This window comes from Gymnoscopelus microlampas (assembly GCF_963454915.1).
Source record: "Gymnoscopelus microlampas genome assembly, chromosome: 3".
In the NCBI taxonomy this organism is placed as follows: Eukaryota; Metazoa; Chordata; class Actinopteri; order Myctophiformes; family Myctophidae; genus Gymnoscopelus; species Gymnoscopelus microlampas.
Window position 1 is genome coordinate 21,470,314 of NC_139940.1, and position 71,113 is coordinate 21,541,426.

At 40.4% G+C, this 71,113-nt stretch overlaps 6 protein-coding genes across 11 annotated transcripts in view; all 6 read right to left on the reverse strand.

Annotated features, from left to right (window-relative positions):
- Nucleotides 1–2,656: 2,656 nt before the first annotated feature.
- LOC311041769 (sialic acid-binding Ig-like lectin 5) lies at nt 2,657–7,609 on the reverse strand (the record flags this gene model as incomplete). Its single annotated transcript, XM_084052256.1, has 8 exons — nt 2,657–2,733; nt 2,926–3,198; nt 3,631–4,257; nt 4,397–4,669; nt 5,244–5,513; nt 6,023–6,316; nt 7,105–7,479; nt 7,573–7,609. The coding sequence occupies 8 exons, from the start codon at nt 7,607–7,609 to the stop codon at nt 2,657–2,659; spliced, it is 2,226 nt and encodes a 741-aa protein (XP_083908382.1).
- A 1,115-nt stretch (nt 7,610–8,724) lies between these two features.
- On the reverse strand, nt 8,725–16,122 carry vsig10l (V-set and immunoglobulin domain containing 10 like). 2 transcript variants are annotated; one of them, XM_084051737.1, is made up of 12 exons: nt 15,970–16,122; nt 15,291–15,623; nt 14,231–14,503; nt 13,222–13,416; nt 12,660–12,905; nt 11,922–12,200; nt 11,495–11,587; nt 10,744–10,968; nt 9,677–9,796; nt 9,516–9,553; nt 9,204–9,296; nt 8,725–9,113 (listed from the first exon to the last, which is right to left on the reverse strand). In XM_084051737.1, exons 1-12 carry the CDS (start codon nt 16,043–16,045, stop codon nt 9,036–9,038), a joined length of 2,049 nt encoding a protein of 682 aa, XP_083907863.1. In that variant the 5' UTR covers nt 16,046–16,122; the 3' UTR covers nt 8,725–9,035. The 2 variants fall into 2 exon arrangements, with proteins under 2 accessions (XP_083907863.1, XP_083907862.1); XM_084051736.1 differs by having other exon boundaries at nt 13,147–13,416.
- Nucleotides 16,123–18,379: 2,257 nt separating this feature from the next.
- On the reverse strand, nt 18,380–19,510 carry irgq2 (immunity-related GTPase family, q2; the record flags this gene model as incomplete). Its single annotated transcript, XM_084052257.1, has 1 exon — nt 18,380–19,510. One exon carries the CDS (start codon nt 19,508–19,510, stop codon nt 18,380–18,382), a length of 1,131 nt encoding a protein of 376 aa, XP_083908383.1.
- Nucleotides 19,511–20,712: 1,202 nt separating this feature from the next.
- On the reverse strand, nt 20,713–43,784 carry LOC311041295 (myelin-associated glycoprotein-like). 3 transcript variants are annotated; one of them, XM_084051741.1, is made up of 12 exons: nt 43,668–43,784; nt 33,688–33,799; nt 31,856–31,973; nt 31,498–31,570; nt 29,709–30,077; nt 29,172–29,468; nt 28,122–28,379; nt 26,961–27,221; nt 25,224–25,529; nt 24,857–24,956; nt 24,157–24,259; nt 20,713–23,392 (listed from the first exon to the last, which is right to left on the reverse strand). In XM_084051741.1, the coding sequence occupies exons 4-12, from the start codon at nt 31,541–31,543 to the stop codon at nt 23,234–23,236; spliced, it is 1,899 nt and encodes a 632-aa protein (XP_083907867.1). In that variant the 5' UTR covers nt 31,544–31,570; nt 31,856–31,973; nt 33,688–33,799; nt 43,668–43,784; the 3' UTR covers nt 20,713–23,233. The 3 variants fall into 3 exon arrangements, with proteins under 3 accessions (XP_083907867.1, XP_083907866.1, XP_083907868.1); XM_084051740.1 differs by lacking the exon at nt 43,668–43,784 and adding an exon at nt 37,978–38,109; XM_084051742.1 differs by lacking the exons at nt 24,157–24,259; nt 43,668–43,784 and adding an exon at nt 37,978–38,109.
- Nucleotides 43,785–44,591: 807 nt separating this feature from the next.
- On the reverse strand, nt 44,592–59,761 carry lsr (lipolysis stimulated lipoprotein receptor). Of its 2 annotated transcripts, XM_084051738.1 has the most exons (11): nt 59,540–59,761; nt 57,804–58,136; nt 56,488–56,607; nt 55,927–55,983; nt 53,541–53,687; nt 52,388–52,594; nt 52,127–52,183; nt 49,261–49,389; nt 48,440–48,758; nt 45,699–46,161; nt 44,592–45,348 (listed from the first exon to the last, which is right to left on the reverse strand). In XM_084051738.1, the coding sequence occupies exons 1-11, from the start codon at nt 59,577–59,579 to the stop codon at nt 45,313–45,315; spliced, it is 1,908 nt and encodes a 635-aa protein (XP_083907864.1). In that variant the 5' UTR covers nt 59,580–59,761; the 3' UTR covers nt 44,592–45,312. The 2 variants fall into 2 exon arrangements, with proteins under 2 accessions (XP_083907864.1, XP_083907865.1); XM_084051739.1 differs by lacking the exon at nt 55,927–55,983.
- A 977-nt stretch (nt 59,762–60,738) lies between these two features.
- LOC311041383 (uncharacterized protein) overlaps nt 60,739–71,113 on the reverse strand; it is an 11,681-nt gene continuing 1,306 nt past the window's right edge. Inside the window, exons 2-14 of one of the 2 annotated variants that reach the window (XM_084051755.1) lie at nt 69,945–69,969; nt 69,165–69,633; nt 69,003–69,068; nt 67,951–67,989; nt 66,776–67,015; nt 66,144–66,179; nt 65,008–65,082; nt 63,174–63,413; nt 62,849–62,884; nt 61,888–61,968; nt 61,739–61,784; nt 61,520–61,537; nt 60,739–61,270 (exon numbers count right to left, since the gene is read on the reverse strand). In XM_084051755.1, coding sequence (XP_083907881.1) covers nt 61,252–61,270; nt 61,520–61,537; nt 61,739–61,784; nt 61,888–61,968; nt 62,849–62,884; nt 63,174–63,413; nt 65,008–65,082; nt 66,144–66,179; nt 66,776–67,015; nt 67,951–67,989; nt 69,003–69,068; nt 69,165–69,498 — 1,230 coding nt within the window. In that variant the 5' untranslated portion in view covers nt 69,499–69,633; nt 69,945–69,969 and the 3' untranslated portion in view covers nt 60,739–61,251. The remainder of the gene's footprint in view (nt 61,271–61,519; nt 61,538–61,738; nt 61,785–61,887; nt 61,969–62,848; nt 62,885–63,173; nt 63,414–65,007; nt 65,083–66,143; nt 66,180–66,775; nt 67,016–67,950; nt 67,990–69,002; nt 69,069–69,164; nt 69,634–69,944; nt 69,970–71,113) is intronic. The other variant, XM_084051756.1, reaches the window with a different exon arrangement.

A 71,113-nucleotide genomic window follows, 5' to 3' on the forward strand; every position in this document is an offset into this window, starting at 1 on the left:
TGATGTGAAAAAATATATATATATATATTGAATTTTCTTCTTATGACCAAAATAAACTACTATTACATGTATAGAATAAATCAATACAATCCATATTGATTGGAGAAAACTCTCTGTGTTCCTACAGTCAAGTCAATATAGCCATTTCACCATAAACACAGCAAACAAGGTCATGAACACAAAGGATAGTGGCTGAAAACCAGGAAATAAGAAAAAAAAAAGTTCACAGATTTGACTCCAGTGACATCACTATAGTAAACTTCTCAGCACAACATCAGCAGCATTTCAGAGACACAAAAATGTATCAGTGCTATGGCTATTAATATAACATTAGCCTTCCAACATATGGAGTAGAGGTAATGTTTAAAAGTGTGAATAGTGTCCCTTTTTAATATTTAAATATACGATATTTAATTACTAGGACAGTAATGGACATAATACACAAACCGTTGGTCTGTGGGCCATAGACATGTCACAATAACCACATTCAACACTGCTAATTGGAAACACCACATAGACACACATCCATGTCTATTTCAGCATATTATTTCACACCACATACTGTGCACAAAACTAATGTAATCGCACATAACGGCAAAAGCAGGAGACAGACCCGAATCCTAATAATACACTATTGTTACATTTGTGTGTTTCTTGTACGAAGTAGCCAATTTGTGTCCTACCTAAACATATCAACAGTAAGCCCTAAGCTAAACTGTACACATTGATATGATGCATGTCAGGCAAATTCCAAGCACACGAACAGGTTCAGTATTTGAGGTTGAATACGGACCTCTCCAAGTAATGGTTGCAGATGTTTATAAATACCTCATAAAAACTCTGAATGAGACAGGAACAATCTTTTCAGCGCTCTGATAGACAATCTTGATTATGTTAAAAATTAAGTCCAGATTAAGTCCAGTGACGTTTTCCAACTATATTTGAAATACTGTCGCTAACCATATTAAACCATTAGACATTTTAAAACAATTGGAGGATGTTGAACTGTCAAAACAATCAATATTTGACTTTTGACAGATAGCAAAGGCCTTGTTGGTGGTCTTGGATAATAAAAATAAAAGGCATACTACTTTGCTAAGCATCAAACCAACTTGGCTGCGACTGTAAATATCACAGGTCTATCAGTGCATGTGACATGAAATAGAAGAGCAAAAGCTGAGATGTTGAGCATGCACAGGGTACTGCCACAATCATTGTACACAATGTATATTTTGAAAGACTTTTTTATGAACTGGAATCACAAGAGAATGACTTTAATTTTGTTTTGACTAACCCTATATTTATAAGCCTGCAGTTCATTTAGGTTAGTGGATAATTCTTAACCCTTGAAGGCTGGATGTAGGGTCACACAGTGAGGGCTGTTCTCTCGGCCCATAGCACCGCATAACATGTATCAAATAATGTCCATTTCATCAGCTCTTATCAAAAGACTAGGGTACATCTTACCTGAATTCTTCAGGATAAATAAACCCTCTTTAAGTGTCAACCTTTCCTCAGGGAAAGAGTGCAAGCCCGGACTGAGCAAAATGTCAAAGAGGACCCCCTAGGCTGAATTCCAAAAAGTTATCCCCTCCGATTTTCTGTTGATGGAGGCAAAATCCTTTACAGCAATCTACACAGAACAAATGCACTTGAGCTGGTGGGTGAAGCAGCACGTGACCCTTTCACATTCAACTAGGTGGGAGCATTTGGGAGTGTAGAGCATGTAGGGGTGGGGGAGCAGTGTAGGGGGACAACGGGGGTGGGGTTGTGTCAGGGATACGAGGCCGCTGTACCACAGTCCCCTCGTCTGTTGTTGTACCAAGCATTCTGGAACTGTGGATGTGCAGAGGCTTGCAGTACTGCTGCAGTCAATGCAACATGCTGAAGCGCACACTTTCTTTCACACGGTGGCTGGGTGTGACGGTGGGGCCAGATACATGTTTAGAACAGACACATGACCAAATGGCTGCTTAAATAAAGTCTCTAGCACGCACCGCACACAGCACAGCGTTGAGCCTGCATGTTCACCTTAAGGACAGTTGTGGTGCACAAAACTTGCATAGTGAAGAATTTATTCAAAGCCATGTATACAGTATTCATAGTATTAACACAGGAAGTTCATAGACATTTAGAACATTTACTTCACATAGCTTTCAAATGTTATCAAGACAACTGCTACAACACTTGCCATTTGCCATGTTAATGATTCTAACCACATGAACCGCAGAGTCCTTATTTTGGGCATGTCATAATAGGCGAACATTTGGTGAAAGTAGCCAATCTACAAGCTCACAACGCATTGCAAGGCGACACGTTGTGAGCTTGTAGATCGGCTATTTTCAGCAAAGATATTTTGTGTGGAGGTGAAAAGGGAGGGGTGTGAGTACAGACCCCTGTCGACAAAGTAGGGTTTAAGTGGTTAACAAATTAATTTGAATATCTGGTCGCACAGCCATGGTTGATATCAGGTGTTTGCTGGTCATACTGGCCTTGAAAGTCATATCCAGTTAACACTGGAATCCAGTTAACCCTGGGAAAACACAGGGGCGTATTCCGTTAAAGTATAAACATTTGCATTCATATTTACATTAATATTTTGTGAGTTAACACTATCACAACAAATGTGCTATACCTTCATGATCAGTAGAGGCATCTACTGCAGCAGGGCAATTCCAAGCACCAGGGCAATTCCTACTCCTCCATAGATGGTTGACTGAGATGAGGTTTCACCTATACCAGACAACATTGTCTTCATCAGGAACAACCGTGCAATGAGGGCCAGATTTATTAGTGTGTGTGTGTGTGTGTGTGTGTGTGTGTGTGTGTGTGTGTGTGTGTGTGTGTGTGTGTGTGTGTGTGTGTGTGTGTGTGTGTGTGTGTGTGTGTGTGTGTGTGTGTGCGTGTGTGTGTTTTGTCACTTGCCTCTAGCGTAAAGTTTGACAAAAGCACTTCCGTGCTCATTGGTTGAGTTACAGAGGATATTGTTCACATTATCGTTATCTGGTGAAATGAGAATGAGAACCGATGTCAGGATCCTCCTGTTCATCTGAGCAGTAATGTTGAGTGTCCCATTAGCATGTGTGTTCAAAGGTGTCCAGTTGATGCTACCCAGTGGATGTGAATCAACTACACACTCACACCTGATGATGTCATTGACCAAAGAACATGAAGAGGATGGCAGGATGATTGGAGCATCTGATGGAAGAGGATGGAGAAAAGTTAACATTTGGGTACATGAACAAGCCTCGCCAGCAGTCAAGATTAAGATAGCTGGGACTATCATCTCCAGCTAGGACAGTAATCTCCAGCTGGGATAGTAATCTCTAATGTAACACTGGAAATAGCTGACATTCTGGAAACTGTCTCTGGGTGATATAGAAATATATGTTGCCGTAGACCTGTTAGCTCTACCATGAAATTAACTACCATAAATAAATTACATGGCTGTGTCTAAGCTAAAAGAAAGAATACGAGCAGCCCAGGAAAATATTTAATAATGACAAAACATCTATTATCTATATTTTAGCTTTGAGTAAGAATAGCCCAGCTACAAACTGTCCCATGGTCAGTGCAATTTAAAATATGAATTATAATTTAAAGGTGCATACTCCTTGCATTGTCACTTACATTCCACATTGACTGCTGTGACTGGTGAGCTGGCCTCTCCCATGTCATTCCCAGCTAAACAACGAAATGATCCAATGTCTCTGGTCAGCTCCATGAGGCAGAGGTCCTCAGTGTTCTCGCTGCGCTGGACGACATGTTGCCCCTGCATCTGGTACCATCTAAAGGAGCTCAGGGGTGGGTAGCCCTGGCCCAGGCAAGAGAGGGTAACAGTTTCTCCCACCATCGGACGCACCGGTGACTGGCTGATGGTCACATTTGTCGGAAGGGCTGGTGACTGGCTGATGGTTCCATTTGTCGGAGGGGCTGGTGACTGGTTGATGGTCACATTTGTGGGAAGGGCTGGTGACTGCCTGATGGTCACATTTGTCGGAAGGGCTGGTGGCTGGCTGATGGTCACATTTGTCGGAAGGGCTGGTGACTGGCTGATGGTCACATTTGTCGGAAGGACTGGTGACTGGCTGATGGTCACATTTGTCGGAGGGGCTGGTGGCTGGACGATGGTCACATTTGTCGGAGGGGCTGGTGGCTGGATGATGGTCTCATTTGTCGGAGGGGCTGGTGGCTGGACGATGGTCACATTTGTCGGAGGGGCTGGTGGCTGGATGATGGTCTCATTTGTCGGAGGGACTGGAAAAGACATAACCATGTAAGTGTGCCCCTATTAATGAGGCCATCCCATACTATGATACATTTTAAGATTGAGAATATCACTGAATTTGAGACATTTCTTTTGAATGATATCTTTGCAAAGAAGACATATCACTACCTTTAACAAAGACTTTGAGAAGTCTTTTTTGTTGGCCGTGGTCGTTGTTGACCATACATGTCACAGACAGGTCCTGAGTAGCATCTGCAGTGGACCAAGTGTCCTCTACTACGTGATTCGGGAGAGGGTCGACTGCAGTAGAAGTGGAGGCTTGTTGTTGACCATTTACCTCCCAAAACACTGCAGCCGAAGGATGAGCCTTGACTAAACACCTGCACACCATGTGACCAGTGTGATAGGAACATCTGGACTCTGGCAAAATTGTTGGCTCATCTGAAAAACAAAACAATGCATGATGAATTGCCATGTGCAACGATTTGAGTGGGAAATCAGGCAACGTGTAATCAACCACTTAAACCCCATTATACTTTGTTGACCAGGGTACCCAAGGGTCCTGTACTTCGCCCCTCCTTTTCCCCTCAACATCAAATCTCTTCACTAAATATAGGTCTGCTATTTTCGCTGAATGTATAAAGTTAACATTTGGGTACAAGAACAAGCCTCGCCCTCAGTCAGGATTAAGATAGCTGGGACAGTAATCTCTAATGTAACATTGTAAATAGCTGACATTCGGGAACACTGGAAACCGTCTCTAGGTGATTGGCAATATAGAAATATATGTTGCCATAGACCTGCTACTGTAGCTCTACCATGAAATAAACCTTACTTGACTGTGTTTGGGTATGTACTTCGCCCCTCCTTTTTCCCACAACATCTCTTCACCAAATATAGGTCTGCTATTTTCGCTGAATGTTTGTCTATTTTCACCGAATGCTCACCTATTATGACATGTCCAGAATAGGAATGCTAGGGTTCATGTGGTTAAAGTCATCTTTTGAGAACTCACATTCAGCTATGATCTCATAAGCAGCTGTAGAGTTGGCCCTGCCCAGAGCATTGACTGCCGTGCAGTGGAAAATGTTCTTGTCAGGGTTCAGCCTGGAGACTGTGATAGTCTTTGTGGTGTGGTTCAGAGCTGTGGACAGGCCATCCTTCACACTGTACCACAAGAAGGAACTGGCAGGGGGGTTAGCATCACTGGTACATGCAAGGGACACATCTGTACCAACTCTAACCACTGTCAAGTCTCCACGGATGTCCACAGACCTGGGGGAATCTGTAATAATAGGGCCAGAGGACACGGAGGAAATTGACGATGTCACAAAATAAAAGCACAACTGTGGAACATACAGTATTGCATGCAACATTGTTTCAGAGTGACGTCTGTTGCAACAGCTCACTTTCCATTCTTTGTATTAATTATTAGTTCTTCCTCATTTTGGTCTTGACACAGGAGCTTAGAATGAGTTTCCTTTTTACACATTACCTTTGTACGTAACCTTATTCACAGAGGAGACATGGCCAAGCTGCACACTTACTGAGAGAGACTGTTTTTCACTGCTCTGTACACCAATCCATAGCTCTAATGACTAAATGGACAAAAGTTTCAGTTCAAGATCTCAAGGTAGTGGTTTTCTCAATCATTGCAAAATAGCACCCTCTGCTGCACAGAGTAAAACCTACACACATTCTCAGCCTCATCTATTCAAAGCTGGTTATTTGCACAAGCAAAGCTCACATTAACAGTACCATGGTAATTGTTACAACAATGGTGATAGTACTCACAGCTCACGTTGAGAACCAACTTTTCAGCAGCGCTCTGTCCTCCTGGGTGCATGACCTCACACATAATGACCCTGCCATGATCCTCTGCTTTGGCGGTGAATGTAAAAACAGAGCGGAGACGCCAGCGACCGTCTCCCTCATCCGTGTTGTTCACCTCTGCCTCACCTCCTGGCTTCCCAAAGGAAAGGGAGGGAGGATGTGCGGGGCAGGAGTGGATAACCTCACAGGAAACCCTCACATGGCGTCCCTCCACCTGCTCTCCGCTGACAGTCATTTCTGGCCTAGCTGCAGTTTCTGTAAAAGAAGACATATTTATAATATGTATTCACATTGTATGTGAAATACAAGAAGGTACCATAAATGGAGAGTGGCATTTTTCTGACTTAGTAATTTGATTAGTAATTCACACCTTTCAAAAATAAATACAGGGATACTGATATGTGAGGTCTGGTGGATCATTGATATGATGGGTTTGCTGTGGCGGGGGTGTTGTGCTGTATAGCGGATTTTAAACGTGACATGGATATGTATTGTTTGACTGGTTTTGTTATAGTCTTGTTCGGTCTGTGTTTGTTTTATATATTTTTATATGTATATATTTTTAAATTTTATTTGTACCTGTCCTTCAATGTGTTTATTGAGCTTTTATATTTTATTGGTTGCATTAGGAAGCTTTTGTGTATCTGATCATATGCCTTTAATGCTGAATCCTGCTGTGAAAAACCCAATAAACAAAGTAAAAAACAAAAAATAAAATACTCACAGGGATGGTACGTTTCAATGCCATTCCAGGTTTTCAATTCAATCACCTACACATATTTCTCATCAAAGATCACCGTGTTTGTGATTGGAGGCATGTTTTTGTATTTGTGTTTCTCTTTTTTGTGGTATTTTTGTGTATCTTGTCATTTCCTTTATTCTTTGTCTTTTTCATTGTCTTGTTTACAAAAAAAGAAAAATGAAGAAAGATATGATAATGATATGTGTACATTGTGCATTGTCAATAAACAAATCATAATATTAAAAAAAAGAGATCACTGTGTTTCCTGCACTTGAGCTGAATGTTGTCAGCTGATAGTTACCTGTGACTACCAGGGTTACCACCATCTCATAGAAGTTAAACTTAGCTGAATCGATCCAGGCATAGATTTTCTGTCCATTGTCCAGGGCAATCATGTCATTAATCTTCAAAGTACAATTTCCATCAGCGGCATTGCCCATAAGTTCAGTTCTGCCTCTGAAGTGCAGTATTACGTCTTGTGGCCGAGTCCTTCTGTATACCAATGGGTAGCGTGAAGGTATCTTGGAATACTGGTACCAAACAACATCATGGGGCTTGTGAGAACTTGGGTGAGTGAAGGAACAGGGGATGACCACACAAGACCCAGTGAAGGCAGAAACCTGTCTTGGAATGGCAACACTCCACTTCTCACCCACCGCTAATGCACTCCAAACCACTGAACACAGAAGTCGAGATAGGTGATTAAAGCCTAATTTAGCCATATACAAATGTGCATAAGACAACCAAAAAATGATAGAATCAAAAGTACCTTGAAGGACAAAACAGTGATGTCCTCTAAAGGCCATGATCCTGGGTCATGAGTGAAACATAACAGTTAATATAATTTATGCAGGTTTCTGCTATACAGAATAAAAGATGAAAATAAGTCAAAACCCCAGAATAATGTGGTAAGTGATTAATATCAGGAAACCAGCTATGTTTTTCATCATTATTTGCTAATTATATTCCACTTGCATAGCCATGCCCACATCTTATCATTAGTGCATTTAAAAAGAACTTTTAAAAAGCATACCTTAATAACTTGTCGTCTCTGTTGATGATGGACCGACCAGTCCTTGACAGTCTTCACGTCACTCGCAACACTCTTCTCTTCTGTTTTTGATCTGTGGTCAAATCGGTTTATCCACTCCCTCACATACAAACCACCATCAAACTGGTATCATTTGACACGATGTTCCAAACAACTGTTTGTAGATGCTATAGAATCAGACACTCAACATCTTAACACAATAATAGCGCACAGAACGGAAGGGAGAAACAGAAGCAGTCACAATCAAGGCCAAATGATATGAACATCATATCATTTTTCATCACTATCTGCATTTCCCAGGTCAGTTCAAACATGCACAGTAGGATATGTATAATTATAAACATGTGTCAGCTACAGTTGCACAAAGAAACCAAAACAGGAAAAATCTAGCTGCAAGTGAGCTGCTAGCTGCTTTAACAGCTAAAAGACGACAGTCTTGTAAAAACAATGGCATATACTGTAAGGAAAGTAGAGTACAACCAATAAAAGAAAATGTAGATTATTTCATAAGATATGGGTTGAATATGTATACAAATGGCAAATAAATAAGCCAAATACTGTGAAAATGAGGCAATGTTCTGAATCGAAGAGAATAGTAGAGCGACATTGGACATGAAAGCAGAACTGTTATGAACTATAGCAAATGGGAAGAGCCAGGAATGTCTTGAAATAATTCTGTCACAAACTCTATCTCTATATTATGCACAAACTTAGTTGTGTCACTGAGCAATTCAGCCTGCCTTAAAGATAGGCTAAATGAATTAATTGATGCAAACATTAACTGAATTTACATGTGTTTTATTGTAAATAAATAACATTGTTACAGAACATAAGAAAATAAGAATTCATAGTTTAACTTATTAACCCAGTCGTCCCCATTTTGGGCACTTCATAGATATAAAATGTAAAATAGGGCTTAAGTTAAGTGGTTAAAAGGAGTATTCCATGTTTGATGCCACAAGCAATATCTCTACCCTAGTAGAATAAATAGTATATGCCACCAACTACTGTCAATATAAATTATGATGTATATTTACATTATAATTGTATAAATAAATAACACATTAAAACAATCAAAGTATGAATAAAATAACACCCAGCAACTATTCATAATCCAAATCATGATAACTGAATATATAAAATGTGCATTAAAAAAAATCTAAGTATTGTATAGCAAAGTGTTACACAGTTGTGGCAAATCTCACAGGTGGAGAGGGGACAAATGTGGGGAGGGGCAGCGATCTCTCAGACGAATCTCTCTGAAAGAAATTAACATGGATTTACTCATTGCATATATAATTATAATCATTTTTATTTGCTTTTCTTTTTAAATCAGACAGGGAGGGTACCTGATGTAATTTGTTGTAGTCAGGGGGAGGTTTCAGGCCTCCAGTCAGCAGGGTATGGGGGACTAACATTATATCTGGTTGTGTTGTCACTGCCTGTGTGAAAGCAGAGACGGAAATTAAGCTCAAACGAACCACAATAAAACACAAAGAATGAATTAAATCATTCCCATCTGACATCCAAATTCTAACTTTTTTTACTCCCTTTATTTATTCAGGGGAGCCTATTGAGAGCAAGCTCTCTTTTTCAAGGACGCCCTGATAACAGCATATAAAACATAAGAAATACATACATAATGAAAAACAATAGCAAACCTTGACAACATTGGACTTCGGGTAACTTCTCTGTTGACCTACAGTATGAAACAGATTATAGTGCAAGTGTTAATGGGGAAAGTGTCAGAATTTAAAACCCAACATGTTCAAACGTCTTCACAGGAGATTAGGGTTTGGTGCTGAAGGAAGATGAGCGTTACCTTTTTTCTTGTAGCACGTGACACAGAGGCCAATCAGGAGGACGAGGAGGATGAGGAAGAGGAGGCTGCAGGGAATTCCTGCTGCAAGACCAGCGATAGCTGGGCCACTTAGACCCTCACCTACAGTTCAAATACCACAAATTATGGTAAAGTACTTTAGGCTGGGCCTGCTATAACCCATTCAATCCAGGAACGCATGTGTTATTTTAAGATTTCTTTGGCTATTCAAAAATAGCCGATCAACAAGATAATTTTCACGAGTTTTGAAAAATCGTGAATATTTGTGCAAATCTTTGAATATATATATTTTTAAAGTGAACATTAGCAACTCAAATCTTTGCTTCTGGGGGTCCCTGGAACAAAACATTTGGAGATGAGGGTCCGTGGCCAAATGCATATCTAAAAATGTTTTCTAAATCCTAACAGTTTACAGAGCGATTTACAGTAAGCATGGACACAAGATAATACATCATAATACCCATATACATCAAATGCATAAAAAATAGTAATCTACTAAAATATTACATGAATAAACCAATAATCTAATAATAACTAATACATACGTAAACCAAGAACCTATCATCAGCCTACATTGAAACTATACACACTATAGGATGCCAGGTCAACAATGACATGGCATCTGTCTACATAAGTTAACTAAGTTCCATTTTAACAGTATGTTGCTATATCAGTGGTGCTCCAACTTTTCCATGTCAAGGACCCCCAAAATGATCTGTATTCGGCCATGGACCCCCCATCTCAAAATATGTTGTTCCAGGGACCCCCAGAAGCACAGATCGGAGTAAAAATGTTCGCTTTAAAACATATATTCAAAGATTTGCACAAATTCTTGTTTTTTCAAAAAATAGCAGCTCTACAAGCTCATAGCACTATGAGCTTGTATATCTGCTATTTTCTTAACTTAAAATGACACAGATGCGTTCCCGGTCTTAATGGATTAATTGACAGATATTGATGAATAATGAACATCAGGCAACAATTGCTTCGTTGAAATGGATGTCTAATAAAGTTTTAAAATAAAACCGAGGGAGCCTTTCATGTCATACCTGGTCCAATTCTATGGACCTCAGATGGTTCTCCGGTGGTTCGACCAACTTTCGGGATGACGCGGAACCTGTATGTTGATTTGGGATCCAGGGTAGAGATATCTGTACTTCGAGTGGAGCCAGGTTTCTGCTGAATGGTTTCGAATTGCCTTGAGGCCCCTCTATTTTTGTCGTGATTTTTTTTGGTGTCGCTGAGATCAGGTCCTTTCATTTGGATGGCAAAACCTGCAAGGGAGCATATGTGACCATGTTTGAATCAAAATGATAAGATAAGAGCAAAGAATGTAATAATCTGTAGCCCCCATTGACACATGGCCCAATGATATTTAAGATGACACACATTCAGACTTCTTCCGATTTTTCTTTAAATCTGCTGTCTATAAGGTTGTCCAAACCCTGCCCTCCCGTGTGGGTTACCTTAACAATTACTTAAATTAAACCAGTGTACAGTACAAGTTTAACCAAATTGACCATTTTTTATATTTAACTACCACAATCGTTTTGTACTTTTCCACCACAAAACCTAGAAACCTAGTGCTCAACCAATGCCTTGGCATATTGAGCAATATTTACACCCCTATGTTTAGAGTTTCTGTTTTCAACATACCATGTCATCATTCCTCCTGCACAGTTTTGCTGACATGCCCATAGTTTTTTTTAAAGGAAGGCTAGGTTCCCATGCAATGTAAGGATTATTGGTGGGTGGGGGGCTACCGGTAACCCTGTTGCAGCAAAATCATGGTTGCTTTACCTGTAACGACAGAGGTAGGCGGGACCTCCCAGGTCAATGTGATGATGGTTCCATCTTGATTAGGGAACAGACTGGAATCTGAGATGGTGGGGCCTGAAGAGAGAGAGAGAGAGAGTGGGGTGGATTGTGAGAGACAGCTAGGGAGAGCGAGAGAGAGAAAGCAAAGGGGGGAGTGCAAGGAGACTATGGAGCCTTGTTTGAGCAAGAAAGCAATCTCAGGTATTACTTAGCATTCTGTCTAAGGGTTCATTGTGCAGCTGAGGTCTTGCTAACACTCTTGTCGTGCCCATGCTCTACGTAAGAATGTGTAGGCAAATGACTCCTTACTACTTTAATACAATTATCTAAACTGGGAAGTGTAGTATGGCAACAAAAAAAGAGCCTAAAAACAAAATACAAGAAAACGCTGACAAAGGAAACACTATACCTTGTAATTGAGTGTCCCTTGTCTGGCTGCCCAGTGGGTTGCTACAAGTACAAGTGTAGTTTTCCAGGAGAAAGCTGCTGATATTGAAATCTCTAATACGAAGTTGTGTGGTGTCAGTGCTGATCTGGTACTGCATTCCGTCGGTTAAAGATTCATTCCCTTTGGACCATGAGATGACAGCCGTAGGTGAGGCATGACTGACGCACTGAATGGTGACCAGTACTTTGCCAGTCATCTCAATTGTGGTGCTGACAATTGGTAAGAACGCCATTGGGCTTCCTGGAAAATATTACGATTTTTACAAAAGTGAGTAATGGCATCATTGGGACATTGTGCAATTGACCATATCCAGACAGGGGCCATTTGCGCTCTTACGTCATATTACGTTACGACCCTCGGAATGACATAAGAGCAAAATGGCCACCGTGAGAATATGGCCAATGCTACATCTATCTTCCAATCATATATCATTATGAGGTTTAACAACTTAAAGCCTATATAGACTTAGTTCACCAGAGTCCAGCAGGGGCTCTATACTGTACTAGGCCCGCTTTCTGTTTTTCCTCTACACTAATATCTTCGGCGAAGATAGCTGATCTACAAGCTCACAACGTGTCGCAATGTGACGCATTGTGAGCTTGTAAATCAGTTATTTTTGCCTAATGTTCGCCCCCAGAATAGGGATGCTAGGGTTTATGTGGTTAAGCAGAATACTGTCTGGAAAAGTCTGAAACTTACGTGCAGTAATGTTGCAGTTATTCTGTTGGAGTTTGTGATCAGCAACACATATAACAGTTTTCCCGCTGAGTTCCTGTGAGGCAGGCATTATCAGGCTAAACTCCCCAGCACCACTACTGCCGTTGGCCAGAGCAGGGAATGAGAGCAGGGCCTTTGGTGTGCCCCCACGCCACCGACAGTTGTACTGCAGGCGACTGTTGTCAGAGACTGAATGTACAGAGCACAGCGGGCTGCCCAAGGGCCTCTCTGTCCAACAAGAGATTAGATTACCGGTATGTATTGCAGTTGAATTACAAAATAACTAACAGAAACATTCATTCAGATACTACTAAATCACTATGGTTGTGTATTGTTGCATAAAACATCATTCATCAATGTTTCCTCTAGGACAGATTACAGTTTGAATTGAATATGTCTAAAGATATTGGGAGCAGTGCAACCCTTCAGTTCATACACTTATGAGAAGTATGCCCAGTATTCTGCATACCATAAACATTGACGGTCACATTCCTCTGTCGACGTTTTCCAGTCTCCTCATTGAGGAGCATGCAGGTGTACACACCTCCCTGATGATTGGCTTGTAAATTAGTCAGATTGAGGAATCCTTTGTGGGAACTGGGAAGGCTGTGTCCTCCAAAGAGCCAGTCAGCAGATGGCACTGGGAAGCCCTCAGACTGACAGGAGAGGTTGAGGGAATCCCCAGACACATAGAAGGGCTTTTCTGGTCTGACCACAACTCTGGGTTCATCTGGTCCATCTGTAGGAAACCATAAAGCATGGATGAGAAATCCAATCATAGGAAAATATGATGATTAGACTTAACTGTAGGCATGAGAATTCACAATGGATTATTGTCGAGCAGGAATGTTACTACTCATTTAACATCAGGAAAAAAGCTAGGTTTAATAACGGTGTGGATCTCGGACTTCATGTGCCCAGTCTATGAAGTCAGCCATCTATGATGTATGACTCCAGATTTGGGTAAGGTTTCGGTCCGGTCCGACCCCCATTAACTTCCACTATAAAATTAAAGTTACATTTTTCATAGCAAGATTAGCCCCACAGAGTTAAAGAGTGTAGACCCTCTTTCTCCCCCAAAAACAAGACAGGAGTACAATAATCATGTAGCCTCCCTAAGCAATCTCTACTCTAGTTGTCAACACCAAGTTAACTAGACTCTAGTACTAGAGAGGGACGCTCATTGGAGCACATGTGTGAGAGAGAATCATGTCAAATATGGAGTGGTGGCTCGGTGGATGGGTGATTATGAGATTATGAATTCACAAAATCTGAAAGATATTCACATTTTAAGACACCAGAGAACTATTATTTCAGAAAGTTGCTATAAATCCTACAGATTATTAAATGAGATGTGTAAAGTCAGATCAAGAAAATCTTCCTTTTGGTCTGCAGATAGGGAATACAAGAAGTACAGGCTTTTCAAAATGTATACTTGTGGGTGGGTATGTATGAGGTCAGATCAAAATAGCCGCCATGTATATTATGGTCAATTTGTGTGTAACAGTCTTATCACAATTAAATTCCTGCCACAACGTTCTCTTCCTTCTTACACAGCACAGTGATGTTCTTGTAAGTCATAACATTGCTATAGGGGTTCCTCAGGCGCAAACTGTATTGTCCCGTGTCGTTGCGGTTTGGCTGACTGATCACAAGACTCTTTTGCCTGACTGAGTAGTGGGAGTTGTCCTTTATCTCCTTTTTGTTGAAGTACCACGTCCACTGCTCAGGCACTCCTTGCACCGTGCTATAATGCAGAGTGAACCCGTTGGAGCCCTCCAGAGCATTATCAGGTTCTGTATTCACAGTAACAGTCTCAATGAGTTCTGCAAAATAAAAGGTTAGGGTTACTGATGAAGATGCATCAAATATGATATACTGTATACAACAATGGTGTTTCAAATCTTTTGAAATGCAAAATCTGACTATTGTTTAACTCATTTAAGTCTGTTTTTAGGCCCACTAGCATCAGGGCTCCAAAGATCAAATGGGTTAATCTAATGGGTGAATTCAATTGCCAAGGCAAATGCTGGGCGAATTCATTAAAATGGATGAACCTTGTTGATTTTGGTGACCCCATGGCCTTTCCTCTAGCACCACCCTTTGGACAAATTGTCCAACTGCACACTAGATAACAAAACATGTTGTTGTAGTAGTAGTAGTAGTAGTAGTAGTAGTAGTAGTAGTAGTAGTAGTAGTAGTAGCAGTATTATGTGTGTGTGTGTGTGTGTGTGTGTGTGTGTGTGTGTGTGTGTGTGTGTGTGTGTGTGTGTGTGTGTCTCATCACAAACTATTCCCTAGCCTAATTATAAACACAATATTTAATTCAGCTCATCTTCATTTGAGGAACTAGAGGAATTTTGCCAATGCCTTTGAAATCAATTTCTCTAGAACAGTGCGGTTATCAATCTTTTTATTTCAAGGACTCCCATAAAACTCAGTTACAGACCTGTAAGGGTCCATTTGGAACACCCTCAAGGAACCCTGAGGGCCTCTGGACCGCACTTTGAGATCTACTGCTCTAGAATAATTTGCTGACCCAATTCTATCTGCCGGTGAACCACCTTTGAGTTTTGCCCAACATATCTACAAACACTGACCTCGTATACTTACCATATACTTTAAGAGTGAACAAAGCTGAGGCTGTACCCAGTCCAGCCTTTGTTATTTCTATAGTGTAGTTGTTGCTGTTCCCAAGCTGTACATTTAAAAAAGTAAGAGATCCGTTTGTTTCAAGCTTCAATACTCCTTTGTGGCTATCTGCTATATCCGGGATTGAAGTATTGGAGCCAATAATCCAGGTGACCAAGGGATGACTATCCATAAACCACCCAATCGCAGGATCTGAAGCGCCACTGATGGACACGGCCAACGTCACATTGCTGCCAACTTGGGCATTGACCAGATTGGACCCAGGGGGTGAAATGTCCAGGGCACAACATACACCTGGATTAATACAACAGGAACATGACATGGGTAAGTAGCACTCATTTATATCAATTTCTCTCCATATGTAGATCCAGCCATCCAGATCATAGATCCAGATAGATGCCCCCCCCCTCTTAAAACAGATAGGTTAAAAATGCTGTTATGGAATTTAGGATGAAATCTCTGTAAATAAATACAACAAATAAATCATACACCATCTTAGATAGATTAAAAAAATATGTTATGCAATTAGGCTGAAATCTCTCTCTCAAAACACACACACACACACACACACACACACACACACACACACACACACACACACACACACACAGTGTGCAACAGTTTCAGTCTTCGTTCTTACCTGAAATAGTCAACAACGTCAACACAATTTCCCTCACTGAGTGTCCCCTGACGATATCGAGTGTGTTCAGCCACATAGCCTATATTGGAGGTAAAAATCCAAGGAAAGGGTTGTCCGAGCTCACTTTATAGCTGTAGACTATGTTAAAGTTTGTCCCCCCTGCAGCTGGGAAATGTCCTTGAAACGTTTACCCGAGTGACGGTCAATGGCTCCTATGTCCTCCAGGTGCTGTGATGTGTGATCACACTGGGAAGGAAACGCACCTGTGTAGAAACCCCTGATGATGCACATGAGACCACACCCCCATCTAGTTGGAAATACAACTTTGATTTTTTTTTTAATATAAGGGGTGCACCCCTTATTAAAAAAGAAAATACTCGGACTTAGTTTGCAGTCAATGAAAGTAAAATAGAAAGAGAGAGAGAACATTTCAATAAAAAAGGGGAAATTAAAAAATGGATTTGGATAGTTAGTTAGTCAGTTAGTTAGTTAGTTAGTTTCTTTATTGACACAATTGTATAAAACATTGGGTCCAAACAACAGTCAAAAAACCATGAATAAAAACGTTAAAAGGTACAATACATTAAAATATACATTACACAACACAACACAAAATACCTTGACGCATACAACAGGAGCTTTCTGATGCTCCAGAAGTGACAGGTAGGCATGTAGCAAAGTTCCTCTTTTAGTGCCCACAAAGAGTGAGCACAGTGAACTGGTGTCCATACATGAGTTACATGAGATACATTTATTTTGGTTCTGCGGGTCCAGATTGGTTTTGGAGTTGTTGAATGCTCTGGAACACAACACCACACTGGAGGAACTTTGGACATCATGGCATCATCTGAGAGACGAGCAAAGAGAACAATGTATTGTAACTGTAGTAAAGCAAGAACAGCTGACTATGCAGCGCTCACAGCTTTCAGAAACACATGATCACACTGCCATCTACTGGTCTGTGTGTGTGTGTGTGTGTGTGTGTGTGTGTGTGTGTGTGTGTGTGTGTGTGCGTGTGCGTGTGCGTGTGCGTGTGCGTGTGCGTGTGCGTGTGCGTGTGCGTGTGCGTGTGTGTGTGTGTGTGTGTGTGTGTGCGTGTGCGTGTGCGTGTGTGTATCTTCCTTCCTTATGACATGATGACCATACCACTCCTAATAAGGACCTGATTATCCTTTTATTGTGGTCGGCAAGAGACTTTCTCCATCATCTTCCCAGTTGAAATTTGCCCATGGTGTTGATGCTGCCTACATGAACTTGAAGTGGTAACACTGGACTGAATGTCCAGCTTCTTCATGACTGTTAGACTCAAAGATGGTCTTGCAGGGATTGTCTGCCACATGTCTGCACAGGTTGAAGGCCTACTGTGGCAGAGCAGGGATTCGACTCATTTGAGTGAATTATGAATTCAAGAATTCGTCACCTGGATTTAAGTCTAGGCTCAAGTCAAAATTGTATTTAGCCTATACTTGAGGCAAGAGTTGATCTATAGTGATAATTGATATATTACTTGAGACTTGGTGTGGGGATATAATTTTCATATTTGAACTGAAAGTTTGCGTTTAGAGTTTAATATGTAACCTTTCTCAAACTCCCTTGAACACATTGAAACATGTGTAGCCCTTGCTTATGGTACTCTATATTTTGTGTAATATAAATAAATACTCATTATTAAAGTTAATATATATTTTAATAAATATTTTTATGAAGCAGTGATATAAGTATATGGTATTTGTTTTTACTTTTGTTATTGCCAGAAACCGATAAAGGCAATATTCTCAAAATGAATTATGCAAGAGCACATACATAAGACAGAGAACTGCATATTCATATAATAAATTGTTTTTTTGCACAATTCTTTGGCTCATGGCTCAAGGGAAATTCTTACTTAAGGGTTATTTTTTATTTTATTTTTTTTCTTACTTGTTGCAGATGTTCACATCACATTAGGCAAGCACGGAAAGAGTATCTTTTATTGGATGTGGTACAATATTTCTTTCCTACGCTCTCTGCATGATGTAACATCATGCATAGTGTTGGCTGAGTTAAACTTCCTCTCTTCAGTTATTTCATGCATGTGAAAAATACAACCCACCAACCAGCATCTGTTTCTGATGACATTTACAGTAGAATTGTTCACAAACAGCATATTGTAACTATTGTAACTGAATGCTGCTATCAGCTCTTACTTTATAATTATCTTAATGTCATGCCCCTTGGATTGTTTAGTTGTTTTTCAGAGATGAAAAAAATGAAAGTGTTCGATTTAAGTCCAGGACTCAGGAGCGCTGCATCTGACAGTATGTCAATCAGTCTTTGAAAGTGTGCTATTGCAGATACTGAGCAAAAAGCAAGTAGAAACAAAATGTACTGTATAAAAAGTCACATACAAATAAATTGCATCTGCCAGGCCTCACTTCCCCTCCCCTATAGCAACAGCCACTATCTTCTCAGCATCAGACGCCATCTCATCGATGGCACCATTGAGGGCCTGCAGCATGGCAGCAAAGGACCGACTAGCATTGCGGGCTTGTCTAGGCATAGCCATCGACACCAGCCTAGATGAAACTGTCGCCAAGTCCTTCTCTGCAACTTTCAAGCGCTTTTTCACTCCCCCCTTGGTAACCTCTGCTGACAGGTCACAGGTCCGTAAGGCTTTGAGCGTTGCTGGGTCCACACCCCTTTGCCGGGCCAGCTTTTCGACTGAGTCATCATCCAGACATAGTGATGTCCGTGCTTTGTTCAGGATCCTCACTCCTACACTGCAATCAACCATAGATGACACCAAGGGGACAGGGATAGCAGATACCCCACCTGAAAGCGAGGCAGCTGCCCAAACCAGTGCTTTAAAAGCATCCTTTTTCTGGGAGACCAGGGTGGAGGTGAGGGTTGGCAGTGCCAGCAGGAGTGCATTGGCTCTTATCTCTGGGAGGTCCCTGCCTATGTCCTCCAGCAGGGCAGGGAAGTCCAACTTCTCCAAGGCTGATGGTTTCACTAGGTAGATTCTCGGCAGGGCCACCCCCTCAGCCTTTAGAATCTCCAGACTGGTGTTCCTCTTGGCCTCCAGGCTATTTTCTGTGTCATTTTCTGAAGCTAGTAGAGTGAAGTACACAGTTTCTCGCTGGAATGAGCGGGCCTCCAAAAACACAGCCACGCTGTTAGGTTGTGGAGACTCTGTGAATGTCATGAAGACAGCATTATAGCGCAGGAATTTTACCTGGTCTGTGTATCCCTCAGGTTTAAAGGGTGAAGTGGTTGGGACTGGCGGCAAATCCCACAGGCGAAAGTCAGGATGTTTTGGGTTGGGGTAAACTGCCAATGCATCTGGGGCAGTATTGGGTGGAGACAGGGCGGACCCCTCATCATCAGGCCCGAGGCCATGGAGTGCATTGATAAAGGACATCTTTTCATCTCCACGGTCCCCCACTACGGCCAAGTTGATCCTGCTGATGAGAAGATCCTCCACAGCCTCCTTGACATCTGATAAGTTGTTGCTTTCCATAGACTCTTTGAGGGTCTCCATGAGGCATAGGCTTCTTTCCATTTCTGGGGGGGAATAAAAGATCATTTGCAGGCTGTATTATTGGGTGTTGTGCCAGCTGTAGTGCATACTTATCAAGGGTGCCATTTCCATGATCATGTGGATGCATTTTTTAGGATAATGTCTTTTAGGATACTAACAAATTATATGAGGGAATAGCAGGGCTCTTTGATACCTGGGTGTAAACTAAATCACTGTCAGTGGGCCAATGGTACTCATGACATACAGGTTCAAAACACAAAATAATATTCCTTCTGTGTTACAGAAAAACAGTTACATATTTTACCCTTTTATGAATGTCCCTGATGTGATTGTTTGACATGGTCAAGTAAAATAATAAATCATTAAAAAGTAAGATTCATTTGAATTTTCATATGACACCTAACAATATTTTGAACCTTACCTCAAAACTGGATTGAAAATTAGCACTACGGGCAGAATGCGATCGCTTGAAAGGCCTGTTCTCAGTCGCCAACTGCAGATTCCTCGTCAAGATTCTACTACTGTATTGTACCTGACGGTCTGTCTGATCTATTTAAGGGCTCTGTGCAGTTAGTGGAACATTCTAATCCTGTAAGCTCATCCCTAATCCTGAATGATGGAATGCACACACATGGATACTGTTGATACATAGACTGAATGTAATATGCTGACACACATGTTACCGCACTCTATTTACGACATTTTAATGACCATTAGTGAGGACCAATTATATGAATTATTTCCAATTATTTCCAGGCAAATGTCGTACTTTTACTTCACTACAATTATTTGAAAACTTTAGTTACTGTAGATTTTGATTATTACAAAACATACATTAACCATTTCAGCCCTGGCCCCTGTATATACTTTGGCTATTTGAAAATAGCAGATCTACAAGCTCACAATGTTGTGAGCTTATAGATCGGCTATTTTCAAAGGATTTTTTAACTTATCAAATTAGTCATTAAGGTTTGTTTTTTTTAACTAATTGTAGTGTTGTAAAAAAAAAAATACAATATTTGTCTCTGAGATGTAGAGGAGTAGAAGTACAAGTTACAAATTGGAAATAAAAGAGAGAAAAAAGAGAGACACATCAGGTAAAAGTACATACTGTAAGTACTCACTTACTTTACACCACTGTACCTGGAGACAAGGGGGTGCAACTGCCACCCTTGTAGAATATGAAACATAATACTAATTTCAAACCTTTTCATTTAATGTTTTTCACTTTATTTATCTTTGCATGGAAGTGAAGACAGATGAATTTGCTTGAGGCGGGAAAGACATGTTTTTAAATAAAAAAGCGAGCAAACAACATATCACTGAAATCGTATTGTCATTAAGTACTAACAGTGCTAATTTGCAGATAGATTGCAAAATCCTGATGAGAATTATTGTGTCAGTGATATAGAAAAAAATCCTCTTCATAATAATTATGATCACCACAAAGTATAGAATGTACAAAGTTTGCTTTACAACACTATGTGACAAGAGATTAGATAATACATACTTGATACTTCTGCAGTGTGTTTACAAAAAATATAAAGCCCCATGAGGCATTCAGAGATAGAGATTGGTTATTGGCTGTTTGTTTGTTTTGATAATTTCATATATGTCATATACAGTATTCTGGTAATAATAGCTGACTGACCATTGACACTGAGGTCCTGGCTTGACTGATACACACATTTTAGAGTGTGTGGCTATTTCCTAACATCAGCTATTATGACTAGTTATGAAATAATTTAAGCATTGAGTCACTAAAAGACATATCGGCTGTATGAAGTGTCACCAAAATATATGACTTGCCACGCTGGCATGGACTATTATTACAATGTCCATAGTGTCCATAGATTACTTACATATATGCCTGCTAGCAAAAGTCATGCAGGGTATTTACATACTGGCATCATTTTACCCCTTCTTATACAGCTTATTAATATATTATCAACACAATAATTATCTAGTTAGACCATTAGTGAGCTTTGATATTACATTACATGAGTTGATCAAGTGTCTTTGAATAGAACAGCCAACTGGCTAGTGAGTATCACTTTGTGTAATTTGATGCAAACCCATGAGAATAAAGGCTAATTGAAGATTGAGTTATACTTAGCGTGTGGGTGTCTCAAACTGAAAATAGCTGATCTACAAGCTCACAACATATCACGCTTATAGATCTACTATTTTCAGTGCACGACACCGGCAAGCAACTAAGTATAAATCAGATGTTATACTTTGTTTTGCACGACCTTTTCGCTTGACGCAAATTACAGATATTCAACTGAAAAAAGTATGTAACTTTTGTCAAGCGACAATTGTTGAAAGGATCATACGACAAAGTATAAACGAAGTTTAAAGCATCAACATCAACCACAACCATGTACAAACAAACACACTTTGAGAAGCAGTCTCAGGTAAAGTGGACTCTAAACACCCTTAAGATCCCATTGATCAGTATCCTCTGATCTCTCAGCACTGTTTGAATACACACACGCACACACACGCATTGTCTCAACGAGATACATTTAGGCCGGCTGCACAACTACTGTACATCACTGGAGTATGCTGTGTTGTAATTCAGTATTTCCAGTGCCTATCCCATAAAATGCTTTGGGAGATATCTTCAAAAAGTTGGAATGAAATCGGCATAAGACATTCTTTGTTGCCTCCTAAAGTACATTATAAGCACAAATTCTGTGCTTTACACTGATTGCTGGAAACTGACACTCTTCAAAACTGTTCAGCTCTTGAACAGACTCTCAAGGTGAGAGTCTGTTCAACTACTCACCTGAAGGTACAAAACCTGCTAATTTCTTATCCTACAGAGATGACGGTGACAGATTCCCAACATTTTCATTAACCATCAGAGGCTACTGATTCACAGTGCACACTAAATATAACCATGTGGAAAGCCGATGCAGGGATAATATGTATGAATAGGATGCAGACCAGACTATCATCTTCAACAATTATCTTCTCGGGACATCTTGGTATGTAAATAAAATAACTGGACTGAGAGGAGAAGCAAACCCCTTTCCTCTCAGCCCAGAATCAAGAATATAGCTAAGAAAACATAAAGAGCAGTCACCCCTTTCCCTGACACTTCGACAGGCAGCAGACACAGTGGTATGGTAGCAGACAGATATAAATCAAATAGTGAGGACTAAAGCCTAATTTTAACTTTTTCGCATGACAGTTTTCAAGCAACAATGCTACTACGCATGTGCTTGAAAATCTGTTATTTTCAGTGGGCAACACCATTGTGCGACAGAGTATAAATTAGGCTCAGTCAAGAACCCGGAGAGGCCCAGATTTCTTATGGTCAACATTGACAATAAAAATGAAGATGATGGATGAATGAATCAAACTGACACAACATCCATTAGGGACTTGAGGCCATGTATTGCAAGAGTTGGTTGATGAAACTTCTGAGAATTCAGAGGGCTTTTTTATGTTGTCCAATGGGTCATTCTCCAACCCAGCAAGTATGAGTTGTCCCATATGGTGGTGTTACTTGCATTCCATGGAGAAGGTGTGTGTGTGGGGGGGGGACGGGGGGTACTTCGAATATGGAGTAATGAGCAAGCGAGAGGTCATCGCGTAAGGAACATTTTCCAGTTGAGATGAATCAGACAGTTTATGGGGTACATGGCCCTGGAGCAGAAGGGTACACGGGGAGGCATGGGGAGTATGGCTGCCACTGCGTCTCGCTTAGCCGAGGGATCAGGGAAGGATCGCGATTCATTTGGCTTTGATTTCACTATAGTCGCTGCCATCATCCCCCCTCCCCAAGGGCCCCTCCCTGGACCTGGCCCCGATGAACTCCAGAGCAGCATAATTCAGCTCTTGCCTCTCCAGGTGTGCAAGAGAGCCAACAGGTTGGTAATCCCCCTCTTCTCCCTGTGGAAAGAAAGACAATGAATGATCGAGTCACAACACACCTGCAGTATAATGTCACTATGTCAGAGAGACACATCAGGTCAAAGACATGAGTGACACGAAACAGCGTAACGCCAGGGAGAAAGGACAATATTAGTGATTATTGGTCAACGTAGGGTAAGTGTTAACAAGGAGATTTGATTCTGTTATTTTAGCAGTTCCAGTTAGCAGTGATGCGGCCATGCAAGAGCAATTTTGGATGGGCAGTACAGAACAAAGAAGCTGATATGTAGCCGGATGATGTCTCTCACTGAGAGACGTGACATTTTTGGAGGGGAATGTGTTTAGGAACCTTACCGTGGTCTCCTCTAGAATGGAGTTAAACTTTGAGCCCAACAGCTCTGTCTTAAGCTGTGCAAGAGTTAGGGAAGAGAAACAGAGACAGAAAAACGCAGAGAAGCGATGAAAGCAAGAGAAAACAGTGTTGGAAATGGTTGTAGCTACTTTCAATGGTAGTGGGAGAGATTGGGTCTAGGAATTAAAAGTGCTTAGATTTCTCCGCTTTCAGAGGTTAAATGGAGTTTCACACTTTATGACTTAGTTTCACAACACAAAACTAGCCCCAAAGCCTGACAAAACTAGCCCAGAAACCCAAAACGGGACATAATTAATAGGGCCTGCTCTTAACACAGAGTGATTGTAGTAGTCTAATGGTAACAGTCAGAGAATGGTCATCCAACCCATTCTCCATAATAATCATAATCAGTGACACCAACATGTCTCACCACTTTCTTCCTCAGATTATGTTTGTCCTTCTTGACTGCGCTGTAGTACAAAGCTGGGTTCTCCAGTTTACACACCAGGTCCTGCCCAGGGTTGCCATTCTCTCTGGGGGACGGAGTCACATAATCAGACTCTCTCTGCCGCTAACGCAGGGCGACACTCCAAGCCTGGGCATCCATTTTAAAACAACAAGCTCTACGAGGTTATGCTCGCAGCCAAATGTGGTCAACGTGGTTATTTTCATGGGTTTAGTTGCTGATATCACGGTCTGCTTCAGAAGGGACTTGCAATGGCAAGTCCCTTCTGAAGCACGTTTATTTTGGCCCAAATATGCCACTTTGGTTAAGAGGGCTACCCGGATTTCATTTAGCATAGCAGGTCAGGGGTATAAAGCAGTGTCAAAGCAGGGAATTGTGCCTGCAAACTATGGTTAGTCCAGCTTGCTAACCCACTCGAGGCAGCCAATATGGATCTCCAAGGAGTTCAAAAGAAACTGGTGATGGCAAATAAAGAAGTTGCGATACATGACTCTGTCTCCCACGGCCTTCGATCCAACACTCATTCATGTGTACACAAGTGTGCTTTAGAATGGATGACTAGGCTTAAGTGTTTCCTTGTATTCCATCAAAATAAGACTTTGACAGGAAAATGTCTACCCATGCCTTGCAGGACGCTCTCCATTAGTACATGAAGTATGCTCACTTTTTGTTGTTGTGCCCCACGTATCTCACTGCTGCAATGATGAAGGCTATGACCGCCACGCCTCCAATGGTGCCAACTATAACCGCCATCATGTACTTTTCTGAAATAACAGTGATCCAAAGTGAAAAGGAGGGCCTATTGATTAGATTATGGACGTATCACATCCACTTATTAATGACATTTGGGTGATTTAACAAAAAGGTCAAAAATATCTAGTACCGTAATGACTACTACTAGTAACAGTAATATTACTGTTACTTAATATAATATTAATATATATTTATATTGTGCTTTTGGCAGCCACAAAGCAATACAATATAAGAAACTGGCACTATTTGGTTTCACTAGCCTGTCAGGCTCCACTCACTCTCTTGCTGTAGTTCCAGAAGTACGCTCTCCGTTCCATACGTGTTAGTGATGCTACAGTGGACGTTGACTGGGCTGCCATTGCTCGCTCGATCGCCTTTCTCTCTCAGCTTGATCATGCCCGTGGAGGTGTGTCCGTCGGTGTGCGTGTAGAAGTTGTACCGGCCGTCTGTTTCGTTGATGGTGATATTCAGGTCGGGGAGATAGAACTCAATGATGGGTTCAGGGTTGCCTGTGGCCATGCACACGCACTGGACGCCCTCCCTCACCACAGTGCACTTCGATTCTTCCAGCAGGATCGGGGCATCTGGGGAATGGGGGGGTATAGTGAATATAATTAGGTCACAGATTCTCAACCTGGGGTCTGGGGCCCAACAGGGGTCCTTTCCGGTGGGTCCCCAGCTACATGACCGATAGTTAAATGACTGATCCAAATGGACTCTTATGGGTCTGTAACTCTAAGAGTACACATCAAACATAACACTGAGGATTTTACAGTGTAGATTGGGATCCCAGAGATATATAAAAAATCACACCCAGTGTGAAGTGGGTGGTGTGGTCACAGTGGTCATCACAGTGATGGAAGTGATTCACTTAAAAAAAAACATAAAAGTGTTTTTTTTAGTCCATACTGCTATTCATAGGGCTGCACATGTGTCATGTGTTCTCCCCAACTTGCACTCAGCATCACCCCACCTTGGGTTCCTTGTACCGTTCCACGTTCATCTCATTTTGTTTCAATAAATCGTTAAACTTAAGCAGAGGTGTGGTCTCTTACTAGTGAATTAATAGATAACATAATATTGTTTGAAAGTGTGGTCTTTAGTGAATTATATTATCATAATGCTATCAGCATGCAGTACGTACGGTACAGTACATTACAGTACAGTCACAAATGATACTTGTCATTTCAGGATTCAAGAGATTTAAGACCCCAGAGGGTTTTATTTGTCAATTTTTTTACTCATACAGGCTGGCACAAGCAGCTAAATGTTATTGTGGCATGTTCCACAAGACTGTGATAGCATACCAACAATTATATATGATGACAACTATTATGGTAATACTGTATGTAACTAAAAAATCACACCCAGTGTGAAGTGGGTGGTGTGGTCACATTGGTCATTACAGTGACACTAGCTGGTGATGACACTAGCTGTAATGTGATTGGCTGATATTACAGCTAGTGTCATGCGAATCAAAAAGTATCGATTTGCATTAACAATGGCAGAGTCTTACTGTGTACATAATTGGCCTATCACGGTGCAGGATTGGCCGGTGTACAGAATTCTCGGTGTATACAAATTGCAAAAGTATCGATTTGCATTAACAATGGCAGGGTTTTGCAGGGTACAAAATTGGCCAATCACGGTGCAGGATTGGGCGGTGTACATAATTGCCAAAAGCCACTTATAGAGGGTGGTTACACCACCCTAAAAAAACTCAAATGGGGGAATACTGGGGTTCACTGAGGTATTTTGGAATCACTTGGCATGACCACGGATGAGCACAATGCATTTGAAAATGCAGGTATTAAAAGTGTCAGCAGTGCACAATAAAGTGTTTATTTAACTCTTAAGAGCATACAAATCTTTACACTCTCAGAGGTAGTTAACACTGATGATTTTACTATGTAGCTAAATGTCTTTGTGACAGTACCTGTAGCGGTCTATGTGTGTAAGTGTTGTATGTTTTGGTTTGAATGGGAATCTATAAAGATGTCAGGGGACCCACTCACACTCGACAGTGATGTTGAGGGAGCTGCTGGCTCGGCCATGCTCGTTCTCAGCCAGGCAGCGGTACTGTCCGTCCCCCTGTGGCGTGATCTCCACGATGTCCAGCACTGACAGTTCATCTGCAGTGATGGTGCCCACTATCTCCCCGTCCTTCAGCCAAGTCAGCGTGGGTGCTGGGCTGCCTTGTGTGCTGCAGTGGAGGGCCAGTGTAGAGCCCTCCTGGATGGTCAGAGAATTGTTCACCAGGGGCTCACGGGGAGGATCTGCAAGTAAAACACAGGGAGGCATCCGGAAAACTTAACTTTTTCTGTCCTGAGTTGGTTCTGATCAACATAAATGTGGAACTCATCTCGACTCTGTGTGACTGCTCTGTTTTATCTTTTTTTTTTACAAGCTCGATTGTTGATGTGCCCAGCTGTATATTGTGGTCTGTTGTACTCTGTCTGCCTATACATTACCTCATTGGGATGCTTACACATTATAGTCTGGTGTTTGTTTGTCTTGTTGTGTCTTTGTTTGTTTTTTATGAAAAAAACAATAACAATGAATATACAAAAAAAAAACATAAATGTGGAACTGCTGTGTTGTTATCTTATATATAATGTGCAATGTGCCAATGTGCAAGATTCTCTATAATCAATTTTCATGTGTATTTTGTTTTTACTGTTACTAGTGTGAGGACCAATCATTTTCCCAGTTCTAATGGAGATTGTGCATCTGTTAAAGAAAGTGGTCTTCAGTCCAGAACTAGAAAATAAGACAGAAATTGAGAGGAAGTAGCCAATCCGGATAATCAAACAGCCACTACTCATGAGTCACAACCGCTCATGGTATGATGTACGACAAGAAAATAAAAAATCTTCCTTTATTTAGCTAGCACTTCTACGTACAGTACATGATAATTGTAGGGACACAGGAATACATGGTGCATCTATTGTCTCAACCCTTGCAACCTTTAAGCCTGATTTATACTTAGTTGTGCACCGGTGTCACGCACAGAAAAATTGCAGATCTACAAGCTCACAACTTGTCACAGCATGACACATTGGGAGCTTGTAGATCAGCTGTTTTCACCGCACGACATGGCACGTAATCAAGTATAGCACAGGCCTTATTGCGACATTTTTACAGTGTATCAGTTGGGAAATGTGTCTGTCACTTACACTTGACAGCCAGGTACATTGAGGTGTTCATCACACCGTAGCCGTTGTCCCCGACACAGGTGTAGAGTCCCTCCTGAGACGGCGTCACGTCGTCCAGGGAGAGCGAGGCGTTGGACGCCGTGTCCCACAGCAGCTCCTGGTCCCCGAACATCCAGGAGATCCTGGGAGGAGGGTTGCTGTCCACCTCACAGTGCAGCATCACAGAGCTGCCCTCCATCACCTCGGAGGAGACGTTCACCCACACTGAGCGAGGAGGATCTGGGAGGCCAGAAAAGCAGGATGATACAATGTCAAATTCAGTGTGTAGTTGGGCTGTCATGATATTTTTATGTGAAGTTAGATAACAGAGCCAAAATACGAATTACATGACCAATGTCTATGATGTTTTGTCTCCTTTTGTCTTCTGATTTTGTTTCGGTTGTGTTTTTTTTTATTAACCATGAAATTGAGGACTGTTAATCATCAAATACGGAAATAATATTGTATGATGAATTTCATGGAATAAATAAAAAGAAAATTGTGTTGACTGTGTGTGTATGTCTGCACGCTTGTGTGTGTCTGCATGCATGTGTGTGTGTGTGTGTGTGTGTGTGTGTGTGTGTGTGTGTGTGTGTGTGTGTGTGTGTGTGTGTGTGTGTGTGTGTGTGTGTGTGTGTGTGTGTTAGCAATAGACAGATTTTCAAGAAAATTGGAAGGAATGATCAGTTATTAAGAGACGATACATTTTTGGCAAGAATCAAGGTCAAATTCAAAAACGGGTGGGTGGATTCTTTGGAAACTTGATGGGAATTATCAGTAAGTTGACGCAAAGAGATGATTAACTTTTGGATCAAAAAGGTCATGGTCACAGTCACCGTTATGGTTAACATCGTGAATGGAAGGGCAGATGAAAATAATCAGTAGGTTGCCCAGAAAAGATTATTAACTTTTTGTTATAAAAATGTCAAAAGGCATGGTCAGAATTGAGAGAAATAGAACAAGACATTTTGGTGCATGCAGGGTTTCCTAGGTGCATTTGTTTAATTTGAATATGAAACATCCGTTACTTACACTTGACATCTAGGGAGATGAGCCTCTCATAGACCAGTGTGGTGTTGGGGTAGTAGACCCTGCAGCCCAGCAGTTGTCCATTGTGCATGGGCCTAGGGGTGAAGGTGAGAGTGCTGGAGAGCACCGCCGTGTTGCTTTCCTCCACGTAGTCAGTGGTGAACTCCGGGTCAGGCAGATAGTCGGTGTACATCCATTGGATCTCTGGAGCCATTTCTGGACAGTTGTCTGGAGCGTAGCACGTCAGCTCCAGATTCTCATCGCTGACAATCTCATCTGGGACGTCAATGTTGGGTTGATCTGGAGGAAAGACACAAAGGACAATAATATTGTGCTACTTCGGTGAGTAATCTACTGTACACAGTAAAATCCTCAGTGTCAGTCACAGGTCCAGTTTGTTCCATTTGTACGCTTTCAGAGTTACAAATTGTTACACTTTTCCAATAATTTGCTAAATTAACAATTAAATTGAAGATGTTACTGTATATGCAATGCTGTACGTACTGTGGCCCTACTTGACACACCAATCAGTCAACTTACCCAGAACTTTAAGCTCAGCAAAATCTGGGTATGTGTAAATGTTGGCGCCCCCCAGGTCAGCGCGAAAGTAGTATCTCCCTGAGTGCTCTGTGCCAATGTTGTTGATGAGTAGAGTGCAGTTCCTCTGGTGCAAGTCACCCAACAACTTGGTGCGGCCCTTATAGCTCTCATGGACAACATCCGTGCGTGACTTGTACACTACAGGTGGGAAGAGCTGAGGGTAGGGTTGACCAAAGTACCAAATACCGTGAATTCCACGGTACGGCCTGATGCCAGAGGGATACATAAAGGTACATGGGATGACAACGCAGGAGTTAGTCATGGTGGAGATGTCTCGAGGTACCCATACGTTCCACTGGGAAGTGACATCTAAGAGAAGAGCAGAGACAAGTGTATAGTGAGATGCACTGAGAAGCAGGCAAGCCCATTAGATGCACTATCCATGAGGTGATATGCTTAGGAATGGCCAGTAGCTTAATAAATATTGTTTTGATATTTGGAATTATTAGAAACATTCACTGTTCACTATTTCACTAATCTCTCGAGACAGACTGTTGGCTCACAGCGTTTTCAAATGCTTCCGCCTAACAGACAAATCGGAAGCGTGAAAAAGCCCCCCCACTTCTGTTTTGCCTTTGCATTCGTATAAATAAGTCCTACTATAAATCAAATTAGTCGAAGCCTATCTAGCGTGCTGCGCAGAAATGGAAATTCTAAAGAATATATATATAACATGTTAAAATGTTAATGCATATCTAAAAATATATGTACATGTATGAACAGATACATTGTTATACAAAAAATAGCAACATTTGTGTTAGCTTTTGCTTATAGCCAACTCTTGTATGGAGATGTTGTCTTGAAATAGAATGAAATAAAGCCCAAAGACATTGCTATTACATAACGAGCAGAGAGATAGGCAGAGACTGTAGCGCAGGCCATTCATGAGACATGAGACATGGGGATATAGAATGAACAAAACTTCCCATGGACAAAGCATTATGTCTACAACACGATTCAGCCTGAACTAAAGACATTATTGGATCAAAATGGAGGGCAGCCAAAACCTCTACTGGAGAGAAGACAAGCCCACTGCATTTTTGCCACAAGAATATGCAGAAGTAGAGCAAACAAAGCCACAGAGGCTTTGAAATGTTCACTCAAGACTCACTTTTTCTCCCTGGCCTTTAATCATATTAGTTGACCCTGGCCCCTTGCTGTGTATTGTTGCTGTAACCTTCTGTCTTTTGTCTTTCACTTGTGCAATACTTGTTTTTTCCCCTTTGTAACCCCTTTCTGCTGTTTTGCTTTCTGATTTTTTACTTGTACAGCACTTTGGTCAGCCATGTAAGTTCCGAGCTTTTCAAATTCTCACCTAGCATTTAAGTAACAGGGGTCTCTCCTCTCTATCTTTTTATTAAACAGAAAATACATTTTCAGGTGGGTTGACAATTTCAGGAGAGAGAACCATCTATTAGCTTCAATTGTATCGTGCTCCAGTTCCAATTTTGTCAGTTAGTTGTTTCATTACTTCCAATTTCACTTGTTTATGTATCCTGTATGAGTTCTATCTCCTCATTGGATGAAATACCGTAAATATCCTGACCTGAAAATGTATTTTCTGTTTACGACAGAGCTGGATAGACAAGGAGACCCCTGTTACTTAACAAACAATCTAGAGCAATGAGTACTATCAGAATACAGGGCTTTAACAAAATATCACTTACAGTACCTTTAATAGGTTCTACTGTTTAACATCAAATGGAGAAGAGGAAGACTAACATGTTACCTTTGATTATTAGCAATAGTGGCACAAGCAGCTGTAAACACCACATGGTATCTGGTTAGCGTATCATAGACTTCTGGAACAGATAAGAGACATTCAGTCAATGTAGTGTTGCAATACAGTACACACACAATGAATCAAGTCATTTTCAAAACACTTGTAAACTGATATATATATAATAATATGATATAATTAGCTACATAAACTATAATAGAATAAAGATTTGGGGTCCTTCTGTTTCTTAATATGTAGAGCATAACAACCACTCCATAAGGGAAACCCAACATTTAAACTACATGAACAAGTTAAATTACAGTAAGTGCATCTTCTCAAAAATGTTGATTGACTGATTGGGGTTCACCTTGAAATGTTGATTGGGAGCAATGGACGGAGGGTCTTGTAGGACAGCTTGCCAGCAGCTTCACCAGAGGGCGCTCAATCACACCCAGACAGCTTGACAGCCTTTGCACGCCACTCCGCTGCAAAAAAAAGAAACAAGTGACATCAGCATCATCAGATGATGAGTGATGACATCAGTTATAGTGTAGGCCCTTCACTCACACAAGGCATTATGCAAATGAGTGCACACTCAAACGCAAATGTAAACACAGACACACACACACACAGTCAAGCACCTGTTTGTGCCTCCTTAGTGGAGTCAGTCATTATCGCAGTCATACGTAATCCAATGAGCAATCAACGACAGTCACTGTTAGCTCTGCTCTAGCACCATGACGCACTACAGTATATGAAACCTCAGTGTGCCACATAATGTCATCAACCTCGTCACCATTCGCATGGTTGTTTTGGATGCATCTGCCAGTTAATGTGTCCCCCTTTATGTCATAGCTACTGTAATGTAGTTACTGTACTATATAGAAGGCTAGAAAGACTATATAGTGTGCGTAGTTTTTTGTGTGTACACATTTTATAGCGTTTCCATCGTGGCTTGTTTTACCGTACTGTTGTCCTGTTATAGTTAGCGCTTTAAACTTTTATATTATATAATGATTAGGACTCTGTAACTCTTGAAACATGCTATACAAATTAACTCTTAATCTTAGCAGCAGTAGTAGTAATTTCAGTCAAAGTAATAGTATTACTGCTAGTAGGAGCAATAGTAGGTATTAGGTAACAACAGAAAAAAGAAAAGAAAGTAGTAAAGAAGTAGGGGAAAAAAGTTTTAAAAAATCTAGAGGTAGAAGTATAAATATAAGTACCGGTAATAGTATTAGTGCTAAGATTAACTAATACTGTCACTGAACAAATTAAGATGATTCCAAGGCCCAGGGTGCCCCCAAAGATGACATAATTTGGCCAAGTATTCCAAACAGATTCCTCACTTGGACTAACAGCACTAGTAGAAGTAACAATGGAAGTACTACTAGTAGCAGTAACAGTAGTGATAGAATTGGAGGTTTCAGCAGCCGGGTGGAGCAGCCGCCGGTGCAGATGGCAGGCCTAAGGCTGGATTGTCTTTCAGAGCTCTGTGATTAACACATCAGAACATCTCCAGATATTTATCACCAATGTAAGCCCTGTCGATATAGAGAGAAGGGACAAACTCTGTTTGATTCATTGGTTTAGCATCATTAATTTGATGCAAGTCTCATGCAAACCAATATGCATTGGCAAACTGTCACACATTCCCAAATGCCATGCTTTCAAAGCTATTTACACTTTGAAGACATTTACTCGCTATCTGGCTCCGCCATCTGCCTCCCACTCTCTTCATAACCCACCACATTTTTCTTCTTCATTCAAATGAACACACACCACAACTTGGATAAATGATGAGATGTCTTGACCTCGTCACCCTAAACCATAATGCAGCACTGTAGGCCTGTGACAATCCTAACTTTTCTCCAGTGTTGCGTCAAGCTCCACCATCTGCACTCCAACAAAAGGCCAAGCGCTGGGCAGCGTGTCCAGGCAGAGAGGCCGTGCATCAGCAATGGCAGTAGAGAATAGCCAGGCGGGGTCACTAAAACCCCACCAAACATGAAAACAACAGCACCATTGACAGAGCAGACAAATGACTGGCACAGAGAAAACATATACGCGTGCGCACATACACACACACACACACACACACACACACACACACACACACACACACACACACACACACACACACACACAAATGCGCACACAAACACTCACACACTCACGCACTCACACCACACCACTTGCCTCATACCAGCCTCAGCACCAGGCTCCAGCTCCCGCTTGATTTGGGCTTTTGATTCCTTCTGATGTTTTTTTTCCCCTGAGGTGGTTCCCTTCTTCAGCAGGGTGACGGAACCTAGACGCCGGGTGCCATGTGTGGACAGACAAGGGAGACAAGGCAAAAAAAAGAAAAATCTGTGTGAGCTCTGGTGTATGTGAATGCATGTGGTGGGCAGTTTTGAATATGCATTCAGACATTTCTGGGCTTGCTTCGAGGCCCACTCTGTGCATTCCTCTCCTCTGTTCCACCATTAACGACCTGTTCCATGCGTCTGAGTGCATCAGACCAATGGCCTGATTCATGACTCCTGCTCAGGTCAACCAAAATGTATGGTGCCATTGGTTCACTGTTCCCTCTATGCATCATGAACAAATGCTGACTCATGGTATCACTTTGACTAATGATGATGATGATACGAAGGATCATGTCAAACATTGGTCAATTCATTTGGTTGAATTCAGATTAGACTAGGCTACTTACTTACTTACTTAGACAAGGCTACACAACAGATTGTTATCCTTTCACAGATATCCAAAATGTGAGTTGGGGTTTGTTAAGTGGCTGGGGAGCACACATACAGTTAATGACACTATGTTGGGGACAAACTGGTGTGTATGTGTGTGTAATGAAAAAAGAAAATATTGTGGGAATGTCAATCATTCATCTTTATAGCCATCAAATCTTTAGAGACATCAAATATTTGGCCAGCTGAGGCATGTCTGTGGGCGAAGAACACAAGTTGGACCCATCAGGGCGCTCAGACGACCTCCTACTTTACATATCAGCGTAACAAAAGGAAACTTGTTTTTCAATGTGGGGCTGCAATTTTTTTTCATTACATGTAGGGTGAGTCACCGTCTTTAGGCTCCGGGCCAAGTGGTGGCATCGACTGAGCCACGGATATTCTCAAGGGAATCCCTCCACAAACACGAGTAACTCTTGAGAACGGCTGCAGCCAGGATAATAGAGGGGTGTGGGGGGCAGCAAGGAAGAATGCTGCATTGACGGTGAAGAGCCATGTATAAATGAATAAGCGCATGCCATAACCCCCCTACACACACACGCAACACAAGGATATGCCAACACACTCCTCACTGTGAGGCTTACAGCAAAACAGCAGCTATGTGACCTTCCTCTCCACCCCCTACTAACCCCACTCTACTCTGCCGTTACGCAGGGGACAAAGCAGAGGCTCGCCAGGCTGTGGTCATTGTGTACGTGTACGGTATAATATACCGTGCACAGTAAGTGTGCATGTGCCACACGTGTGCTTTACATGTATAAACATAGGCTATATACACACAGTAGCAGAGCATAATCTAAAAATGCAATGGCTTATTCTCAGAACTCAGTATGTCAGACGTACAGGAATTGTCATATCTGTATGAGTTTGTGACCTGGTCAACACAAAATTTCCACCTTCATTCTACATATAGTCATACAAGGGCACAATTATCATGTCAGCAATCGCTGAAACTAAAACAAACTATGACACATTTTATGAGTCATTGTCAATAATTGAAACAATAGCCAAATGACTCGTACAAACACTCAACTGTGCCAAGATGAACATTTGTATTGTTAATATCATATAAAGTGCATGCGTGTTCAAGAGATGTGTCTTAGGGGAATAATGGGTACCCTGTATGCACAACACTGCCCATTGTGCAAGGGAGAAACTGGAGGATTTTTTTTCCGGAACAGGCCCGCTCACAGCTTGCGCTTTGCTGTTTGCCCATGACGCGTGTTGGTCCACCGGCTAAAACCCCCACTAAAATACTCAAAGGACCAGATGGTCTTAAAACATGACTGCTCACCCTCCTACGCACGGCTCACTGAGCTGGGAGGGGGGCCCGACTCACCGCACACACACACTACACCGCGCACAAACGCACGAAAGTAGCCTTTTGCCAATATTGAGGAGCACATTCTGTTCAAGGTACTGCTGAGCACACTGGCTTTAAAGGATAAAGGATATAGGTTTGGCTTGTAAATAATCTCAAGCGGGGCAGATTGGTATTGCTGGATCTGATGTTTACAAGGTGCCTGTGTCAACATCTTAGCCAGAGATTTTAAGTAGGATTTTGTCCCCAGGTATTTTGGTCATATCCACGTACTGTATGAGTGTTGCGTGTTATTTGTCTGTGCATGCATGCACACAATATTGTGTACTAGTATATCATACTGCTAGAGCCAGAGAAAGGATGAATCTGTGATTAGGTTGATTTATTTGCTTATATTATTATCGCTATCAAGCTGAAACCTTGTATCTCCATATTTCATACTCATGTTTTTTCATAAATGAGTGCCCTATTGTATACTTCATCATATGACAGTGTCGCACAAAAGTAGCCAAAAAGCAACTTGTGAGCTTGTAGATTTGCTATTCTTGAGCTGTGCTTTAAAGCACAGCTCAAGACCTATTTCTTCACTCTTGCTTTTAGTTGATTTTTAATCTCTGTGTTGTTATTCATGTCCTCTCTGTTTTGCCTGATTCACTGCCTTTTTTGCTTTTATTTTAATGTTGTTTTATGCTTTTGCTTTCCTTTTTGCTTTATTGTTAAATTAGTTGTACTTTTTCTGTAATTGTATTCTTGCACTGTAAAGCATGTTGAGCTGCATTTCATGTCATGAAAGGTGCTTTTACAAATAAAGTTTAATATTATTAGGTTTTTGAAATATTTCACCTATGACATGCCTAAAATAGTGACGCCAGGTTAAAAGTGGTTAAGCCTGTCTATTTTTTATAAATATTTAACTAATGAAGAATATGAATAAGAGCTTGTTACTAAATATAACTACATCGGATCTATCGGAACACAGGTTCTTTTTTAATTTAATTTCCTGGTTTTGGACAATAAGGTTTCCGCCCCGGCAGCAACATTCTGCATCTTGCTGTATTCTATGCCTGGCAACCCATGCCTCTGAATCAGCTCAGTGGTCCCCAGCCCAGTGGACAGATGGTGAGCCACAGGCCTCAACTCTCATTAGACCATGATCCCTTTCCGCTCTCAACAGTAGGGGGCGACAAACAGAGCACTCACAGGCCAAAATCCTGATCCCATACCCATGTGACATGTCCCCAATAGCCTTTCATTTCTACCCTTTCCCCTTTGGAGACAAATAAAGATGTCCACTTTGAATAAAGCTTTTTGAGTTGAATTGCAAAAATACAGAAAGTAAGAGGTAACACTTCACTACTTAGCATAATGGCATTATTCCAGTGTATTAGCCTGTGAATTAACCAATGGGACGGTACTAGAAGTACAAAATACAGTGTTAGTTTGCTAAATTTGCTAAATTTGTATGCTAATCAGCCAGATGTGGACCACATTAATGTACTATACAGACAACAGGGAACTAATGTAATCATAAAATCTCTCTAAAGATGTTCATAGGTGGTGATGGTACACACGTTCATTGTAACTATGTTTTGAAAGGCACTTTATGAAAAAAGTTTACTTACTACTTAGCACACAGGCTGTCTAACTGACTCAGTATATCTTGATACATTTTGGATAGCTGTTCTACCTGGCATCAGATGTCTGTTTGCATGCGGTGATACACTCTGGTAATTACAGGAGCTGCTCATCTCAATGTGGCTCAAGCTGAAAAATCTGTGCTGTAATAATTGGCAGGGCTTTTAGGAGCTCCAACTCTCTCTCTCTCTCTCTCTCACACACACGCACACGCACACACACACACACACACACACACACACACACACACACACACACACACACACACACACACACACACACACACACACACGTACACGTTCATGTTTAAACACATAACTTTGTGTGTGCATGTGCGTACCTGCCTGTTTGTGTGTGTGTGTGTGTGTGTGTGTGTGTGTGCCTGTGTGGTCAGTCATGTCAATTACACATACTTTAGTAAATTTGTACCCGTCCTAAGAAAAAATCTCACATACACAAATACCCACACGCATACACACAAACAACCATTAGTCATTACTCTAGTCAATCTCAAGTGTGAACTGTGAGCATATCCCTCATTCCTTCACTTATCAGTAAGCACACGTTCAGTTAATTGTATTAATACAAATAACAACTGAAGAGCAACAGAAAATGAGTCATCTCCGTCAAGCCACTGAATAACAAATCATGTCTTTAAAACCGTTGAACCCACTGGCCACAGCCATATGCCGCCATAGAAACAGCATCGCGCAGAGCAGAATCGTTGAGCATTAAGGGATAAAAATGTAAACACATCATGAATGTTCCACTTACCTTCACAGGTGAATGTGGTAGACTTCCAACTGAGGAGGCTCCTGTTTAAACGGTGCCAGCAGCTTGTCCCCAAGACTCACATGCACAAACTCACAAAGTGTCACACCAGCTCGCTGCCAACAAGACCTCTCGCCACTCTCTGTACCAAGCCCCAACGGTGGGGAATAAACTGCCCTCCCCACCGCCACCACCACCTTCACCACCAACATCACCATCACCCCTCCCATATGGAAATCAGTCCCTGAGTGTAGCAGCATTGTTCGGAGCCTTCGCCCCAAGGCTAAACCATTCATAAATACGCACCCCACTCTACACCGGGTCACAATGGCCCACACTGTTCTCTATCGCCCCAACAAATATGGGTGAGGCTTTGAGCTCCAAGGCCTTTCCAAACAAACACATGCAGTTGGTTTACACTGGATGGGACAGAACATATTCATTTATTTTGGATTGATGGAGTGTGCATCCTCTTCTTTTTTTGAGGTCACTACGTCAAAGGGCAACAAGCAGGATGACAAGGATGGGTAGGGACACAAACAAGACAACCAGGCAGGGAATGATGGACGCACATGGGGCTGGGGGTGGAGGAGACCCTCTCTGAACCCCTCAATGGCAGATGAGGTGACAAAGAATTCCATATCACTGTAGAAGGATTTACCTTCATTACATGTGATGTCAAAGGCAATGTGAAGTCCTTGAGTTCCCCTTTCGAGTTTGTACTACAAGAAAAACAAAAAACTATGAATCTTACTAAATAACCCCATGTTCTAACATTGACCAGCATATGACGGGTGTATGAAAATAAACACCAGCATCTGTATAAGGAGCAGGTCATATGCGTTAAGCCTATAACTATTCATGGATGTCGTCCTTTACACAAGCAATACTGAACCACACGGTAAAATCCGTGAGTGTCCTTAATGTAACTCCAACAGCGTAGAAATGGACTCTGGTTTTACCATGTATCAAGTATGACTATTTGAAAATCCACATTGACGCCATTAACCTTGAGAGATCGTCTACAGTCCTAACGTATATTCAGGTATAGGTACTCTGAGATGTGGTAATAATGATGATTCATTTTAATTAATGGTCTGCTTTACCACATCACACACAGTGGTTTGCTAGAACTTACTTAGGTCTGTGGCCAATGATAGCGACTGCCAAATGCTAACGTTGTGCCATATTAGCCTCATTCCTCATCATCAATACTCACAAATACAGTACATCTCATAAGGCATACATGAGTCATGCAAGATTGAGCCCATGGTTGTTGTTGCACAGTACACAGTAAAATCATTTAAAAGTCAAATGAACACTTGGGATTTGACTGTGTAAAGCGATTAGCCCTGCCACTGTTCTGAACCCCCAAGACTCCTCCACCAAGGCCATCCCCCCCCCCCCCCCCCCCCCCCCCCCAGCCTCCCCCACACCCCTCTGGACACTGTAGCTATTGTCTCCCATGGCCTTCTGGGACAGCGGAGCAGCACAGCTAGAGCCTGACACCACACAACACTGGGAAGTCGATGTGCACAGATAATTGTCTTTTAATCACAACAATCCCCTTTTCTCTGCTCCACTGCTCGTTTTGCTCCTTTCTCTTTCTCTCTACCCATCGTTCCTTTCTCTCGTTCGACCTTTTCTCTTGTCGAAAGCAGGCATTAGCTAATTCCACACCGTGTTCGCTGGCTCTCCCTATACAGATACAGGTCATATTCATGTCCTATTGTTTTTGGCGACAGAGGCACACAGAAATTAAACTGATAAAAAAATGTTCTACCTTCTACGTTAGAACTCCCAGTAGATGCTGTGATTCTCAACCTTTATTATTTCTAGGACCCGCAGTTTGATATGCATTAGGCCACGTACCCCCATTTGATAGAATTTTTATCTCCGGAACCGAATGTAAAATCCTGTGTTACTTTAACTCTGAGTGTGCAAATGGAACCAAAAGGACCTCTAAGGGCCCATTTGGTTCCATTTGTACATTCTCTGAGTTACAGACCTGTGTGGGTCCATTTGTTCCTAACTGTCAATCATTTAGCTGGGGACCCCCATCAAGGACTCCTGTCGGTCCCACCCTGTACCCCACATTGAGTACCACTGCTGTAGACAAACAGTGATGTCATCATGTGTGTCAAACACACTGATACATTGACAGTGTTTTACTGTATGTGTTGTACAGACAGAGGGGCGAGGTGGGGACGGTTAAAGATTGTGCTGGATGAAGATGAGCAGGACAGTGAGAGGTGACAGGACAAATCACTGACAATGGGTCCATTGTGCCTCAATCAACTTTACTGGACAGCCATGATGGATGGATGGATGATGCTTGTAAATGCACGGACAGTTATTGGGGACAAACAGTCATTGGCTTGTGCATTTTAAGAATGTATCTATCGACTAGCAGGTGTGCTACTAGTTTATTACACTCTCGTATAACACTTAAGGCATTTAGCAGACATGTGTAGAATGTGTTTTACCAAGAGTGAGCATTTACTGTAAGGGTTCAGAAAGTCGCTCAGTGAAACTGAGCTTTTGTCACTCAGCTTCTGATTGACTGCGTGCCCTAGGGGTCTGGACCTAGCCTGGAAAACCAGACGAATCTGCCAGTGCGAAAATATTAGTCTGGCCATGCCAGGATAGTCTGTACCACTACCTGGCCCCCTTCTTTTTTCCCTCTACACCAAATCTCTTTGCCGGAAACAGCCATCTACAAGATCTGTAAATCTGAATGTTCGCCTATTATGACATGCCCAGAATACAGAAGCAAGGGTTCATGTGGTTAAAAAGAACATATTTTTAACACCTAGGCTACAATGTAGCCTGACGGCGCGTCGCGGGTTTGAGTTTCCGATCCCGACGGCCTTTGCTGTGTGTCACTCCCCATCTCCGTGTCAGCCTACTGTCTTATCAATAATAAAGGCATAAAAAAGAACATCTTTCACCCTGCCTGGTTCTTAAGTTTCTCCAAGCTAGGGTATAAATTGTCTCACATAGTCAGACAACTATTCCACAATCTCCGAATGGTATATAGAGTCTGGAACTACACCTCCTGAAAGCTGAGAAAATAAAAATGTCTTTACATTTCATTTTTGAATTTCCATTTCTGAGAAGCAGCAAGCTATATAGTATATAGGCTTAGATTATTTAGATTTACAGTATATTAGGCCAAATTTGTGCAACTGTAAAGACGAAACGGAAGTGGAGGCATCACATCTGCTTTATCCCTGGATAATTTTCAGCGCTTCCGTGCTCCAGACTGTATGACGGAGGCATTCGAAAATTGTGGGAGGCAACAGTCTGGCTCAAGAAACTAGGGTATAAATAACTATTTTAAAAACATAATTGCATTTATTTACTATGTCCATGTATGAATGAGTTGTAAAGTAATTTAACACATTAAACAAATGATTCTGTATTACTAGGAATAAATAAAAATGTGAGCAAATATAAGAAAATTGGTTATGATGGGTGGGGTGGCCTTACAACGTAGTGGGTAGAAAGGCCGGCTGGTAATAAGAAGGTCACCAGGTCACCTCCCAGCCCGCCCATGTCTGTGTCTCGAAGAGTCTCTGAGCAAGACACTTAACCCCCAACAGCACAGCCAATTTCCCCACAGGATTAATAAAGGTCTACAAGGTCTACAAATGGGTTGTGTTATTTAAATTATCAACTTAGCATTACATGAACTTGTGATGGAGACATTTCTTTTTGTCCATTTGTCCAAAATAACATAATAATTAGATCAGAGCTCTGGATTATTGTCCCCATTTCATACAATATATCCACTGTAAAAATTGGTGTCCCTATATCATATGGGATTTTATTCCCTTTGGTGTTGTTGCATCCAAATCTGTACTACTTGGCTCACTTTTCTACAATAATATGACTTAATTACATGGAGTTGAAGGAGATATTGTGTGAATCTGTGTTGCTGTTAATAATGAATAAGGTCTGATGTTTTGACAATTGCTTGCTGTCTTTTTCAATACTGTTTTTTTTTTGGCAGCCATCCTGATTCAAGATTTAACAGTATGGTGCCATATCAATCAGGAATTGTAGAAATGTGTTTCAGTGTGCTCAAGATGGATACAACACAATTAATTACTATTATTGCATTCAGCACTGAAATGCACAAATTAGGCTTGTTAAAACATTTTTTTTAGACTAATAGCAGAATACCTTACTGCAGCAGTCCAAAAACTGTCAAGTAGTGTGAAAATAAACTAATTACTGCGTACATGAATATTGTACACAGGATTGTATGGATTTTAAGCTGTTATTTTCAAATATACTAGAGGCCTTTGGCAGTGATAAATGTACACAAAATAATGGGTACAATATATTCTAACAAAACCAAAAAAATGGGAAAGATAGAACCTATTATGTCTCGTTTCAAGTCACATCTCTTCTTTTGGTAATTGCATTTAGAGTGTAAATGTGTTTCTGCTATGTTGTGTAGGATCATGAGATGATACATGGAATGGAATGGCACTGAACAGAAAGTACTGACATCATTCTCAGCTTTCATGTCATGTCACACTCTGTCAAATATACTGTAGATCTTAAGAGGACATAGCAGGCTACCCCTACTGCATAGATTCTGTACATCACCCAATCACATGAGTCATGGTTAGTCATTAGTGGTGCACAACAATAAGACCACAAGAACTTTCCCATGAAAACGTAATGGGACGTCACGTTGGACACTAGGGATGCAACAGTTAAACAATGTAAAATATTGATCTCAATCAATTTTTCTATTTGAGATATATATACATATATATAAAACACACGTCTCGATTATTCAATTCATCGAAAAAGTAATCAAGAGAATAATCTCTAACATGGTAATAGATAGCCCTATTGGACACATACACAATGATTCCTTGGCAGTGGAAGCACTGTGATGCACAGAAACATATATCCACAGATAACCAATTCATAAACTGCAGGACAAAGCAGGTAAACTTTTTGGATAACCCTTTCAAGAATATTCTGGTCATCAGTTAATTGTAACCAAAGGACGTGCAAATGATGACAGCACAAATAAATCAGAACCTCAGTACAAGTGAAAACTAAACCAATAGCACTTTATTGGTTTGCTATTAGGCGTAAAAGAATGACATGTGGGACTTTCCCCAAACCTCAACGGTCGGTAACCTGTGTCAACGCTATAGTAGAAATGGATAACAAAAAAGCCCCTCTCTATCTTCACCCTCTCTCTCATCAGTGTTTTCCATTTTCAGCTCCATTACAAAAATTACCATGATCACCCGACCAAGTTCAAATATCGTTCAAATTTCTTAGTTGCATTTGATTGCATTGATCTGATGTTACATGCTGCCTTTCATTGAGATTTTTTAATTATTCTTTTGCACAGTTATTTTACTTTATTTTTATTTATCGTATTCTAGTGCCCTTTTTTAATGCGTTTCCTTTGTTTAATGTTTTCAGTAAAGCACATAGTATTGTCTTGATGTTGAAATGTGCTATACAAATAAACTTGCCTTGTCATACACATTAACACATCACAAAACATGTGCAACACCCCTAATCAAACCTACACCTAACAATCAAATGTAATTGACGATTTATGCTTTGCATTTAGAATGTACACGAGGCAACTTTTCCTAGCAATAGACATTAAAAGATAGCAGAAGTTGAGGAGCAGGAGCAGTTCTTACCTTGTTAGCGGGTCTGTACACAGTGAGAGGCTTAGCTGCAATGCCCACCAGAGAAATACCAGCATGTCCTCGTCTCCTCTGGCATCTGCCTTCCCTCCTGTTTTCTCTCCCTCGCCTTACTTCCTTTCTCCTACTCTGTCTCTCTTTGAGGCAATCTAGGATGGTGAAATCATTTGTTGAAATTAGATTCACTTCTGATTGAACACTTGGGAGTTCTGATTACATCTACATGTTTAACCACTTGAACCCTAGCGTCCCTACTCGGGTCATAATAGGTGAACATGACCAATTTACAAGCTCACAAGGGGTTGCAATGCATTGTGAGCTTGTGGATCAGCTATTTTTGGAAAATAGATTTGGTGTAGAGGGACAAAAGGAAGAGGCAAAATATAGAGCCCTGGGGGAACCTGGTCACCAACGTATTGGTTTAAATGGGTAACAACTTGATTTAAGTTGCTACCTGAAAGTAACCCCAGATGGCCAACGCAGGCAATTTATTTTTTAAAGGCAAAGGTAAAGACATGACCCTGGCCATGGCACAGTAGATAGACTGACTTAAGTCTACAGTATTCTCTGTATTGAAGAATCCAAATAATTGCAAAGGAACTATACACAAATGTAAATTAAATATGTAATATATGGCAAACATACTCAACTATGGCAAGGATTCTCAAATAACTACATAAACACGGGACCAAAGTGAACCAAAATACAGGACCCCAGGAAAAATACTGTAGCAGGATGGGGATCCAAACAAACTAATAAATACCTACAGTACATATACACAAATACTACCGTCCATAGATTGTCTAGGTAGGATTAGCTAATAAGACACAATGAGTTAATAGCACTTAATTCCAGAGATACAATATAGTGGCATCTAGTGGTACAACCCTGCAAATTGAGTTATTTCACAACAATATGGACCCTTTTATAAAAGCTTTATTGTAAAATGTAGTTATTACATTTAAGTAAACATGATTATAAAAAGAGGGAGTTTAAAATTGAAACCGAGTATAAAAGAAAAAACAAAACACTTAAAAGCTGAAAAACTTACAATTCTATGCAAGACTAGCAAAGCTAGAATTCTGACAAATTCTAGCAAAGCTAGGATCAAATCCATTCAGATGTATTATATTATGTTAAACAATTAAACCCCATGCGGAAAGTAAAAAAACACAATATAAAAACACTAAAGATTACTTGAATGCAATCAGCATCACCACCATCAAACTCCTCTTAAACTAAATCCATTCACACAATGACAAAAAGTAACTAAAACTAAAGTAAAGATTCAAGATAGCTGAAAACTCAACAGGTAATATTTACTCATCATCAAGTAAATGTCATTACATTGCGGTTAATCAACTAGACTTGTAGAAGTGAAATTATTTATATCATAAGGCACTTGTGGCTGCCACAATGTTTTGTAAATTATGAGGCACGCAATAAACAAAATTTCTGCTACTCGCCCTGCAAATAGATATGTACAAATATATATCCAGTATCAATTTGTGATCAGAGTTCCTGTAGAAGATTTCATATATAAAACTTTTTTTTTATCTGCAACAGCAACATGAACAATATTTACAGTCTGAATTACACTGGTCAGTTTAGCAGGACAGGTTGTTCACATCACGTTGCTCTACACCACCAGGCTCTCTCGACTCACAGCGCCGTTCTGTAACAACAACATTTGTGCTGGGTTAGAGTTGGAAAAACAAACTTGGAATGAACACATAAATGACAATTGAATCATGTCAACTGTCTTAAGAGGAAGACACAGCAATTTGTCAGGCCGTTCCTTCTCAAGGCCAATTTATGCTTTTTACGATAACGACAAGTGTTGAATGACACTTCGTACGACAAAAATGTGTCTGTCACAGACAAAGGACCTGAAAAGATTTATGGACATGCACATTTCATATAAGGTTGCATATTCTGCTTGGTTGAGAAGACAAAGTAAGGTCCTGAATTCACTTCCTTGTCACAGCCTATAGTAAGTCGCTCTGAAGACTAGACGTAACTCACCTTGCGCAGGTTACTTTTCTTTGAGGAGGAAACACTCTCGTCTTCAGAGGCGTAAGGTGGGGGCGGCGGTGGCGGGAAGTCGTCACGGCGATTAGGATAGGAGGCGGCCGGGGTCGAAGGGAGGGGTGGGGCTCCACGTGGTGCCCTGCCGCGGTCCGAACGGTCGCTCTCACTGTCCAAGCGCTCGCGGCTCCTGGCCCTCTGCTGCTCGCCCAGTTTCTTTCTCTCCATGGCCTCTCGCAGGAAGCTGTCGTCATAGGCGTCCCGCCCACCTCTGGTGCCGCCGCCACGCTCACGTTCTCGCTCCAGGTCCATCAGGTCGTCACGGCTACGGCTGCGTTTGCCCTGGAGGCCACCTCCGCCTCCGCCTCCTCGCCGCCGGTCGTCAGGGGAGTAGTCACGCCGTCTGCGGTCGTCATGGTCATAGCCGCTGCGTGCACTGCTGCTCCACTCGTCATCCGAACTGAGGTGACAACACAGGGTTGTGGGTCAAACAAGAGGTTGTGCCCTCTAGGAATATTGTTTGAGACACAATCTGGTTCACTATGTCTAACGCAGCAAAACTTGATCTGTTTGATGAAGACAGATCAATAGGTCTAATGTCTGACAAATGTATTTGCAAATAAATATAAGAATACATGAATGTGTATAGTATATGTAGACATCTTAGATTTTTGCCTCTCCTCGACATGTTTTTTTTATCTCGGTTTGATTTTTCTTTTTCTCCTTGCTCTCCCTGCCCCCCCTTCTTTTCTCTTTATCAAAATCACAAAAAATGATTTCACTTAACAAATATAAACCTGTGATGTGACAATAAAGTTGATTCAGAATTGCTCAATTCAGATGGTTTCAGGTATACATACACATGGAGATAGACATCCGGCGTGGGGGAAAACTGAATGAGCTTCTTAGAGTTAGAGTTACATTAAGTTACATCGTACACGATCGTTTGGATCACTTTCAGAGCGATTTTATGGACGATAGAAACATTGACAGCCAAGAAGAATCCATCAGAAGGACATCTGGAACGCAATCATTCTCTCGCCCTCGGAAAGTTGACTTATCATTAGGATATATGAGACTAAAAAGACCAAATCTATGAGCGCACAACACGTCGGAACGCGACACGTTGTTGTGACTGTGAGCTAGATTGGCAATTTTTGGTTTATGTTCCCCCCAGAATATGGAAGCTGGGGTTCAAGTGGTTTATAATCAGAGTCAGATTATCCTTATATCTTATTGCATGAGTCAAGTTTCAGCACAAGCACCATTAAGATCGGAGATCGGTTTCCCTCTCCTGCTCCGTCTGATTACCAAAACGCTCGCCCCAAAACACAGTCGCCCCGGCGGTATTCACCTGGTATTCCTAAACGTAACCTCAGTAAACTATGACTAAACCTAACCTTATTCCTAAACGTAAACTCAGTTAAACGGTGACAAAACATAACCATATTCCTAAACTGAACCTAAGGTAAAACTATGCCTAACCCTAAACTTATTTCTAACCTTATCCTCAGTAAAACAAATACAACAATAAGTTGGTCTGCGATAAAAAAAAAGTGTTTAATCGCCTGGTAGAGACACTATTACAAGATATGATCAATTAAACTTACCATAATATCAAAACCCAACAGCCATTAAGTCATCAATAATGTAATATAGTGAAGTAGTTTAGTAGTTTAGGGACCGGAGTTTTGTGACCGGCAGGTATCGATGCCATTATCGTTTGGTGAAGTGCGCCATTTAATATCATGCAGGATTTACACACTGCTTTAGCTCCGTATTCATTGCCATGTTTTAAACTGTGTTTTCTGTAGGTTTGAAACGAGGATAGGCTAGGGTTTGGCTTGGGTTGTGTGTAAATCCCTGCATGTTGATAACTGCCCACCTCCAAACTGTAATGGTGTTGATACTGTCTCCTGTACTTGGAATTTACTAAAACGTGTTCTATAAACATCATTGATGAATTAATGGCTTTAGTTTTTTGACATCATGATCAGTTTAATTGATCATCTATAGAAAATGTAATATTGTCTCTTACCAGCTAGGCAATTACATTAGATAACCTCGGGCCATTGTGTTGTATTGGATCCTGTCCAGTAAAAGGACAACATTCCAATCAGACTCTTGTTTAATTTGCTAATGTAGCGTTCCTTGTCGAGTGGCAACAAGGTCCTGTGGCTGTGATCTGGCAAGCCATGACACCTGCTTTTTAAATTAGTATACTTTTACAGCATATGAGTTTGAAAACCCCACATCCCACTGTCTATACCACCAGCTGGGGGAAAGCTGTGTTTTCCCCCACGCTGACTCTGCCCCCAGCTATGACACGCTGATGACACTACGCCGTGTGAATGTATTGTAGATTGTGAGTTATAGCAAAGTACTAAATTGTAAATACAGTTCCTTTAAGCACTCAACAAACCACACCCATTCACAATGACGAAATGATACCAAAACCTAGCCCACATCTTTGGTAATGAGTGTCAGACAAGTCCCATCATGTTAAGCCGTGCTTGCTTAGCCCTGCCGTTCTCAATGAGGACCCTAATTTTGACAGGGTTGTTGAAGATGATATACTGTACAAAATGAAGCTTCTACTCTTACAAACTTGCAACCATCTTATAAAAGTATTAGCTACATACCAAATACATATATCAAATCAATGATGTTAATGGAGGAGGAAGAATGTGTTTGCTGCAGAATGTAACTGAAGCTTGCGTCAACAAAAACAAACTCACCCTCTCCTGTGTCTGGGGCTGGGCCCATCGTCACGGCGATGTGGGGGGTGGTCGTCTCGGGGATATCGGCGGACGATTTCATCAAGGTCGTCCATGGAGTGGGCACGGCCGCGGGCCCCCATGTTGCCCCTTGAGGGGCCTCTGTCTCCGTGGCGAGGATAGTCGTCCCGCCGATGGCCCTGCTGGGACACGCTGCTGATGGTGCTCATGGCTTCGTCATGGTCGTAGCCTCTGGTCTGTGGGGGAGGCTGAGGACGACCTCCGCGACCTCTGGGCTCGAGGCCGTCGTGCAGAGAACTCACTTCACTCATAACGTCCACTGGGAGAGGCAGAGAGAGGGAGAGAGATAAGAAGAGAGACAGAGAAGGAAAGAAGGACATAGTGGCTCTCAAAGTGGGGTCTGGGAACCACTTTGAGGGGGTTCCATGGGGTCCCCAGCAAAATGTGTTAATATGCGTCAAAATCAGTTCAACCACTTCAACCCTATTTTATATTTTGGCTATTAGAAAATTGACGATCTACAAGCTCACCTGTGAGCTTGAAGATTGGCTGATTTTGAACACATTTGAAAAATCTTGGAAAGGTTTTTCTTTTCTTTTTTTTAACAACAAAAAAACGTCTCTTTGTCCCCTTGCACAAAATATTTTCAGAAAGGCTGTGACCAAATAGATATATATTTGGGAGTCCTTGACATGAAAATGTTTGAGAACCACTGACTGAGGAGCGAGAAAACAGCTGAAACAGTGAAATGGTGCGGGCACACAGGTACAGCAATGTAAAGCTATCAAACTGGTTTAAGTTCATAATTTGCAGCCACATACTGCGGTTGTACGGCCCAGAGTCGCCGCCCGGTCTGGTTGGGTCCATGTTAGCCAGCTCTCGTTCCATGTAGTAGATGGCACGCGTGGCATTCCCGTCTGGGTCCACCTGGATACGGTACCCACTGCGAGCTGATGGGACAAGGAGAAGGGGGAATTAAATTCATATTGCAACCCTGTGTTTACCAGTAAAAACACAAGCACTACTCCAAGATTTGCATAATTTAAGCTGAATAGACACCACGAGACGAGAGCCCTGTTAAATACTCACACAGGATGTGTCTAATGAGCCAATAAGAGTGTGGGCTGTGACGAAACAACAAAAAACTGAATCTGGACAATCGTTGCTTAACTAACACCACTCAGCCCTTCAAATCACTGCAAGTTAACACACACAATCCAGTCCCTAGTCAAATCAAGCACACAATAATTCTCCAAACAAAAAATAAATGACTATTTCACCTAGTCCAGAAGTTATAAGTTCAACACTTCAACACAAAAAGCAACAAAAGAAAAGCAAATATTTAAACTTAAATAAAGAGTGTTTATTTAATTAATTCCAACACTGGGGATTTTATTGAGCAGGCCTGGGGTGTTTCAGAGTCCTTGAGAGTTAACACTAGATTGGCATCACCATACGAATTCACAAAGTGAAGTAGTCTGGAACTTCTGAGTTCATTTTTGATTTCCAATGGCCGTTATCGAGGGGTGCAGAGCAGACCTAAATGTCTCTTGATGTAAATGGATAGAGCTACAATCAGAGCAACACAATGTGCAGAATCATGAGTCATATTTGCTCAGCACGGCCTAATTTGACAATTTGATCTGATTTTCTTCAACCTGGTGCATTGCGCTGTCAGTCATCATATCAAGCCCACCCAATATAAGAAGAGTAATTGTTGTGATTAGCCTGACTAGATATCGACTTAAATGTGCTGCCTAAAGGGGGTTTCCTGTAAAAAATGAATAAGCAGAAATATTTGCATGGACTGACCAAACAGTTTTGAAAGAAAGTTTGTGATTGTAAAAGCTGTAATACAGGAGCATTCCAGATAGTAGGACAGGTCAGGACAATCAAACTTTGCATTTGACAGTTGCAAATTAACTTTTGTTTTAGCAGGTCAACTGCACTAGATACAAAATACCTTTTGTAACTTACATATTTTGTCTCCGCCAAATGTATTATATTTAGCTTGTAACAAACTCTATTGTATGCTTAAATGCAGATTTTTTATATATTTTTTAATCTGGCAACATCAAGAGTATATTTCTATGTTGTGCGTTTGGTGTAGGTATTTTATTAAACATATACGTAACCTATCATTCTGAATGCATACAATCTACTGACAACAGCTGTCATAAGTGTGTGTGTGTGTGTGTGTGTGTGTGTGTGTGTGTGTGTGTGTGTGCACCATGATCACACTCCAGTTACTGAAACTCTGTCACATATTCTGAACGGCTGCCATGTATATAAGGGAATGTACATTGCTAGGCATGACAGAATTGTTTCCCTATTAGCTAAGGACATAAGTTCATATGTTTCATCATCTGCCAAAATGTATAATGTTCATGCACAATAATGAAAACGATGCCTTTTCAGATGTCATGTTGTTGTTGTTGATGAGGACAGTAGAGAAGTGACCATTTTGGAAGTGGCATGTACATTTGATCACAGCCTGGAAGAGGCATTCCTTATCAAGGTGCTTAAGTACCAACGTCTTAAGGATGCTATCATGCAGCTTGGTTAAAAATGTAAACTGCTTGTGTTCATATTTGGAAGCCTCGGTAATGTCCATAAATCAGTTGTGAGAGGCCTGCAGATTACAGGAATGCCCAAGCCAAAAGCTAAGGCATTGGCAAAATTCTGTTCAATGTCTGTGATAATTGGCAGTCGCCATATATGGAGGAGGCGATGCTTCCTGTACACGTGATCTGTATTCTTGTCGTTGAGTTTTTTCCAAGTTTGTGCATCTACTATTGTTTGTGTTCAAGAATTTATTGTTAAAATGTGAACGCAAATAAAGATGTTAGATGTTAAATGTGTGTGTGTGTGTGTGTGTGTGTGTGTGTGTGTGTGTGTGTGTGTGTGTGTGTGTGTGTGTGTGTGTGTGTGTGTGTGTGTGTGAGAGAGAGAGAGTGGCAGAGAGAGAACAGAGCAAGAGAGAAAGTTTTCGAACTTAACTGGGTGGGACGTATACAACTTTATCAAAAACAAAAACAGCAGCATAATCTGAGTGCGTCGGTGACTGCCGATCTATTTGTATTTAGTTTTAATACTGTTCCTTTGTTGTGTAGGTCTGCAGACAGACTATATTATGGGGGTAAAAATCACCAAAAATAGCTGATCTACAAGTTCACAACGTGCCGTGTTGTGAGCTTGTAGATTGGCTATTTTTGGTGAAGAGATTTGGTGCAGACGGAAAAGGCGGTTAGGCGGTTCAGTTGTGACTGAGGTCTGTTTTACTAAAAGGAAACCGTTACTCTCAAAACCAAAGCTGGAAACCTCAAGTGCTGTCAGTGTTCTACTTATCAGAGTTATCTGAGAATCATAGATTAACAACATAACCCCCCTTTGTGCTGCATGTGTGGTTTCCTTTGAATCACATAAGACTTGGTATGGCAGACATTTCAAAATCACTGAAGGGTTTTGCACTGCAGGTGTGTACATGGCAAGCAGCAGATGATGAAACGTCTCCAACACATCATGTAGGGCCACGCCAGTGGCTTGATGACAGCATCAGTAAAAGTTGCACTGTCACTGGCAAGTCAAGGTTTGAATGCATTCGCAGAATGCTGCGAAGCATTTGAAAGACAGGATGTAGTACTAGTGAAACTTGGGAGTTGTGTATGCATTGTCTCAGCTACTCACTGTGGTCCCCGCCGTTGTCTGGGTCGTGCAACAGAGGCACCTGAGAGCCTTGTCCCACTGCAGAGTCAAAATCACACATGAAAATGAGTCAAACAAGGTTCGAAACCTGAGAAGCTCCTATAGGCAATTACCAAAACTGCTGACCACATCGACCTAAGATGTGTACTAGCTTCCACTCAAAGTCTCAGAGTGTACATTCTTTGTTTTCCGTTTTACTTTCAACCCCAGCCCTTGTGTTCAGCTCTAGGTTTGTGCACTCACCTGAGCTGGCCCCATCATATTCACGGCCATATCCATTCATGGGAGGGTGGCCGTGGCCGCCACCTCCATTGGGCAGTGGAAGCATAGGCATCGCTGGCTGCGACATTCCCCCAGCGTATGCTGGCTGGGCATACATACTGGGGGCATAGAGCGTCGGAGCATAATGACTCGGTATACCTTTCTTCACTGCTTTGCCTGCTTCGTATACTAGGAAAGAAGAAAAAGGTCATGTTATCTCCTGTTGGCAGATCCATTAAGGGAGGGGAAACAGGAAGTAAGCTGATTATGGCATTTTTGTCAATCTGTGTGGATATACACGAGCAATGAAATTCCACATACAAGAACAATGTTAAAGGGAGGTAAAAACAGGATAAAACAGGTATGACATATTCTAAGAGGTTTTTTGAGTCAGGTGAGATTGGTATTAGGGATGGAAAGTTTAAAAAGTCCAATGTACAAAAAATAAATAAACTTAAAAGTCAGGATCCGCATGGGAACAGCATGTGGCCAGACTGTGATGTCAGTCTTCTATGACGTATGACTCCAAACATTTGGGCAAGATTTCAGCCCAATCAGAGCCACATTGACTTCCATTATACATTTTAAGTATTTATGTATAATATATTTAAAAAAGTATAAAACAATGTAGATGTGTGGACGTACTTCTGTGGCCTGAATGCACAGGAAATGTAATAATGTTAATCCTGTGGGATTTATCCAACATATGAATTAAATATTCAATGTTGCTGGTTGCTATGAAATCTATTAACATCAAAACAAGCGGCACATTAACATGTTATGCTTCACTTTCGTTTGAATGCCAGATAAATAGAGGAAGCCACTAGACTGGAAAGAGAAGACTGTTGTGTTCACCTTATAGGCTCTGTCAGTAATGAGATAATGGGTGGCTCCATTCAAGTACTGATATCAGTTGCGCTACATACAAATATGATACAGTTGCTGTGTACAAGGCGTGTGATATGCATTGCAATGTTGATTTGTATAAATATGATGTCACGCTATGTTTAACAGCTAACAATCCCAAGTGTAAATGTTTACAAAACAAAATCTCAAACCACTATCCCTAATTGGTATACATTAGGTGTGTGTATGGGTGTGGGGTGTGTATGCATGTTAGAGGAGGGGTACTTACGTGCTCGTGGGCAACAGCAGCGTTCAGGACAACAGGGGCAGCTGATGTAACAGCAGCAGGTATGTGGACAGCACTGGCACCAGCAAATCCCGATGAGGATCAGAAGCAACAGGAAACCCAAGACCACCAGCACAACCAACAGCCAATCTGCAAGGAGAGAGTGCAAGAGTACAGTAGGTAGAGGGGAGACACATCTCTAGCACCATTACTTCCTCTTGCTATGATTTCCTAAAAAGGAAATTCAGTTGGACATGCTGCACATTCAACTCTTTACTGCACAGTGTTGCCATGCCAACAACTCGTGATTTTGTTTTCTTTTTTCCAAGCCTTTTAGGGAACCTCAATGACAAATGGACAAACACTTTATACCCCAATGCCAGTATACAGTATAAAAGTCCATTCACAATATCAAGGTATTCTTTCTTTGATATTTTGATTTAAGCATTAGCGTGATCTTTTATAAAAGGGAGGACATTTTGTACTTTGACGCAAACCCAAGTTTATAGTTTTCCAACCAACATGCATTAAAATTGATGGCTTCTCTGAAAGGAATTCTGAAACATGGTGTAGCCATTTGTCCTTAATAGAGACAGCAAGCAATAAAGCATACTATGAATAGGACCCACTGATTCATACAGGCATGTTGTCACGTTTTAAATGTGGCCTCTTCATGCAGTGCTTTCATATTCATAACACAAGTCACGAACTGTTCTAAACCGAAACCTTATCTACTAGGTCTAAGTACAAGACCCACACATTAATATTAAGGAGTGGCACTTCTGAGAAACAGATTTTTTGGTCCATGTCATGAATGGAAACTTGTAGTAGCTTATGATAAGTTTATGTCTACAAACTCTCCAATACTGCATGGCCTATTCCTTAAATGTGTTTTGAATTTGATTAGTGTCTATTCTATTGATTACGTTTTTGAATAATCAAGAACTTTTTTAATCATTCGTTTTATTTTTATATATCGAAGTAAAAAATTCAAATAGATTTTTTTATAATTAACTAAATTAACAATTTATCAACAATTAGTCTGGTTAACCACTAAAGCCCTATTTAATACTTTGCCGTACAACAGCGTCGCACAAAAATAGTGAAAATAGCCAATCTGCAAACTCACAAGACACTGCTGTTTTTGCTATAAAAAAAACAACTAAATTTCAGCCCCACCCTCAACTAAATTTATTTACTTTTAAAAAAACAAAACAATTATGGATTATTTTTTAGAATCAATTTAATCCATTAGTTTGTTTAAGTGTTGCACCCCTATGAAGTAGGTGAAACTATGATTAATGAGCTAATGATAATCCAGCTGAATTTCTGGCACATCTTTTGCAATGATCCCAATTGGATTGATAAAAACAAGTGGGGTACACGTGTAGTGTAGTACACAACACAATGCAATGCGCTTTGAGGTTTAGTAAAACCAGACAATCAGGTTTGACCTTCGCAGACTACGGTTTCTCTCAGGGGTGTCTGTTCATGCAGCACACATGAGAGTAACAACACCACCACCACCGAACACAAAAAGAGAATACAGTTATATTTTCAGTTTAACCCTCCTTTAAAATGGTGACTGTTATGGTAGAGTGCAATTGTTCTGCAGAGGAGTGTACAGAAGTGAAACTGATAAGGAACTGTGTAGATGAATGCCCTTGTTGTTACAAGGTACCCAGAGACGGTCTCTGTGCTCAAAGTCAGGCTGTAGTAGCAGCCAATACATTCTAAATGAAAGAAAGAGAGAATGGAAGACAGATACATGGAAAATGAGAGAGGAGTTTTCCACATAGATTGGAGTGGAGGCAATTTTACGTGAAGCTTTTGTTTTGAAAGGAACGTCTAATTACCTACACAACAACATACATGTATGTATTTCAGTTACTACAGATAAATAGTATTTTAATATAGTCTTTTAGACTTAAGATGTAGTATTTAAAAAGAGATTTATATTTTTGGAACATGATATATATGGTAGTAATCTCGAATAGAACCAGCTCAGTGGCCTTGTGGTTAGAGTTTTCGCCCTGAGACTGGGAGGTCGGAGTTCGAGCCCTGGCCGGGTCATACCAAAGACTAAAAATGCTTGGCACTCTGCATCAAGGGTTGGATTGGGACAAGTCCCTGCGACATACTAGCGCCATGTCCAGGGGGTGTATTTGTACATCAAGCTGCCTTGCGCTAAGGAAACAGGAGATATGTACCTGTCCTGCCCTATGGGCCTCAGGGCTCGGCAAGACTTACTTAATATCAAATAGGGCCACTATAATAAACTTGAGTTTCATATACGACATGTTTACTAATGTTATTCCCAAGAAATTGAAACTTATATGTCTGCTATTGGACTAAATATGACTTAACTCTATTAAGGGGCTTGTACTACCTTCCATGACCAGTAAGTCAATGCCAGGCAGGAGGTCAGTAGTATTTGACTTTCTCTCTGTGAAAGAAAGATAAAGCCATAATTACTTAAAGTGCCCCTGTATATCTAGCTGTGCTGCCTACAAATTGTGAAGTGGCACTCAAACCTGTAAACCTCAATGTATTCACCTACATACATTAGCCTGCAGTGTGGCTCAGCTAGCGCAAACACCAAATATGTGACAGAACTAAATCCTGCCGCAAAATCCTACCAGAAATTCACAAATATTAATTGAATGAGGATCATTAAATGTCTATTTTTAAGAAATGTGTTTACATTATATTTTATTTACATAATGTTTTTGTCAAATGTAAGACTTATTGTCTTTGTTGACCTCAGTTTAAAGTCCAAAGAACCCCACCAAAAGGTAATAGTCACAGTAAAAGCAAGGGGATGAGTTTCTTGAACGTAATTTATCCCTGTGGTGATCAGCCTCAGCTCCAAGGCCAGTGCTTTACTCAATGGCACTAGCAGGAGAGTGAGCGAGCGAGCGTGATAATATGAGCTCATGAAGGTACTTACCAAGAACTATTAGCTCTGTATAATCTTCACCATTTCCCGTGAGGTCCTGGGCAGACACCACAGAACAGATATAGACACCACTGTCACCCCATGCTGTCTGGGCAAAGTTTAAATCAGCATCTGTGGGAAACAGAGGAGTGTTTGAACCCACAGCAAATGAAACAATGGCCAATTTGAAGTAGCCCAAGCTATTTCAACAACTGGATTATTCTTCCAACCCATTTCCTCTCCCCTAACCTGCTTCTCATGCATTTTCCATCATCAATCGTCCTTGTCCAACCTTGGAAAGCCAATGCTAGTCTGATTGCATGTTATTTTTAATGCGAGAAACAAATTATGTCCTGCTCCTCTATCCCCAGAACCATAATTACTGTCTCTTGGATGAAGAGATTATGACCCAACATCTCCTGTCACAAGGACTAAACACAAAGTATGTAGAGAGGTATCGGTGTGTGACACATTTCCCCACAGAAGCATAAGTGTTTCTGAGGTAGTGTGTGCTGGTGTAGGTTAAGTGAGGTAATGTGTGCTAGTGTAGGTTTAGTGATTAAAGGGACAGTCCGCCTTTAAAACAGAATTTACTTTGAGCTATTCCAATTATTATGGACAGTTAAGTCCATATCAATATTCTGTAGAGTTAACCTAGACATGGTGTGGTGACTCTGTAGCCACGTTTAGCCCCACAAGATTACTACTACTAAGGTAGTATAATGTGTTGCTAAATGGAATGCCCAGGATCAGCATAGAAGAAACAGTTCAAACAGTGCAGTCTACTTGTCATGGCATATGCATATACAAATTCAAAAAACATTCATACACCTTTAGTAGAACACAATTCAAGGCAGGGTGCAGCGCAATTAATGATGTATAGACTAACCGACCGTATACTATTTATGTAACTAACAAGAATGCACTGTGTAGAGTGCAGACCTCTGCAAAGGCCTAAAATCTCTGGATACTCATTTTAAAGTTTGGTCTGATGGTGGCACTAGAGGAAGCATCGTACGTTTATTCTGTAGGGAGCATGAAAGTGCACAGAAAATTTGTATAAATCCACATCAGCCGCCTTTGATAAAGGCTATGGCTGAAACATCAGGTCTGAAGTGGTAACATTCATTATTTGATGATATCAATAAAACCATGAACAAAAGAGAATATTGATTTCTGCATTTGCAACTCATTTTACTGCTATTTAGTTTATTTCTTGGTCAGCACCACTACTTATAGACTGCCACAGCTTATCTCCAGGTGTTTCCCGAGAGGACCTTCTTCATGAGGATTTATATCACGCTGCCCACAATGCAAGAGCCACTCACTGTTGATGATGCTGAGCTTGCGTCCCTGGTAATCAGGGCCAAGCGTGACGGAACTTCCCTGCTTGGACACCACAGTGCGCACTGTCCTGAGGTTGTCATTACACTCAATGTTGGCATTATAGTTGGGGTTGTTGTTTGCCAAAACGTTCTCTGCACTGCTGGGGTTCAGGGCAGCCTGGATGGGGTCTCGACAATACGACTTGTACCTCCAGGTGACAACGGGCGGCGTCCCAGTGGCGGTTGTCTGGTAATTGCACTGGAGGGTAACAGGCTGAAAAAGAATGACAATGTACCTCTTTGTAGGGCACTGTACAGATATGGCCATGGTAGACCCTGGTGGGAAAGAGAAATAGAGCAGGTTACAATGAGGACAAATACTTTGGTTCGTGTTGTTTCTTAGATTTCCTCAGAATACATCATTTTATAAAGCCCACTGTAATGTAGAGCCTAGGCTATGACATTCCAATATTTGATACAATATAAATTGTGCCATGCCGTCATATTCTCGGTTGGTATACTGAGTGGGTGTAATGATGAGTAATGACACACCTTTGACTTTATTAGAACAACGGCCTGGAGGCAGGCCAGGCACTATAAGTTTTGTGGACTGTTGAGATTCTGAGTAGCACTTTTTAGAACAAATAAATTGTATGTACTACTGAATTATGGTACAGAATGGGGAATACAGACGAGTTGAGAAGTTGGGTGCCCACTTGATAACACTGATCCAGCCAACACCCCACCCCATCTGTAGTAGCCTACCATTTTGAAACATATAGGATGTCATGGGTCTTCACAAAAAAAAAAAAAAAAGACCCTGATCAGGAACTCCCTAATGAACTTAGAATCTGTACCAAATGTTTGTTTTGTTTTCTTGAGTGGGCGCTAGTTTACATCAGGCTAGCCTACTTGATGTTAGCCTGGTAAACCCTCCCTCTGGAAATCTAATTTCCATTTGATCAAATGGAAATGAGATTTCCAGAGGGAGGGTTTACCAGGCTAACTTGATGTACCCACTCACTGTGGGCCCACTCACTGTGGGTAGGCCAACAGAGAGAAGGAAAAACAAAACATAGCCTAATAATAATAATAATAATAACCTGAAAACAAAAACAGAGACATAGGGGAAATTCATGTAATTCTTATTTAATTGAAAGATAATCACCAACAGTATTGGAGGCCGTACAAAGTTTCGAGCTGTGGTATGAAGTACATTTACCCAGTCCTGTAAAAGTGTCATTTTGATGTATTTTCACTTTACTTGAGTATTTCCAATACTTTGACTTCTACTCCACTACATCTCAGAGGCAATTATTGTACTTTTACTCCACTACAATTATTTGAAAATGTTAATTACCAGTTTGTAGATTTAGATGATTATTTGTCTATTTGAAAATAGCCAATCTAGCTTTGTGAGCTTGTAGATCTGCTATTTTCAAAGGATTTTATACATTCGGTACTGATTATACATTCTGCATAATCAGTACTTTTACTTTTGGTACTCTTAACTATATTTTGATGCCAATACTTTTGAACTTTTCCTGGAGCACATTTTGAATACCAGACATTTACGTGTAACAGTCAGAGTATTTCTACATGGTGGTATTGATACTTTTACTCATAGAATGTGAGTAGGCCTACTTCTTCCACCACTGGTTGGAGCACATAGAGCAGCATTATCAACAGGAAGCGGGCCCACCCTTTAGAGAAGAAAAAAAAGAAAAGTCGAGGCCTACCTGCTGCCATCAGGACGGTTACGACCAACGTCCAAAACATTGTAAATCCACTTTTCCTGGGGGTCTGAGCCCACGCAACTATTATAAAACTATCTCAAGAAGTTAACTAAATTCGAAACTTATGTCATTTAATCTTCCATTTTCTCAACCAGGTAACTCCATTTTGTTTTGTGTCTTTGTTTGGCTACTGTCGATAAGACGGGAGAATGGGAGTGTTCTGCCAGGTCTAACCGACAGGTGAGTCCAGTCCACACTAGGAGCACTGTTGCCATATGTTGTGAGAGAAACAAGCAACCAGGTCTATGAAAACGGTAGCAGGACAGGAGGTGGGCACCAAAACCATCTGGGCACTAGGGACATGTGGGCACCTGGACGAGTGGGCACTTAGGGCTGGAGATAACTGGGCACCTGGACGAGTGGGCGCCACCATGGGCAATGGGCTCCATGAAAACAAGCCTAAAAGAAGCGAGCCCTTCGCCCTTTAAACATACATTAGCTTTTTTCCCAAAAAAACATTTTTGAAACATTTTAACAACAGAGATCTTGTGGGGGGGGGGGGGGGGGGGTACAAAATATTTTCAGATGGGAGGGGGGGGGGGGGTCTGTGAACAAATACATATTCATTTGGGGGTTGACTTGACTTGAAAATGTTGGAGAAACACTGGAAACAAGCCCAAAAAAACGCAACCCAACCACCAATAATTACAAGCAAATTAAGTCGCTTATAATAAGCAGACATGGCAACACTGTACAGGAGGTAGGCTCCATTGCGACATATGGGTGTGGGTGAAACCTTACAGTGTTATTTTGTTTCCAACAGTAGTCCAGAAAACAACGTATGCCTTGTTCTGAAAACAAATCGTGTTTTCTAAGCACTAAACTATTCCATTCTGTGAAACGGTTCGTTTCTGTAAACCCGTTTCATATGACTGTGATGTGTCCTCTCCACCTATCGTTGTGTTGGTACGGTCCAGAGAGACTGACGCTGAAAGCAGTTGGTTAATTTTTAACCTGTGTGTGCATGCATGCCATGCGTGTGTGTGCGTGCGTGTGTAATTTCAATATTCTGGTATAATTTACTTTAAAATAAAAAATAAAAAATCAAGGATAAGTAGCCTAAGTAAGCTTAGACTACAAACCATATTATGACTTATGACTACTATTCAGTGGATCATGAAACAACACAACCATTTTTTCAACCATTTAATTGGACAAAGCATGATATTTGATCACATTTAAGATCTGCTGAGGTTAATTACAAATTAATCAAAATGATGGATTTGAAGAGCTCTATGCATGATTATTTTCAGGGTGAAAGGTACATTAAATACATTTAGGCTACTCTTGCTACTCCACTTTATCTCAGAAGCAAATACCATAGCCAACTTATTCCACCCCAATTACTATTTGACAGCTTTAGTTAGTAGTTTACTTTGCAGATTTAGAAAACACAAAATACATTAACTGATCAACTATTATGTATTTGTTAAAGCAAGTTTTTAAACTAAAACCTTTACCAGCTGCATGCTGTTGCAACATTAAACAAAACATTAATGCATAATAATAATTACAATATTATTGTGAAATTGGCCATTATTTTACATTTGGTAAGATACTGTAAACTTATATTATTTTGATGCCAATGCTTTTGTATTTTACTCAAGTAAAATGTTGTACTTCTTCAAAGTACTTCTTCCACCACTGGTTCTTTGTCACACCACAGAAACGTTGCTGTAAAGGTAAGGAAATCAACAACACACAATGGGATGATATATTTTGTTTGAGAAAACCTGTAATTAAAGCTATATCATATAATGTAATTTAACTAGAGTGACATTTAGGCAGGTATCATTTAAGAAATTGTAAAAGAAAAAAATAATTTAAATTTATTCAATTTAAATGGCAAATGAATACCAAAAGAACATTATCTGACATACTTGGGCTTATTCATTAGCAGAAATTTAAACAGGTGGAACCTACCGTGCACCGCTCTTCTTGCTGTCAATGAAAGAAGAATATATGACTTAAATACTCAAACTGACCACAATGGTAAAAAGAGCATTAAAAACGAATAATAATTTATATTTTTTTGTACAGGGGATCAATATACTAACACTGCAGGAGATTAACAGTATTGAATACTGTTGTTGGAACTAAGTTCTGAATGAGAAATTCCATGAAAACGTTTTTTTTTTGTACCTCGCTTCCTCTCTGCAGCAGCACACCATCAACACTATGGCAGCGACTGTAAACATAAAATTGTTGTCATACATTGTGGCTCATGGCACTCCCCCAAAATCTTGAAATCTAAAAAATATAATTACCCAATTAATGTGTTAAATACATACCTGTAAAAATGCCAAGAGGCAGAAGCAGAAACCCACTGAACCGAGGACTGAAGATCTTGGTATTGTCAGAATTGAGCGTTGCTAAAGAAGAAGAAAAATAAATTAACTGGTTGGTAGAATTATGATCTCATCAGAAGGACCCACAAACCACTGTTTTAACTATTACCCATGTGAATAGGTCAGTTGTTTCCAAAATGATATATCATTAATTTCTTTATGTTCATCATTATTATCATTGCTTACAGTTCAGTGTAAATAAGATAATCTAAATTAAGGGTGTTACTGATCCGGGCCACCATGAGCTACCAGAACAATGTGTAGTGTGCTTTGGGATACATTCTACAAGTGTGCAACACCCTTCTTCAAGAAATTACCCCATTTAAGGTTTTCACTCCCCTCTCGCTGTCCTAGACACGCCCCCGGAATTTCCCTTGAGTGCTGCAACTACAGTAGTATTCAGTAACCACATGTCTTGTTCACATTCCTTTCACAGAAATGCTACAATGTAGCATAAATATAATCACTGATAATGGTTTTAAAATGTCTTTTATAAGGTTCAGGAAACTGCAAAAGTTAAGGAATCAGTTGAGTTAATGAAGGATGCTTCCACATAGGAAGTGTCCTTATGCTTAAGCCTTAAGCAATAATTCATCTTTACTACAACATCATTGTGACACTGCATTTTAACATTTGGAGGCTGAGAGCTTCTGTGGTGAGTTTCTGATGTTTCACTAATAGCAGGCTTCTATGCTGAGAGGGAGTTTGGCATAATAGTTTGAGCTAAAGACATCATCGGCTAGGGGCAGCGGTGGACACAGAAAAGTGCAGTATATACTTGTCTGAGGACAGTACTGCCAAACTCAACAAATAGGTTTGTACTTATCATGGTTGTGTAATGTGTGTATGGACATGGACTTTATTTAGCTGTGCAGATAATATTCTTAGTGGGCTAAATGCTTACTGTTGTTGCCAGGGTCTTTTTCTATGGATGGACAGGCTGTTGAAGAGGCAAAGGTTTTTGATTAGAAATATAACATGGTGTGCAATTTATACTGTACACTGCATACATCAATTGATTCAATATGTGCATGTACCATTTCCAAAATGTCTCTTTTGAGTACAAAAGCATTGTTTTAAGTTTACCACACAGTGGGTCATTATTTTCAAGCAACTTCATCTTGTGTCTATTAAAAAGTAATTGATGTTGAGTACATTTGCAAGAATAAATGTCTCTTTTTGGAAATGTATAGTCACTCTATTTCATTTGTGGAGAGAGAAAAACTTACCCTTGGGGTAAATCTTCTCTGAAGTGTCACCTTCCACATCCAGCCATTGAAATGGCTTTGAGCAGATGATGATGATACCCTGGCCAAGACACACATTGCACCTCGTGTTGGGGGAGAAGCTGATGGTGGAGCATTCTGAGAAGTTTTCGTTGTGGTTTCTCTGGTAGACAAGTGTATCATCTGGTCCATATATCGTCTTCAAATGTTGACATGTGATGTCCATGCAGGGAAAGCAGGTGCCTGGAGATAAAATTTAGAGACACAAGTAAACAGCAGGAGACAGGATAAACAAAACACAAATAAATCTCCAGATTATTCCAATGGAGGTGATTAGTGTCCTGCGTTTTGAGACTGTGAGACTGATTGTGAATATCTTATGTTCAAGTGTGTGGTATTGTGTGAATGTGAAGTATAAAGCCCTGACAAATAGTTATCCTAGCAAAAAGTAACATTAAAACAAAACAAAAAACCCAACCACTCACAGTTACCTTCCATAATCCTATTTAAAAAGGGGCTCGGGTGGCGCAGGGGTAAAGTTCCTGCCTAAAACCACACAATCAAGGGGTTTGACTTTGAATCCTCTATGGTGCATCCAACTTGACCGGGCACTCCAATGAACAAAATTGGCCATGTTCACTGGAGAGAAACCGAGAAGGGACAGACATTTCTGTTGCTACACTAGAAACTCCTACAGGTTGGTCAGGTCTGTTTTTTTTTTAATTGATATTCGAACTGTGGTGCCACTATATATGTCTATGAATTCAATACCAAGGCCCTCATTGGAAACAAGACCGCAAGGACTTTCATGAACGGACCTGGTAGATAAATTATTTTAAATGTAACTGTGCTGTTTTGATTTTTTTGCCTAATAAAATATTCAATCAATCAATCAAAGCCTGTTCAGTGGGAGCTGACCTGAGAAGAATAGCATGTACCTCTGCATGCGTTACATCCTCTCGATAAAGCGCCTCAATGTTAGATGAAAAGAAGCAGGTCCACAAAGCCACATGTATTGGAGGTGACACGTGCTCGCCTACACACTTCCTAATGAACCAACCACTAGGGGCCAGCAGAGACATAGGACTACAGTACAAGGGGAATTTGGAACTGACATAATGACTAAATTGGGAGAAAAAAGAAAAATAGAATAAAAAAAACGAATTCATAAAATGTTTTAAATGATGGTTTTGCACCACTGCGATCTGAGCATCTTTGGGGGATCCTAAAATAAAATAAATCACATAACATGTCAACTACAAAGTAAATTTCTCTGCTTTAACACTCATTTTATACTCTTAGACTTAAATTAATACTGAGGAATTTTTCAAACGCATATTGTACATGGAAACTATATTGTTTGTTTCATAATCCCTGTGTAAAATCTTGTTGTTCCCCTAAAAGGTCAAATCATTGTTAATGCAATCGTTTTTAGATTTTCTTTATTTTAGATTAATAATGTATTTATTACATGAGACATAAACATAGAGTCTACTACACACTGTTATGCTCCCAAGAAATCAATGAGTTTTAATCTGCCCAAAAACATTTTGAGTTACAAGATCTTCATAAAACTCCTTTAGTGAAAGGAAAATAATAGGTTTCTAAATATTCTTTAAACATGCAAATCATCATGTTTAAGTGTAAACAATGTTAACTTTTTTAGGGTACGCATAATCAAATACTTATCATGCAGTTCAAAGATTTAAAAACCTAACAGTAAAACCTTAAAAAATATATATTGAAGATCGAATAGATTTGCAAAAAGATGTGAGCATATTCAGATGTATAAAGAATATTGAAGTCATGCACATGCAATCAAAATTACAATACATACCTGTACCAATGCCAACAGTCAGAAAAGGCGTAATTTGAGGACTGAAGGTGTTGTTATTGTCAGAATTAAGTATTGCTAAAGGAGAAAAAAGAAAAACAACTGGTTGGTACTTGGTAGCATCATTACTTCAACAGAAGGACCCACAAACCAACATTTTAACTACACTATACATGTGTGAATAGGTCAGTTGTTTTCAAAATGTTATTTCATCAGTTTCCTGATGTTCATCATTATTATTGCATTTACAAAGTTCAATAAAGAAGAGGAACTACAGGTAAACACCAAACTAACATCAGCACCCAAATTAATGGTTTTAACAGTGAGCTGGGCCACCATGAGCTGCCAGAACAGTAACAGAAGTGTAGTAACAATAAATAATAATAATACAAATAATGTATATAGTGCTTTTCTAAGTACTCAAAGTTGCTTGTGTGCATTGGGATACATTCTACAAGTGTGTAACACCCTTCTTCAAACAATTCCTCCATTATCATCTCCTGTCCTAGACACAGCCCTGGAATTTCCCTTGAGTGCACAAACTAGTATTCAGTGACCACACATGTCCTGTTCATGTCCTTTCTCAGAAATGCTACACTGTGGGATAAACATGATCACTGATTATAGCTTTATATGTATTGCCAATCACCTTGTATCTCTGTGTCATTCATTGGACCTAAATAATGCCTAGGCAAATGCAATCAAGGTTCAACAAGAAGACAATATAATAATAATAATAATACATCAGACTTATAATATAGCGCTTTTCTAGTACCCAAAGTCGCTTTACAAAACAGCTTAAAAACAATTTTATTAGGAGAAAAAACAGCATTTTCCCACTGTTAGTGTTCAATGGACAATTCCCTATGTCCTTGGTGGAATGTCAGGTCCAAAAGTCCACGATCATATATAAATATCCTTCAAAAGCAATTATAATGTATTGATTAATAATTGTATTGGTTATAGGGCTTTATGAGAATTACTCATCCCCCACACACATACACACAAAAAAAGATGTATTGATGAATATGATAAAGAGACCAGTACTGCAGAACTCAACAAATAGGTTCATACTTATGTGATTATAATAATGTGAGTACAGACACTAGAGCATGGACTGTAGTGGGCATCTAGCTTACTGTTGTTAGCAGGGACTTTTTCCATAGTTGGACAGACTGTTGAAGAGACAAACTTTTGATTAGAGATATCATGTTGGTCAGGTAATACCTACAGTATTACCTACCTACACTGTATACATGTGTATACATGTGTATACATCAAATGATTCAATATTATGCATGTAACATTTAATTTAACATAAAATAATTAGATCTCTTTTGAGTACAAAATATTTTTTTGAAGATGAACACACAATACTGTATGTCATTTACTATGACATATTGTCAACTAACTTTATCTTTTTTTTTAATTACATTTGCGGACCAAAAGTGCACCTTTGTAAAAAATCATGTATCATTATTTACTGTATCTTAATTGTGGAGAGAGAAAACTATAACTTACCCTTCAATATGTGCATGTAACGTTTAATTTGAACATATCATTCTATTCCAATTGTTAGCTGTCTCTTTTGAGAACAAAGGCATTGTTTTAAGTTTACCACACAGTGGGTCATTATTGTCAACCAACTTCATCTTGTATCTATTAAAAAATAATTTATGTTGAGTACATTTACGAGAATAAATGTCTCTTTTTGGAAATGTATAGTTAGTTACTGTATCTCATTTGTGGAGAGAGAAAAACTATGACTTACCCTTGGGGTAAATCTTCTCTGAAGTGTCACCTTCCACATCCAGCCATTTAAATGCCGTTGAGCAGATGATGATGATACCCTGGCCAAGACACACGTTGCACCTCGTGTTGGGGGAGAAGCTGATGGTGGAGCATTCTGAGAAGTTTTCGTTCTGGTTTCTCTGGTAGACAAGTGTATCATCTGGTCCATATATCGTCTTCAAATGTTGACATGTGATGTCCATGCAGGGAAAGCAGGTGCCTGGGGATAAAACATAAATAAAAATATACCGGTAAACAGGAGACAAAATAAACAAAACACATCGTGTTTTGGTGTTTCCCTTCACTTGGATTTCCCTGCCAATTTCCCTCCCTAGAGCTTATTTCCTCAATAGTACCTCTTCAGTATACCTGTCCATTTTCACTTCTTCTGTGCACATTCTCTTTTGCGTTACACTAAGCCTTCCAGCAATTACTAACCAGTTCCTGACCCATCTCGATGAACTCCAGGCTGCCCCCATGCCTGGACTTTGATTCTCTGCCTGATCTCTACCAGTTAAAGGGATATTTCACTTTCAAAAAAACCTTTGGTGATTGTATCGTCTACTCAGGCTTTTGTGAGCGCCGTAGACCGTTTTTAAGTTGCTTGATTCAATATTTAGATATTAGATATTCATTTTATCAGACACGCCCCCTTCCTCTACAAACCCATTGTAACTTCAAACTCCATTTTTAACATGTTAGATTCATCAAAAACACCCGTCCTTGGTTCACCCGTCTCCTACCGCCCCCCTAATACGCGAGGGGGCCGTGTTTTTTTAATTACTTTTTTTCAATTACTAAAAGTGTAATCGAAAAAACACGGCCCCCCACTGAATCAAGCAACTTAAAAATTGTCCGGGGTGTTCACAAAAGCCAGAGTAGACGATACAATGACCCAAATCTTTTTTGAAAGTGAAATATCCCTTTAAGTTTGCCTCTGCAATTTGATATCCTGGTTCTGACACTTGCCTGTTTTAAACCTTCAAACCTGTTTTAAACTTAGATTACTTATATGACCATTTATGAGTCATGCTTGTGGGATTTTATCTGTTCTGAGACAGTGACCATTACAAATAAATAAAAATTAAAAGAACAAAAATCCACAACCACACCCATTTACCATCATGATTATATTCATAGAATATTTTCACTTACAGTTTTGCCATACTGCAGTCTGAGCATCTTTTGGCGATCCTAAAATCAGAGAACATACCATCAATAAAATTCACAGTAAAATGCTCATTTTGGACTTTTGGACACCCATTTCAAAATTGGTCCTCGCTAATACTAATTATAAGATGGTACCATTTCTGTCTACTCAGTCTGTGACTCAGAGGAGGGCTTTGGACAGTTCAGCAACCTACCTATGACATCATCGGTAGGCAGATTTGGTCATTTCAAACAAGATTTCAAACTTTTTATATTTTATTTATAGCCCATCAATGAGACACAGAGTGAGTAGATGGACATTTGTGCCATCTTTTAATGAGCATTACTAAGGACCAAGGACAAGGTTGAAAGTGCTCCTTTAAATTAACACTGACGATATACAACATATGGGTAAACTAAACCACATTACCACAGTCTAACAGATGCTTCCATCCAAAATCATCAAAAGAATATTCTAAATTAAAATACTGTTTATTTCATCGTCCTTGTGTAAAATGTTGTAGTTCCCCTAAAATATTAAATTATTGTTAATGTATTTTACTATTTTAGATACATAATATTCAAGTAAACCGTCTCAGATTATTAACTAAAAAGAAGAGCACGCACATCCAATAGCACAGGTACTGTACAGTGAAGACATACATGAGATATAGACATAGAGAACACACTGTATACTCCTTAATTCTGATGAATAACATGACGGGTTGTTTTTTTTTCTCTCTTTTTTTTCTTTACTTATTGGAAACAAAACAGTGTGGACTAATATGTTTTTTGGTTTCAGATTCAGAAATATAAGGCTCAAATCATGAAGTCTAACTTAAATAACATTTTCTGAATATTTTCAGAAACTGCAACATGCAAATCATGTTTAAGTGTAAGCAATGTTGACTTTTTACTCATCATGCAGAACAAAGATTTAAGAGTAAAACCTTCAAAAATGAACATTGAAAACATTAAATAGATTCAGGATTTTCTGTGGTTTCTTTTAACTATTAGCTGATTAATTAGCAGTATGCATATCATCATTCACTACATACCAACAGCTCCTTCTTGTGCCATAGAAATGGTTAGACATCCAGTTGCCACCAAAAATGTAAGAAACACTGGAAATGAATAAAGAAAATTAACTTAAAAGTGAATATAACTGAAGGAAGGGAATGGCATGCAACAATTAAAGAAAGAAATTTTAATTAATTTACATTTCCAGTACTTATCCATCCCAGGTCTTTGTCTTGGTTTGCTTCTTCTTCTTCTCTCATTTGCTGGCAGGCCTTTGGGCATTTCCTGAGCAAGAAGGCCCATGATGCTGCCATTTCTGTCTTGCTCAACATTTTCTTTCCCTCCTTTTGATGGAGGGATGGTCTCATTCTCATTGGCTGAGACAATGGTAGGAGGAGCCTCTTTAGAATATTCATCAGAAAAAGGATGACACTGACGGTAACTCTTCACCATGGAGACACCTCCCTTTGGACCAGTCTTAGACAGGATAGTGGCATAGCCTGTAGTAGACTCTTCAATGGGCAGATCTGGCATCTCAGAGGATGGGATGGGATGGGATGGGCTTAACAAAGCTTAACAAAGCTGCCAACTTCTTCCACAGGTGAGGAACTTTCACATGGAAGATATTCATTCCACCGATGGTCCATTTTGGAAGAGAAGCCATCATCGCTGAATATATGAGGGAGAGAGGTTGTTTTCTTTTTCCAAAATAATTTAACATTAGTGAAAAGTCATTTTTTTGTATTACCGTGTAGGACCACAGTAGCAATAAAACTCCAAGCACAAACAATGGTCTAATGGTCAAATGTTTTTTTCTAAGAAAACGTGAACTTAAACATAATACAAACATGAAGAGATTTCTTTTTTCCCCCTAGATTGTGCACCATCATGGAAAACAACATAAATGATTATGTTTTATTTTAAAACACAGATATTTTGAAAGGTAAATATAGGCCTACTCATATTTAATACAGGCTTACCCGCTCTCCTGAAATGGCCGGCCACCTGTAATAAATGAACAATAACATCAGTGACACCTTTGAAATTGCTGGGCAATAAAATAAAATAAATCACTGCAGGCCTAAAATGTGGGTTTTAATGTTGTGCATATTGGGTTAGCCTGCACTCAAGTATTTATAAGGCTTGTGTAGCCTACACACACACACACACACACACACACGCGCACACGCACACGCACACGCACACGCACACGCACACGCACACGCACACACACACACACACACACACACACACACACACACACACACACACACAGGGCTGTCACGATTACAAATTTAAGTTGACGATTAATTGTCACTAATTGCAAATAACGATTTAATTGTGTGTTTGCCATTCAACATTGGAACATATGAAGCCTTTTAGGCTTCATAATAAAACATTGCACAGGATAAAGCCCAAACGCAGACAATCAATACCAGATACAAGTTACATTACATTACAGTACAAATGGCTGATGCGAACGTATATTACTCCTTCTCTACTTCAGCATTTTGATCCTAATACACCAGACCAATGTATAAAGTGTAATGTGGAAAAGGGTACATTATTTCACTGTTTATGGCAATGCCCAGAGATCATGAAGTTTTGGAAAGAGGTATATTATCCCAGATAGTCTCAGAAAATATTCCTATTTGCCCACAGCTGTGCATTCTGGGCATATTTCCTGATAATCTCAAAATTAACAGTAAAAAAAAAGAGTATGATTATATATTCTCTTCTCCAGGCTAAACATACAATTGCGCTCTTTTGGAAAAACCCAGATAAACCAGACATCAGACAATGGTATAGAGAATTATCAAATTGTCTTGCACTTGAGAAGCTCACTTTTGCGATTAAAAAGAAACCAGCCATCTTTCAAGAAATTTGGGGATTTGTTATAGACATTTACTACAAATGCCATATTGTTGTGTTATATACTTGAAAATGCCAATAAATATATTGTTTTTAAAAAAAAAACATTGCAGGGCAGATTTGACAAATAACTGAAATATACAAATAAATTATTGACATATTTGATCATTTTTATACATGTAAAAAAAAAGCAGAAATAGCAGATCTACAAGCTTACAAAGCGTCATAAGCTTGTAGATCTGCTATTTCTGCTTTTTTTAATATTTGAAAATGTGTG

What these genes read in the sequence shown, in the direction of transcription:
- vsig10l (XM_084051736.1), bottom strand. Translation starts at nt 16,045, where the DNA reads ATGTGGCTGAACACACTCGATATCGTCAGGGGACACTCAGTGAGGGAA. An exon ending in CAAGAACATCACTGTGCTGT is followed by an intron (nt 13,417 to 14,230) that starts GTAAGAAGGAAG and finishes GGTTTCCTACAG; the next exon opens with ATGGACCAGATGAACCCAGA. An exon ending in GGTCCATAGAATTGGACCAG is followed by an intron (nt 9,797 to 10,743) that starts GTATGACATGAA and finishes TTTGAACTGTAG; the next exon opens with GTGAGGGTCTAAGTGGCCCA.
- LOC311041295 (XM_084051741.1), bottom strand. Translation starts at nt 31,543, where the DNA reads ATGTGGTGTTTACAGCTGCTTGTGCCACTATTGCTAATAATCAAAG. An exon ending in CATCTCCCTAGATGTCAAGT is followed by an intron (nt 28,380 to 29,171) that starts GTAAGTAACGGA and finishes CTGGCCTCCCAG; the next exon opens with ATCCTCCTCGCTCAGTGTGG. An exon ending in ATAATCTGAGGAAGAAAGTG is followed by an intron (nt 23,393 to 24,156) that starts GTGAGACATGTT and finishes TTCTTTCCACAG; the next exon opens with GGAGAAGAGGGGGATTACCA.
- lsr (XM_084051738.1), bottom strand. Translation starts at nt 59,579, where the DNA reads ATGTTTTGGACGTTGGTCGTAACCGTCCTGATGGCAGCAG. An exon ending in CTCTGGGCCGTACAACCGCA is followed by an intron (nt 48,759 to 49,260) that starts GTATGTGGCTGC and finishes TGCCTCTCCCAG; the next exon opens with TGGACGTTATGAGTGAAGTG. An exon ending in AGAAAAGTAACCTGCGCAAG is followed by an intron (nt 45,349 to 45,698) that starts GTGAGTTACGTC and finishes TTGTTGTTACAG; the next exon opens with AACGGCGCTGTGAGTCGAGA.